This window comes from Sarcophilus harrisii, chromosome 1, assembly GCF_902635505.1.
Source record: "Sarcophilus harrisii chromosome 1, mSarHar1.11, whole genome shotgun sequence".
Lineage (NCBI taxonomy): Eukaryota > Metazoa > Chordata > Mammalia > Dasyuromorphia > Dasyuridae > Sarcophilus > Sarcophilus harrisii.
This window is the reverse complement of record NC_045426.1, coordinates 670,420,847-670,491,091: the sequence shown is the minus strand read 5'-3', so window position 1 is coordinate 670,491,091 and position 70,245 is coordinate 670,420,847. Positions and strand designations below refer to the sequence as shown.

The following is a 70,245-nucleotide window of genomic DNA, read 5'->3' as shown; positions in this document are numbered from 1 at the left end:
TACACCCTTTCCAGCTTCAGCTCCCAAGCGTCTGTCTTCTCCTTTCTTTTCTCTCCCTATTTGTTTCTCTTCCACCTTCTGCTTTCTCCATTCTCCCAATTCTTCTCTTCTCCTCCTTTTCTTCTCCTCTTTTTCTCTCTTCTATTTTTTCTCATCTCTTTATCTCCTTTCTCATCTCTTTTCTTTTTTCTCATTTTTTCTTTCCTCTTTCTTCTCTCTCTCCTCTCTTCACTCTCTTTCTCTCATTCATTCCTTTCTTATTTTTCCTTTCCCTCTTCTCAGTCTCCCTCTCCTGTCCTGTTTCTCAGCCTCATCCATCCTATTCCCATTTCTCCATATTCCCCAGACTGCCACCAGGTGGCAGCACTCGGCTAGATTATCCCACTTCAGAATCTGAGTCCTTGTTATTTATTGTCCCCTTGCCCAGACCCTCCTCTAGGATCCTGGCCCAGAAATGGGCAGGATCACACACTGGAACACCTGTTAACCCATAATTTTCCACATGGGAAACCTGAACCCAAGGACTTGGCCAAGAAGATACTGTCAGTCAGACCCAATGGGAATCCCAGAACCCAGCTTCTTAACCCCCGGCCCCAGGGTTCCATCCAATCTCCACACTCAGAATGAAAACAAGAGAACTTCATTTATACAGATTTTTTACTTTCCAAAGAAAATCACCAACATTCCCATCATCCTTAGGGAGGGGTGGGAGTGGGGGAGTGCTCTTGTCCCCATTTGAAAGAGGGAGAAACTGAGGACCAGAGAAGGGAAGGGATTAATCCAAAACTACACAGTGAATTTTGAGGACCCTGAGCACCTTCCCTCCCCCAAGAAAGGAGAAAGGAGAACAGATAATTGGCACTTGGGTGGGTAAGGGGAATTGTACTCTACTAAATCTCCCCTCCAATCTTTTAAAGGGGCCTTTCTAGAGACAGTCTGACTTTGTGGGAAGAATTCGGTTTGGGTTGAGTCTTCAAAACAGAATGGGGCCAAGGCTGAAGCTGGGGATCCCTCCCCGAAGGGAAATCATGGAAGGCTAGAACAAGAAGGACACTATATTGAACCTGGCTTCCCCTACCCCCAGCTCCTTCCCGCATCCCTCTTTTATCCCAAGTTGAGAGCATCATTATTACACATTCTGGGTAGGAGTCCCCAGGTCACTCAAGCTCAAAGGGGGTAGATCTCTGGTCCTGGAGGAAGGCGAGAGGGAGAATGTGGATTCCACCCCCCTCAGAGCCCTTAGGGCCCAGAATTGCATCAGTAGGGTCATTTAACAGGAGGGATTGTGAAACCCCAACTGGGAGATCTGTCTGTGTCCCTCTCCGCCTGGCTCCCTCGATGGCCCCACGGAATGTTGAAATATAAGCCCCGCCCCTCCCCCTCAGCCAGTCCCACCCCTTCACCCTCACCCCACCCCCCTCCCTGAGCTTAGCTGGCCTGCTTTGGGACCCTCCAAGGCATTCGCCATTTCCATTCCCCCTCCCACCACCTCTAGCGGCTCCTGGCAGCTCCGGTCAGGCTGTAAAAATCCTCCCAATTTCTCCCCTCCTCAACAAGGGTCTCTGGGAGTTGTCTAGATGAGAGAACACAGCTGGAGTCTGGGGGGCTATAAATATGCCTCCCTCTTCATAATAAATAGGGTTTCTTGGCTCCGGGCAGGACCTGCGGCGGCGTCTCACACGGAGTTATCTTCCACCTCCGCCAAAAGCCCAGCAAACGTGGTGCTGACTGCAAGGAGACACAGGAGGGAGGGAGCCTCAGAGACTTGGCCAGTCGCAGGGTCTCCCCTGAAAGCTGAGGACTCCCCAGGGCATAGGGCCGTGTGTCCCCGGTAGGAATGAATCTCCCCTTCAAACCGCGTGGGTTAATGCCCCCTGTTAGGACCGGTGGCTCCCTGACCCCAAGACCGACCTGTACAACTCCCAGAGTGCCGCACGCCGATGGATCTGCCCAAGAAGCAGGTTGCCTGACGAAGGTGGCAGGAAGACGCATAAGTGACGTTGTTGTTCCCACAGAGCTGCTGGTTGGGGCTTGAGGGAACAGGGCAGGGGGCAGAGCGGCAGATAACACAGTGGGCACTGCCAGTTTGGTCCACCACACACGTATGAGTCCCTGGACACACCACGAGGGAGCAGCTCTCTGAGGGGGAAGAAGGAGTCGAGGAATTGGGTTAATGAGGGGGATGAGAGCTAAGTAAGGGGGATGGGGGAGCAATGAGGTGATGGGCTAAGTAAGGGGGACGGGTGCTCCGGGATAAAGCGATAAGCGAGGGGGGATGGGAGGTCAATGAGGGAGTGATGGACTAAGCAAGGGGGACGGGTACTCGGGGGCAATAAGGGACGTGGGAGGTCAATGAGGAAGGGGGGTTCAGTAAAGCCTACGGCAGATATAATAACTAGGATTTATCATTGAGACCGAAGTGATGTGACTTGCCCTGGGACACACAGCTAGTAAGTGTCTGAGGTAGAATCCGAACTCTGGTTTTCCTGACTCCAGATCCAGGGCTTTATCCACCCAGATAACCACGTTGCCTTAATGAGGGGGGAGGGGTTTGGTGAGAGGAACGGAGCTTTCTGGGAATGGGATAAGGTGTGAGACGTGGGGGTTCGGGGAAGAGGCTGGCTCTCACTTTTGCAATGACCCTGGTACATGACGCCCAGGTCTGGGTGCCCCTGGCACTTGATTGTCCGCAGCTCACACTCGTCCCTGTAGGTGACCCCATCCGAGCCGCAGACTTGCAAGTGCTTAGAAAGTCCCGAGCAGTCCGGGGCACAGGCGCAGTGGGGTCGGCCTTTGTGCATCTTACACACCTTGCCTGGACCACAGTCCACTCCATCACAGGTCTCTGGGGAAAGAGGGAGACAGAATGAGCTCGGCAGAGGCTATATTTTAGAGATGACTTCTCCTAGAGAAACAAACTGGAAAATAAAAACGAAACGTTCACATCCTGCCTAAAACACACAATTACAGATGCTGCAAATAATGTTACACCACAGTTTGTACCTGAAGTCTTGTTGAATTTGGGAGCGTCTTCTCTACAACTACATCTTAGTTGCCTAGAGCCCTGATTGGGACAGCTTTCTAAACGCTTTCCCACACAATCTCTCCAATCTCCAAAGGTGCAAAAATCTTAGCTAATCTAGAAACAGATACTTTTATAAAAAGAGATACAATAGAGAAACAGTGTATCCAATGACTAATAATAAATGATTTTTTTCAAAGCTGGATCTCCCCCCAAAAAGTTCCCTCTTCTCAAAATGAAAGAATATTAAAAGCTGACATTTCTATGGTGCTTTGAGATGTGCAAAGTCATTTATGTATATTTATCTGCTATCTTTCCTGGAAGGTTGGTACTAAAAGTGTAATCATAATTATACTGATAAGGGAACTAAAGCTTGGAGAGGTTAAGGCAAGGGTCCTCAAACTTTAAATAGGGGGCCAGTTCACTGTCCCTCAGACTGTCGGAGGGCCCGACTATAATAAAAACAAAAACTTTGTTTTGTGGGCCTTTAAATAAAGAAACTTCATAGCCCTGGGTGAGGGGGATAAATGTCCTCAACTGCCGCATCTGGCCCAAGGGCCGTAGAAGGCTAATAAATGGGGGGGGGGGGTGCAGTTAGGTGGTAGAATAGAATGCCAGGTCAGGAGTCAGGAAAATCTGAGTTCAAATCTGCCCTTAGACCTTTACTAGTAGTGTGATCCTGGTTAAGTCACTTAATCCTGTTTGTCTCAGTTTTCTCATCTGTAAAATAAGCTGGAGAAGGAAATGGCAAACCACTCCAGTGTCTCAGTCAAGAAAACACTAAATGGGATCTTTTAGGTTTGGACATGACTGAAATGATTGAATAGGAAGAAGCATTGGAGGTGGGTATTCAAACCCAGGTCTCATGGCTTGTCTCGGTAGATAAGCACTAAGTATTTATTTTCCTGAGTGCTAGGAATATAAAGAAAGACAAAAACAGTGTCCATGTTGAAGGAGCTTCTATTCTTTCAATATATATGCATATATATGTATGCACATACATCCATGTGTGTATGTTTCTTTTTAAATTTTTCCAAATACATGCAAAGATAGTTTTCAACATTCACTTTTGCAAAACCTGTGTTCCAAGCAAGCAATCCAATATATTATTATTGAATTATTATAAAATTTTCCCAATTGCTTGTAGAAACATTCTTTAACAATCATTCAGAAGACAAGCAATTTGAAAGCAATCATATATGTGAAGTCATGCAAAACATTTCCATATTAGCCATATTAGGCGCTTACATTCAAAGTAATTCGAGAGACAATTTGCAAATCGGTAGGTGTAAGATATGTAGAATAGGTAGAAAGTATCATTAAGGGAGAAGGAAGAGGCTAAAATATGAAAGATGGGAAAGGTAAGATTTTAGCTCTGTCTTGTAGGAAGCAAGGGAAGGAAGCAGATTGAAATGAGGGGACTGAGCATTACAGGCGTGAAAGATATAAAAGGATCAGTTTGAAGAATTGCAAGTAAGCTAATGTACATGGATCATGAAGCATGTTGGGGACTGTCACTAGAAAGATAGAAAGGAACCAGATTATGCTGAACTTGAAATACCAGATCCCGGAGGTAATAGGGAGCCATGAAAACTCATGGGGAAGGTGAGGCTGACATCAGCAGACCCAAACATTGGCATCTCAGTGGTGGACAGATTGGACGGAGGGCAGAGTTGAGGCAGGAAGACCAGTTAGAAGGCTATCATAAAAGTTCTGGAAAAGAAGAGGGTCTGAACTGGGGTTGTGGCTATGAGAGAAAAGCCAGGTAGTGCAAGAGATAGAGCCCTAGGTCTGAAGTCAGAAATACCTGAGTTCAAATCCAGCCTCAGACACTGTCTGACCCTGAGCAAGTTATTTCACTCTCCTAGTCTCAATTTCCTTATCTATAAAGCAGGGATAGTAATACAACTACCTCACAGTGCTGTGAGGATCAAATGAATAATGAGTGTGATGGGTTTGATACATAATAAATGTTAGTTATATTAGGAATTATGCCCAGAGATCTATAAAATTGTGCAAACCCTTTGAATCCAGCAAAGCCATTGCTAGGTCTGTGTCCAAAAAGAGATTTTTAAAAAGAGTGTGGGGGAAGGATATAGCTATATATAAGAATAAAACTATAGCAGCTCTTTTTGTGGTGGCAAAGAATTGGAAACCATGGGGATGTCCATCAATTGAGAAACGGCTAAACAAACTGTGGTATATGATAATGGAGTATTTTTGTGCTATGAGAAATGACAAGTAGAATAATTTCAGAAAAAAACCTGGAAAGATTTACATAAAATGAAGTAAAGTGAAATGAGCAGAACCAGGAGAACATTGTACATAGTAACAGCATACTTTAAGATGAATAATTGTGAATTATTTAGCCATTCTCAGCAATATAATGATCTAAGATAATTCCAAAGGATTGTGGAAGAAGTATGCTATGTGCTTCCAGAGAAAGAACTGATATTGTCTGAAAACAGACCAAAGCATACTATTTTTTTTTAACTTTTTTTTTTGTTTAAGTCCTTTTAAAAAAATCTTATTTATTAAAGTAAAACACCCATTTTTCTTAGTGCTTCAAAATGTGGGGAAAAAAGACATAGGAAAGCCAGTACACAACTGATTTCCATATCCAAAACTACCAATGCAAAACAATGATCTCTCCAAAAGAGAGTTTGAAGTTAGTATGGCTTTATTAGGACAAACTAATTTTTAAATAGTCCAAATCTACTTTACATAATTAAATTTCTGTTTATTTTCCTAAAATCATTGAATTTTAGAATGTTTAATCTTTCAATAATTTATCTTCTGATGTTTGTAATAGCTAATTATCATTACCGGAATGTTTTGAGGAAATCTCGATATGGAATTACAGGAACTGCAAACTTTTCTAATTCAAAAAATTAGTAGTAACTGACTTACAATAATTTTAAGTTCACTTCCTTGACCATTTAAATTGCTACCATCTTGAATGTTAATAGATAAAGTGGAGATAGAGGAAAGGAATTATAAAGGGAAAGTACAATTCTTTACTTTCTTTACTACAAAGATGTGTGTGTGTGAGAAGAGAGACACACAGAGACAGAGAGACAGAGAGAGAGGAGAGAGAAAAGAGAGAGAGAGAGAGAGAAGAGAGAGGAGAGAGAGAGAGAAAGAGAGACGAGACAGAGAGAGAGAGACAGAGAGAGACAGAGAGAGGAGAGGAGAGAGAAAGAGAGAGAGAAGAGAGAGGAGAAAGAGACAGACAGACATACAGAGAGACAGACAGACAGACAGACAGACAGAGAGGAGAGACAGAGGACCCAGTGTTTAGTAACTTATTTTGTACCATGTCTGGAGAAAGTTATCTTTTTACTAGACAACTTATTTCTTTATATTTGTCTGTCTATTTAGAATTTAACTAACTTTCTTCAGATAAGAGATTTTAACTATTAAATGGTTCAGCTAAATGATAATAGAATTATACATTATGCTTCAGACTGCCTGGAATCAAATTAGTTTTTTTCCCCAAAAAACTATTAGCAGCCCTTTAAAAAAAAAAAAAAAAAAACAGCAAAATTTTGCGTTGCCAAAAATGTCTGAAGACTCTCTAGAAAGCTGCAGAGGCTTAAAAGCACATCACCTAGACACATCCATGCTCAGATACATCCAGAACTGATCAGGTCTATAGATAAAAGAGTAAACCGCAAAAACAAAGAGCACATTTGTAAAACAAAAACAAAAAGCTGGCAGTCTTAGGAATGGAACATTTGACCTCTGTACAAGATGATTCTGCTGTTACTGATTGAATAACTAACTCTTCCTACATAGTGCCCTTTCATTATAAACTAAGCCACTCCCATCCTCAAGATTCTTGAGTCCTTTCCTGTTCTCCCTATACTGTCAGTCATTTATGAGCAGGGCCTGCTCTGCTGTCCTGGAAAACTTGTGCAGAAATTTAGCAAACATATTAAATACTTAGAAGCATTTCATAAAAATCTGCTTTTCCAAAGAACATTAAATGGAAAAATGTCCCAATGTAAATGGTATATATAGCATACTACCTATATTCCTTCTTTATAGAGAAAGCAGTCGCCAAGAAGTTGGGGTCAGAATAATTGTTTCACATTTTCAGTTTAGTACTTATTAATAACAAAGATCATTAGCACAGGAGAACAGTTGTGTTTAAGGTGGTGTGTAAGTTCATACTTGGTATAGAAACTTGGCAGAAAATATAGAATTTAGGAGAAATTGTGAAGAACTTCCATGAAAAAATAAATTGTACTACACAGGTTCATTGTTACCAGTAAGTTAGCAGTCTGGCTTTACCCTAGTCATGAGTTTCAAAAGATCTTCCTTTTTATATAAAATAAATAAATGTATATATAAATGTAATATAAAAAATATATAAAAATACATAAACTCCCAGATTATGTATAATATTTTTTAAGGTCCAAGCTATAGGAACTCTGAAGCCGGAAATGCTGAGCAAAACAATATGAAGCAAACCAACTCCTAGTACATATGTCAGCCACATACCACGACTGTTCATTACCCTGGTATTTGGATTTACCTCACTGTGAATAACTCCAACATTCATTTTTGCTCTCAAAACGGGATCCAAGAAGGGGAAGAAGGCAGTGAGTGGCACCCGCCATTCCGGACCCGCCAGAGCACTCCAGCCCTGGCCTGTCGCCAGTAGGCTCTAAGTCTTCGTGTACAAAATGAATAATATGGAAATATTCTGCATGATTGCACATGTATAACTTATATCAAGTTGCTGACTGTCTCAGGGAGAAGAGGGAAGAAGAGAGGGGTAGAATTTGAAACTCAAAACTTAAAAAAAAAATCTAAATTTAAAAAATTGTTTTAACATGTAATTGGAGGAAAATAAAATATACTTTTTAAAATTAAATATATTATTAAGGTAGAAGACAAAATTTAGCAATGGTTTCAGTATGTTGAGTGAGAGTGAGGAATTATGGATAACAACAAAATTATAAGTCTGGGTGATTGGGAGGATGGAGATGCTTTAATAATAATAAAAGACATTTGGAAGGGCAGAAAGATGAATGTGTTAAATTAAGATACAAGTTAATGGTATGGTATATGGGCTTGGAGTTAGGAAGTCCCCACTTTTTAAGTTCAAATCCAGGTGACTCGGCAAGTCACTTAACTCAGATTGCCTCAGTTTCCTCATTTGTAAAATGAACTGGAAGAAAAATAAAAAGCAAACTATTCCAGTATTTTTGCTAAGAAAACCCTAAATAAGGTCTTGAAGAGTCGGACAGGACTGATACATCTGTTTCAAGATGTCATAAAAATAGTTACTTATGTGTGACTAGCTCAGAAAAGAGCTTGTATATACACATCTGGCAACCATCTTCTTAGAAGTGATCATTAAGCCTAGGGGAACTGATGAAATCATGAAGTGAGACATTATGGGTTAAAAAGAAAAAATGCCAGGGCAGAGCCTTGAAGGATCCCCAAATTTAATGGGAATGATGTGGAGTAAAGTCCAGTCAAGGAGTCTCAAGAGTGACCAAACAGACAGTTGGAGAGCCAGGAGGTCACCGAGTCATAAATTGGTGAGAGGGGAGGAGAGGGTGGTAGAACCTATCAAACCCTGCAGAGAAGTCAAGAAGGATGATGATTAAGAAAAGGTCATTTGATTTGGCAATCAAGAGATCATTGGTAACCCTGGAGAGGGCAATTTCAGCTGAATGGTGTAGAGGGAAGTCAACTTTCTGAAGGTTTAAGAATGGAGTGAGAATAAGTGTAGACAGCTCTCTTAAAGGATTTAGCCATGAAGGGCAGAAGGGGTTTAGGACAATTTAGGACAAACAAGTATTTTTTTTTTTTTTTTTTTTTTTTTTTACAAAAAGTTATGAATGTTTATTTATTTATTTTTATTTTTTTATTTAATAGCCTTTTATTTACAGGTTATATGTATGGGTAACTTTACAGCATTAACAATTACCAAACCTCTTGTTCCAATTTTTCACCTCTTACCCCCTACCCTCTCCCCCAGATGGCAGGATGACCAATAGATGTTAAATATATTAAAATATAAATTAGATACACAATAAGTATACATGACCAAACCGTTATTTTGCTGTACAAAAAGAATCAGACTCTGAAATATTGTACAATTAGCTTCAAACAAGTATTTTTTAAGGGTCATGGAGACTTGGGTGTATTTATAGGAAGTAGGAGATAGAAAAAGACTAAAGATGACTTTTGGGGCAATTTCTTGGAAATGCTGGGAGAAGATGGGATCAATCATGGGATCATGCTTATATAGAGAAGTTGGTCTTGACAAGAAGGGTCGCCCTTTGATCCAAGACTATAATGATGGAGGAGAGAGTGGAGGAAGATGTTTGAATGATGTGAGATGAAGAACAGAGGCAAAGAGCAAAGAGCCCTCCCCAGTTGGTATCAGTTATTTTAGGGTTGGAATATGAGGAGAGGTACTCAAGAGAGAGGGTGGGTGAAGAAGGTGCTATGGGAAGCTTGAGGAAAGACAATAATTAGGATGTAGTACTACTTGTTCCATCCTGTCTGCCTCTTCATGACCCTATTTAGGGTTTTCTTGGCAAAGATACTGGAATGGTTTGCCATTTTTTTTTCTTCCAGTTCATTTTACAGATGAGGAAACTAAGGCAATCAGAGTTAAGTGACTTGCCCAGAGTCACACAGTAATAAGGATCAATTAGAAATCAAATGTTTGCTTTTCTGTAGGGGAGGGATTGGCTGAGATTAGATAACATAAATTTATAATTAACCAACTCCATTGGAAGGAATGTATATTCCTTGAGGATAGGTTCAATTTCACTTTTGTTTTTGAATCTAAATACCTGGCAAATGGTAGATGCTTGACTTTGACTGATTGGTTACCTGTCATTTTCTAATAGATGATCAGTGTGTTACAATGCACCTGAATGGTATAAGGGAGAGAGAGGAAGTTCTGGGTTCAAACCCAGCTTCAGACACTTACTAGCTGTGTGACCCTGGGCAGATTACCTATCTCTGATTGCCTCAGTTTCCTCATCTATAAAATAGAGACAATAATAGCACTCACCTCAAAAGGTTGTTATGAGAATCAAATGAAATTATATTTATAAGGTACTTAGCATAGTGCCCAGGCGCGTAGTAGGTGCTTAATAAAAAGCTAGATGGCACAATGGATAGAGCATTAGCCCTGGAGTAAGGAAGATCTGTGTTTGAATTCGACTTCAGGCACTTAATACTTCCTACTTGTGTGACCCTGAGTTTTAACCCCTTAATCCCAATTGCCTTGCCAAAAATAAATATAAATAAATAAAACCACCAGAAATATTAACATTCTTCTCTAATGGAGGATAAATAGCATAGATGATCCACTCACAAAGTATTAATTAATAAGGAGGTGATAGAAAAGTAGATGTCTAGTAACATTAGTGAATCAAGAGTTTGGGATAACTTTTAATTTAGGGTCAGCACCTTGTAATGGATAAAAGGGCTAACCTCACAAGTCAGAATAACCTGCTTTTGGCTTGCACACTCCTGCTGTATGACCTTGGCAAGACAATTTAGCCTCTCTGAGTCATTTGTCAAAGGCAGCACCAGAATCCAGGCCTTCCTGACTCCCAGCATGAGCCCCTTATCTCCTAACTCCATTTTCCATAGCTTTGAATTATCTCAGTCAGCCAACAGTCCTGGAAGTTCTCAGTCTAGAAATCCTGAGCAGCTGCAGTGAAAAGAAGTTTTCTCATAAGGGAGCTTCCTATACTAGTAAAATACCAATCTGGACTAAAGAGTTTTTAAGGTCTTTTAAAATAATAATAATATTATTAATATAATAATAAGAATAGCTCTTATATCTAAGCATTTATATGATGCTTCAAGGTTTTCAGAGTCCTTTATAATAATCCAAGAGATATAGATATTATTATTTGATTTTTGCAAATGGAGAAACTGAGGCAGGTATCAGTTAAATGACTTGCCCAAAGTAACACATTTATGAAGTATCTCAGGCTGGATTTGAATTTAGTTTTATCTGTGCCACCAGCTTCCTCTGAGAAATTCAAAGGTGAGGCATTTGGAGGTAGGAGGTAAAAAGGCCAGCTTTGGGAATCATGAAGTCCTGAGTTGAAGTCCTGCCTTCAAAGCATGATTGTATTGAAATATGTTAGAAGAATTGCACATGATTTTATCTGTATCTTGGGGAGTGGGGTGGAGGGAAGAGAGGGAGAAAAATTTGGAAGACAAGGTTTTTGCAAAGGTGAAGGTTGAAAACTATCTTTGTATGTATTTGGAAAAACAAAATATTATTAAAATTAAAAAAAAAAAACATGATTGTATAACTGTGAACAAATCACTTAACTTCCCTTAAACTAGTAATTCTCTGAAACTATAAATTACAGATGAATTTATGTTCATCTGTCAACAAGTGGATATCAGTGGACAGAGTCCAGGTGGATAGTTTCTACACTGGAAATGTCTCCTGACTTAGGAAATTATATAGGTCTGGACTTAAAAACAAAAGGGTGGAGACCATTTTTTTCCCCTTTGTTTGTACCCCCAGCTCATGGCATAGGGCCCAACAACATGTTGTTGTTCATTGGTGTCTGGCTCTTCATGATCCCATTTGGGGTTTTCTTGGCAAAGAGACTGGAGTGGTTTGCCATTTCCTTCTCTAGCTCATTTTTCAGATGAGGAAACTGAGGCAACCAGAGTTCAGTGATTTGTCCAGAGTCACACAATTAGTAAATGTCTCAGAATAAATTTCTTAAGTCTTCCTTCCAGGTCCCACCTTCCATCTATCTATTCACCCACATGTGGACACATAGTAGGTGCTTAAGTGTTTATTGAGTAACAGTCCATATCAGATAGTATCAGTCAAATAGGCAGTCAGCAGGCTATATATGGAGAGAACTAGATTAAAATATTATAATTGGAAAATATTTAACAAAAACAAACAAATAAATGAAAATAAAGCAGAGATAATATTATTATTTACCCGCAGAGATCTTTATGTACTTTAGTGTCTTGTCTCTCTTTGAGGTTGACACCTCTGGTCTACATGATACAAAAGGTCGATATTCCCAAACCTTAAATACTGGGAAACAATTCTTGATAATAATGTAGCAAAACAACAAATAAATTCCCCACCAGAAAACAAAACAAAAAACCAAACCTTCTAAGTAATCAAAAAATAATTCTGGGGCAGATTGTTTTGTTTTGTTTTGTTTTTTTGCTCCGAGCACTGGATTATGCAGTTCTGTGGTTAAAGGAGGGGGTAGTGGGGATGAGGGGTCAGCCTCTGACTAGGGACGGAATGTTTCTCTGTTCCAGTTTCACTGGACTGAATGGAGGCTGACCCTTGATTCTGGCCCTGAAAGCCTGGCAGACTGATAACTGAGTCAGACAAGAGAGGGCCAGTGCCCTTCTTTTTTATTTTGATTACCCTGACTGCCTGCCCATTTCTGAGATGTGAAAAATTTCCAAAAGTTAATGAAAAAAATAAAATTTAAAAATAATTTTAAAAAAGAAAGGAAGGAATGAAGGAAGGAAGGAACAAAGGAATGAAGGAAGAGAGAAGAAAAAGAAAGAAAGAAAGAAAGAAAGAAAGAAAGAAAGAAAGAAAGAAAGAAAGAAAGAAAGAAAGAAAGAAAGAAAGAAAGAAAGAAAGAAAGGAAGGAAGGAAGGAAGGAAAAGAAAGAAAGGAAGGAAAAAAGAGGAAGAGAGGGAAGGAGGGAGGAAGGAAGGAGGGAAGGAAGCAAAGAAGGGAGGGAAAGAAAGAAAGAAAGAAAGAAAGAAAGAAAGAAAGAAAGAAAGAAAGAAAGAAAGAAAGGGAAAAAAAAGAAAGAAGAGATCCCCATGGCTCTAAGTTTCTAGTCCTTAGAACTAAGGATGGTGCATACAGAAATTCAATTTGTTTTAATTCAATCTGTATTAAGTACCTATTAGGTACAAGACATTGGGAGGGGGAGGGAAGGTGGAACTCAATAATTATCTCAGCCAGTTGTTAGCACTATTTTCCATATGGGGAAACAGGTCACCCACTAGTAAGCACATGTTGGAGCTGAGATCAACCCCCGATCTCCTGGCTCCCCTTTGGGGGCTCTTGCCATGGGAAGTTATCCCAGACAGTCTGGCTTAATAGGCAGAGGGCTGGCATCAGAGCTAGCAGAAACGGACTGAAACAGTGGAACTACTACTTGGATAAATCCACGTTTACTTTTCTGAGTTCTTTGAACCTGTAGAATGAAGGGATTAGACTAGGTAGCCTTGAGCCTTTATTTTAGAGGTGGGAAATTAGGGGCCTTGCAGAACTCTGGCCTCCCTGCCAGGGTCCCTTCCCTTGCACTGCCTGCTATTTCCAGGTCCTCCAGGCGTGGGGGCTTCATTGACGCTCCTCCCTCCTTCCCCCCCCCCCGCTTCTGAGCTCCCTAAGGGTTCCTGAGGCTGCCTGGGAGGAGGGGCCTCGGGTCCCGCATGTGGGTTGCACCTGGCCACCGGCTCCCACACATCTGGCAGAGGCTGGCCACACACAGCTGGAGCCTCTCCCAGTCTCGATTTGGACTCGAGAAAAGAGAGCAACAAGAGGCGGAGTCCCCGCCCACAGCCCCCTCCCTGCCCCACCTCCATCCTCAGCCCCAGAGGACCCTGAATGGAAGGATCCATCTTCAAACCTCCAGCTGGAGACTGGCCCTGCCTTATCCAAAAGCCACCTGCGTTCTCCCCCTTCCCCTTCCCTCCACTCCCGCCTCTATCCCCATTCCCACCCCCAGATAGGAAGTGAGCAGGAACAGAAAAAGGAGGGAGGGAGGGAAGAGCGGGGGCCCAGAGAGGGAGAGTGTTTTCCCAGAGACCACCCAGCCAGGCAGAGCTGGGATTAATCACCATCCCCAACCACTGAGCCTCTGTGGCCGCCACTTCCAACATCTGGGAGGCGAAATCCCGCCTCCCCCCACATTCTGCATCCCCTGGGGGTAGGGGGATGAGCATCACACATCTGGGCAGTGGCAAACTGGATGCCCCCATCCCCCTCTTTGGAGAGGAGGCCCAGGACTCCTACCTTTGCAGGGGTGACAGGTCACCAGGCCCAGGAAGCCCAGCAGGCTGATCTTGTTGCCTTGGTGTGTGTAATTGGACCAGGCGGTATCGACATTGCCAGCAGAGCAGCACTCCTCCCAGCTCACACCTGCCCTCAGGATCAGGCTGCACTGAGCCTCCCGGCCCTGGCGAAGCCAGCAGATGCCACCTGGAGCCAGGGAGATACAGGAGCACAGGACTTAGAACTCTCACCTTGTCCAGTCTCTAATACAGACAGACGGATAGATGACAGATGATAGATAGATAGATAGATAGATGGATAATGGATGAATGGATGGATGGGTAGACAGATGATAGATGATGAATGGATGGATGGAGAAATAGACAGAGAGATGGATAATAGATGTTTGGATGGGTAGACAGATATACAGACAGAAATAATAGACAGATGATGGATGGATAGATAGACAGATAATGGTTGTTTTAGAGGGGTAGAGAGATAGATATACAGACAGACCGATAGATAGATGATGCATGGAGGGACAGACAGATAGACAGAGAAATAGATAATGGATGGATGGATAGGTAGACAGACAGATTGATTGACTGATTGATAGATAGAAAAGAGTTAGGGAAAGAACTTGGCAGTAGAAGGATGGAAGAACAGAAATTTGAACTGTGGACTTCTGGGTCCAAATTCAGCACTTGGGCATCAGAACTCAGCCGAGCCAGGATTTTGGCAGCAACCAGAGTCTTTGAAAAGGAAGGACAATAAGTCACCAGCTCCCTTATCAGTTAGTCAATTAACATTCATTAAGCACCTACTATGTGCCAGGCATTATACTTAGTGCTGAAGATTCAAAAAAGTGGGGCCAGGGTTAGGGGATCATGAAGTCAAGTCACTTAACCTCCCCATTGCTTAAAACCAAAAAAGGACCAAATTCAGGCCCTGCCCCCAAGGAGCTCACAATCTAAGGAGAGTGTGTGCTCTGAATATGCCCCACATTACTTCCTTTGAACCTTTTTTTCCTGAAGATCTCAAGATACCTCCCCTCCCTAAGACCTCATTTTGGACAGGGAGAAGAAGGAGCAGTCACTTCTGCCTCTGGACCAGAGGGATAAATCTTTTGCTTCATGTCCCCAGGACTCAGAAATCATTGAACCACTCCTGAATTGGGAGGAATCTGCCTGAGCCTGGAGCCAGGTCTGGGACCTTGAATGGGAGGAGGACTTTTATCTTAGCATAAGAATGAGGGGTTGAAGGGAGGAAAAGAGGAGAGGAGGAGGGGGAGAGAAAGGGAATCTGAGGGCCACAACTTGGAGTCAGGACAGGGACTTTGGGGTCTGAGGGATAGAATGCATCCCCAGCTCAGGATCCCAGCTCCTCACCCAGTCTCTGATCCTGCCCCCCCCCCTCCCCAGTCTTAGTCACCCAAGCCTTCCGGGAACATTCCCCTAGCATGAGCTCACCAGTCTCCCCAGTACAGTCACCACACTGGGAGCCCTGGAGGGGGGGGTAGGCTTTCAGTCACTGGGGGATAGGGTGCGGGTAGGGGTGGGAAAGATGGTTCTTGGCTGAAGACTCCAGCAAAACACACCCCACCCATCCCACTATCCAGCCTGGGAATAAGAAGCTCCCTCTTGGTCTTTGGGGGTACCTGGAGTGTCCCTTATAATCCTGAGGAAAGAATAGGGAGTCGAGAAGATCCTGACTGGGACTTCAGAGACTTGTCCTTCTTCCCAGAGTTACTATGTTACCATAAGCGAGTCTCAGTTTGCTTATCTGTTAGGAGGGAGTGGGGGGATGGATACACGCCATACTCTGGAGGAGCCTTCATCACCCATCCTGGTCATGGCAAATTCAAGGCAACGAGGTCCTTGTTTTTTGGGATTTGCACAGGGGCAGGTGGGACAGAGCCTGAGTTATATTCAGAGGCAGAACAGGACCTGATGTCCAGTCCCTGAAGATAGGGCTGGGAAGCTAGACAGCTTCCAGCTGAGAAAAGGGACAGCGGGAAAAGAGATCTCAGAGAATGAGGGGCTGAGTTGATTAAGGAAGCTGCTAAGGGGATGGGGGAGGCACTAAAAGGATTATAAAATTGGGCCTTCCAGGCTCAAATCATCCTGATCTGAGGTGCCCCAACTTTCAAAATGCTCCCAAGGTTTAGTTATCTGGAAAGAAATTTGCCAAGCTTTTGGTCTCTCCCTTTCCTCCATCCCTAGTCACCATATTCTACACAACTGCCTCCTTTCTGGGCTTCTACAAGGAGTCAAACCAATCCTTATTAGTCCTGAGGGAGAAGCCCTGGAGTCCCACAGAGGTAGACAGGCAGGCAGGCATGCAGGCTGGGCTGCCCGAGCGGCTCACCTCCCAGCCATCTAAGATAGATCTACCTCAGATACAGACACACTGCTTCCCCCCACCCCCAATCTGAGGAATGATCTCTGGGGTTAGACGAAACAATTTGGAAGCCCCTGGCAAAGGAGGTAGGGAGTAGGGGTCCTAGGTCGGAATGGGGATAGGAATCCATCAGGAGCCTGGGTATGAGAGTATCAAGGGTCTGGGGAGTTGGGGATTTAAAGTTTGGGGGTCAAGGATTAGAGTTTTGGGATCCTTAAGGATGATGAGATGACGAGATCAGAAATCTGGCTATGAGGGGCACAGGAATCCAGGGGTCAGGGTATTGGGGACTCAAGATTTGAAAATTCTTGAGGCTAGGCTCTCAGACTCTGGGGGCCAGGGCATTAAATTACAAGAATTAGGTATTTAGTTTTGGGGGAAATATGGTGATCAAGAACCTGGATTCAAGGGGGTTTGGGAATCTACAATGTTGGGAAATTAAGGTTCTGCATCAAAGGCTCAGGGTTTGGAGGTTTAGAGACTAAGGGACTGAGGACTCAAGAAATCTATAGTCTGAATTCAGGTGTGCAAAAACCAGGTGACGGAATGGTCTAGGGTTCAGATCCAACTGAGTCAAGGAACTGGCAGGGCTAGGGTATTAGGGGTTCTAGGGTCAAGATGTTAGGCTTCCAAGACCCGAAAATACTGGAGGCTATGGTATTGGACATCCCATGCTGCTGAGAGCCCTGTTATTGAGGGACTGGGGATTAAGGGGATGGAATTATCAGAATCTGGGCAAAGGGGGCCAGGAGTTAAGGTCCTAGAGTACTGGAAGTCGGGGTCTAGAAAGTCAGAAGCCAGAGATTTGGGAATGTGGAGGCTAAGGAATTAAGGGGTTCAAGGGCTCTGGTGTCCAGACACTCAGGGGATGGCCGCAGAGACGGGGATGGTGTGCTCGTGGTCCTGGATAGACCAAGGGCCAGGGGGATTACAGAGCAGGGCCTGAGAGAGTGGGAGGGAAGGGCACGGGCCAGCTGGGATACGGGGGAGGTCACTTACCCTGGCCAGATTCGGCTTTGGCTGTCGGCCAGGAGAGCACCCCCAGAAGCAGGAACCACAACGGCATGGCTGAAGGCGTGGGGGAGAACGCGGGACCCTGAGAGCCAGGGAAGCAGGTGGAGGGCAGGGTGGCACCCGCAGGTGGCGGGGCCTGCTGGGGGGCTAAGGGCTCAGCTGCCTCCCCAGGACCGAGGAGCTGAATTAAAGCCCCAGTTTCAGCCTCTCTCTCTATATAAAGACTTTTCCCTCTTGCTCAGTGGAGGAGCAAGGGGTGGGCGGGGCCTGAGCCTGGGCCAGGGGGAGGGTGAGTATGTGTGAGAGAGAGATTGGAACTGTGTGTGTGAGGATGTTCTGGGATGGATCTGTGAGGCTGCGTGTGTGTGTGTGTGTGTGTGTGTGTGTGTGTGTATGTGCAAGTGTGACTGAGAGACTTGTGTGTGTAAGAGTGTGATTGTGCGAGAGACTTGTGTGTGTGCAAAAGAGAGACTGTGTCAGAGGGAGCAGGGGGATTTAACTATGTATGAGTGTGTTCTTCTAGGCCTTGTGTGTGTGCTCTCAAGGGTGTCATTGTGTGTGTGTTATTATGCATGAATGAGAGTGGGTGAATGTCAGCGTGTAACTGTGTGCCCAAGGATGCTCTGGGATGGGTCTGTGAGGGATGTGTGTGTATGTGTGTAAGAGGAAACTGAACATTTCCACAAGAGCCCGATCTGTCCCCTCTGTCCGTACCCTGCTGATCCCGCTCTCTACCTCCATCACCTCTGCTGGGTCATACGTATTGCCCTGACACCTCAAGTTTCCCAACAGGCAGCGCCTCTGTGTAAGGCTGTAACTGTGCACGTGTGTCGTGTGTGTGATTATGGGTGAGGAGCCAGGGGAAGGGTCTGCTCATGGTGCTGGATAGACCAAGAATCAAGGGGGTTACAGGGTAGGGTCTGGGAGGGTGAGAGAGAAGGGCATTAGCCACCTGGGATATGGGGGGGGTAAAGAGATGTGTGTAAAGAGATAGATATCTACAAGATAATTTGAGGAAGGAGAAAACTCCAACAATGGGGAAGGGGAAGTGTTGGAGAAGATCTAGAAAGGCTTCCTGTAGGAGGTGGTACCTGAGCTGATCCTGGAATGAATATAGATTCCATGAAACGGAGATGAGAAGAGAGGACATTCCAGACTGTCCAGACTGGGACAGCCCAGGCAAAGTCCCAGAGGAAGGAGGGAGCACTGGTCGTGGGATGTCTGTGATTTTTTCTGTGATTCCTTGGTGTTTTGTGTGGGTACTTTCTGAGGGTGTTTGGGTTTATCTGTGACTTCTTGAGGGTCTCCCATCCCCATCCAGACCCCATCATCTCATCCCAGTGGATGGAGGAAGAGGAGGGAATGAGTAGAGATGAGGTTTGTGCCCCCTGTCTTCTTCTGGCCCTTATTGGCTAGTCTCCAGCCTGAGCAAGGCAGATTTATTCCGTCCCCCAGATAATGTGGTCTCCTCCTGTCCTGGGCAGAATATAGTCCCTTGCCACTGTCCTTGGAAGGAGGGATGGAGAGGGAGGGACCTGGGCCGGGGCAGGGGCTGGGGCTGGAGCAAGGCCCAGAGTGGGCCTGGCGAGACACACCCCTGTCTGAGCCTGCTGGGGAGGGGCCTGTGGGCCTGGAGCTGTTTGGAAACTTGAGATTGTTGAGTCAATATGTGTGACCCAGTGTGGAGACAACAGGGACACAGATTGAAAAGAGAGAAACAGAGAGACAGAGACACACCTGAAAGAGCAGAGACACAAGGATTGGAAATATGAAGAAGATTCAGAGAGAGAGGGAGAGAGAGACAGACAGACACAGATACATATATATAGAGAGAATTACACACAGACCGGAAACACAGAAAGAGGAAGAGACAGAGATAGAGATAGAGACAGACATACCTGAAAAAGCAGAGACAGAAGGATTGGAAATACGAAGGAGAGAGACAGAAACAGACAGAGAAATGGACAGAGATAGAGACAGAAATAGAGACACAAAGAGAGGAAGAGACAGAGAGAGAAAGGGAGAGAACAGAGAGAGACAGAGACACACCTGAAAGAGCAGAGACAGAAGGATTGGAAATATGAAGGGGAGAGAGAAAGACAGATAGAGAGACAAAGAGGGAGAGGAGGGAGAGACAGCCAGAGACACAAACACATAGAGAAGAGATAGAGAGAGGGAGACAGAAATAGAATGAATAGAGAACAGAGAAAGACACAGAAAAGAAGCGGGAAAAAAACACACAAGAGATGAAAGCCAGAGACATAGGGGAGAAGCAAGATATGGAAGAGAAAGATAGAGAAAGGAGAGATAGGAGACACAGGACAGAGGCAGAAACCTGGGGGAAACAAAAGTCTCAAAGAAGAGACAGAGGAGGGAAAGAGAGGATGAAGAGAGACCCAGAGAGAAAGATAGACGACTTTCTCTGGGTCTCAATTTCTCTTTCTTAAAACGAAATGGCTGGACTCCATATTCTCTGGCTCTGATAGTCTCGAACTTGGAGACTTTATTTATGTAGAAGAGAAACACAGTTTCTCCCTGTCGTGGCCTAGATAGGGAGAGAGAGATTCTCTCATTTGTGGGCCAGCTCCCATCCCCCGTCACTATCTTGCTCCCATCTGGACTGCCTGGCCTTTCTCAGGGCTGGAGCCGTGCCTTGGACCGAGGTCACTGAGCTGGCGCCGTCGTCTGGGCCAGGGCAGAGACCTTGGTTCTCTGCATCTCACTCCCTCCTGCCCCAGCCCTGCCTCCAGACTTGATCTGGGGGGATAGGGGTGGGGAGAGACAGAACCTACTTGTTGGCCCTTTTCCGCTGAGGCAGGAACAGCAGGGGTTTGAGTCCTAATGAAGACAGTCAGGAGAAGGAGTCTGGGTTGGGGGGCTCAGTCATAAAGTTATCCTGAGCTTTTCTGATGCTTGGGCCTTGTCCTTGGATAACTGAGCTTGAGGCCTTGGATACTAAGCCTGAGCATTTGTCACTGAGACGGAAGTCCAGCACTGGACCTAAGCCCCCGACTCAATTTGAGGCCCTGTGATCCTAGGTGTGAACCCTGGGCACTGGGCCTAAGCCCCCTGACTCAATCTGAGACCCTGATCCTAGGTGTGAACCCTGGGCACTGCGCCTAAGCCCCCTGACTCAATCTAAAGTCCTGATCCTAGGTGTGAACCCTGGGCATTGGGCCTAAGCCCCCTGACTCAATCTGAGGCCCTGTGATCCTAGTTGTGAACCCTGGGCACTGGGCCTAAGCCCCTTGACTCAGTCTTGAATCCCTGATCCCAGGCTTGAACTCTGGCCAGTGAGCTGAGCACTAGACCTTAGTCCCTGAATCTGACTGAATCTTAGATATTGGACCAGAGCCCTTGACACAGGGCTGACTGGCTAACTAGTGCTGGGAAAGGATATTTCCTTTTCCCCTGATCTCTCTCTCCCACTTGGGGTGCCTGTGAATGCTCCAGTAGAAAAACGCCCCAGAGTAGTGGGGAGAAAAGACCTAGGTCTCAACGACCTTCTTTTCTCACTAGAATGGGAAGGGAAGGAGACTGGTTGTCCCTTTCCTTTATCTTTGAGGAGAGAAGATGATCCCCATCTTCTATTATCTGGGAAATGCAAAAGAACAGCTTAGTCCCAGAAGCCCCTTTCCTGTCAACAAAGAATTTCTAGAAGGAGGCGAGAACTTTCAATTATTATTTATTTTTTATTATAATAATTTTTATTGACAGAGCCCATGCCTGGGTAATTTTTTACAACATTATCCCTTGCACTCCCTTCTGTTCCGATTTTTCCCCTCCCTCCCTCCCTCCCTCCCCTCCCCCAGATGGCAAGCAGTCCTATACATGTTAAATATGTCACAGTATATCCTAGATACAATATATGTGTGCAGAACCAGGCAAAAACTTCCAATTATTTTAAGCTTTTTTTCCTCTGATGGGGAAATTGAAGACAACGACTAAAGAAATGATACTAAGAACTCCCAATTATTTTAAGTTTACACTTTCCTTTCAAAACCCCTGATAGCCACAAAGGCTAGGTTATTAGTATCATGGGATTTACAGCTAGAAGGGACCTCAGAGGACCCCCAAATCTTCTTTTTGCAAGTGAAAAAACTGAGATCCCAAAACAGTACAGTGATTTTGTCCAAGTAGGTCTAACCAACCCCATTAAACAGATGTGGAAACTGAGGACAGGTAAAGGATTTACACCGATTCAGGGGGCAGAGCCAGGATTAGAATCCAAGTTTCTTGGGCAGGTAGGTAGTGCAGTGGGTTCAGCACTGACTCTGGAGTCAGGAGGATCTGAGTTCAAATGTGGCCTTACACACAAATGTGATCCTGGGCAAGCCAGCCCAAGCTTAAATAAAGCCATATTTAACTCTAATTACCTTTAAAAAAGAAAAAAAGAATTCAAGTTTCTTGTCATGAGGCCCCAAGGATCTCTAAGGAGAGAGAGGGAAATGAGGGGTTGTGTAGTCTCATGACAAAACATAGTGCCCCTTCCCGCTGGGGTTCCTCGAGAAGCTACCCAGATTCAGGGGCCAAGGCTACACTGGCTCTGGAATCAAGAAGATCTGGGGTCAAATCTCATCTCATATTATTTGGGCGAATCACTTAAGCACTCAATTTCTTCATTTGTAATTTGGGGATTTGGGTTAGATCATCTTGGCAGCCTCTTCCAGCTTTCAGCCTATAAACCTACAAGCTCCTTATTCTCTCTGGGCAGACCTTCTACAAAATGAATACATCATCTCTCAAGTTCTGTTATTGTTCAATTGTATCTGATTCTTCAGGACCCATTTCCTGGAGTTTTTCATCATTTTCTTGGCTGAGTTAACTGGAGTGGCTTGCCATTTCATTTTCCAAATCATTTTACAGATGAGGAAACCGAGGCAAATAGGGTGAAATGACTTGCCTAGGATCACCTAACTAATATGTATTTGAGGTCGAATTTGAACAGGTGCTCCGCCCTTTGTCAGATCTCTATGAAAATGAAGGATTGACAAGACACTTTGCATCCTACTACAAACCCCTCCAAATAACCCAGAAGGAGGAACTTCAAGGAATAGACTTGTCCCCTAGTCACTTAGGACTCATTGTGATGAATACACAAAGTCGCATTTTTAAAGCCTTTTAAACTTACAAAGTCACAACAAAAGGATGGTGGACAAAGTGACCTCTGATGCCCCAAAGATACTAGACTGCCAGGCCTTTTATCGCCTTCTCTCAGGACCCTCAAAGGCACAATTTCTTTAAGTATTTCAAGGACAGGAAGTGAGTCTGTCTCAGAGTTATCTTCCTCAGAGGGAAACATTCTGAACCTGTGGGAACTCCCTTTATTCCTGTCCTCCCTTCTAGCCTTCAAGGCCATTTGGACATGTCTGGAGGGAGGCAGACTGGGAGCTTTCCCTTGGTAGGTCTGACATCAACAAACTTATCTAGGCTCAGTTCACTGCTCTTCACCCCTGGAAACCATCCAAGAGTGAAAAGAGCCTGTGGGTAGAATGATAGGGGCTTGTAACTTGGCTATAGTAACTACTGATGGAAAAACTTACATCAAGGAGCCCCTGCTGGCTGCCTTGTAGTACCTGGAGGTCGAGGGATTCAGCAGGAGGGGACCAGTGAGGTCATTTATCCCTACCTTCTCATGTCATAGATGCTCCTTTAAAGGAACTGGGAAAGTGCCTCCGTCAAGCTCACACAGGTGATCAATGAGCAAGGTTGCATTTAGACCTAGGCCTTCAGATTCCAAATACAATGATTATTTTTTTCTTTTAAAGTTTGAGGTAAGGGAAAATTTCTCAACAAGCATGAGCTGTCCCAGGAGCAAACTTCCCAGGACTGAGATGCTCTTCTAACAGCAAGGGCTGTAGTGGGGGAATCTTGTGTGGGCCGAGAGGTTCAATCTACAAACATGAATCAAATCCAGTGTTCTAGACTCCACGATTGGCCAAGGTCAGGTAGAAAGTGAACTAAGAGATCCAAGCAGGTTTCCCAAACTCATTGGGCTCTATTCATCGACTCTCTGGGTTCTCCTGGAGCTTCTTTGTCTAAGAATCCCAGATGTCCCTGCTTTCTTTTTTCTCTTTCTCCTTTTAGTCTTTCACTCACCTCAAATAGGCAAGGTGAACAAATCAGTAACACCCAGGTCTGGATTAAAAAAATAATAATAACAACAACAACAAAACAGACGCTGACTCTTATGCCACAATTCTTTTATTGTCCTGACTCAGTTTCCCTAATTATCCTGACTCAGTTCTGCCTCAGTTTCCCTGCTTCTCAGTTCTGCAAAACCTCCCCTCCCTCTTTATCAGAATACTTGATAAGGATAAAAGATCTTAGGTTGTAGAATATCAGAATGCCTCTCCCCATCCCAAGCTATTAGAATATCAGATACTGTCTTATCAAGATGCCTCTCCCCAGGTCCGGAGTGCCTCCCCCAGATTATGTCATCTCATCTCCAGAGGTTCGCTCCACCCTGTCAGAGTCCCCTTCTGGCTCTCAGCACTCTGACTCCGCCCCTGCCTCAGTCTACCCTCTGTGTCTGAGCCACGTGTGTGTATATATGTCATTGAGAACTCACATTGTTTGCTGGATTCTTGGAGACGATAGTCTCATTCAGCCCTGGGACCAAACATGGATCCATTGATCCCACTATATCTCTCCATTTAATAAATTATTAAATACTCTCTAATCTCTATCTTGCTCAGTTTCTCCAGCATTACATGACCTCAGGGAGCTTAATGGGGAAAAAAGAACATATGATGAAGCCTGGAGAGTAATTATTAGTTCAAAAGGCAATCAGGCACAAGGTGAAAGGCACTTGCAAAAAACTCACAAAGGCTTTCTTTTTGTCAAAATATACTTTTTTATTTAAGAGAAAAGGGCGCGGGCAAAAATCTAAAAATGATTTTTGCAATGTGCTTTTTTAAAAGGAAGATTAGATAGACCGTGGCGGCAGGGGGGGAGCGGGGGGTAGGAGAGGTAGGGGAAGAAATACCAAGGAAGAATTGGGAAGATAAAAGTTGTATGTTCTTTCTTTTTTTTTTTTTTTAATAGCTTTTTATTTTTCCAAATACATGCAAAGGCAGTTTTCTACACACAAGGAAACACAAGGAAAACCTTGTGTTCCAAAATTTTGTCCCTGCCTCTCTCTACTCCTCTTTCCTCTCCTAGACAGCAAGTAATCCAATATATGTTAAACATGAATAATAAGGATGAGTATTTCTTTTTTCTTGGGGGGGGGGAGGGCTTTATTTTTTTTAATAGCTTTTTATTTTTCCAAAGATAATTTTCAAATTTTCTCCCTCACTCCCCTCCTCACCCCAGATAGCAATATAGGTTAAATATATGCAATTCTTTTAACAAATTTCCATATTTGTCTTGCTTCACAGGAAAAATCAGATCAAAAGGTGAAAGAAAAAAATAAGAGAAGAAAACAAGCAAACACCACAACCATCAACAACAAAAGGGAAAATTCTATGCTTTGAAAGGATGTGTATTCTTAACTAAGTAGTCTGGAGAAGTTCCCAGGTTTGTTTGAAGATGCTAAATAATCAATTTTCTAGGGGACTGGGACAAAGGAAGTGGTTAAAGAGTTTCACCTACAGTCATTGACACAATAGAGGTTGATTAAAATCTAAGGGTTGTTTGAAGATGCTAAATTGTCTCCTAGTGTATTGGGACCAAGAAAGGGAGAGTTTCACCTATTGTCATTCAGACTATTGAGGTTGATTAAGGTCTTACATCCCTGAGGCTACAAAGGCCCAGGATAGGAATTTTGGTTTCTATTATCCCCACAGACTGGATAATCTGGGAGAACTAATGTCTTTTTAGCTTGTTAACAATAAACTAGCTTAAAATGTCCACATCATTCTGCACTTTTTAAATTTTTAGGGCACATACCTGGACTGGGAACTAGGAGGAAGATTATTCTTCTATAACTACTTCAAACTAATATGGAACATAGAATTGTCCCTAAAGGTGATACCAGTGAAAGGTTCTAGTTGCCTTGTCAGTTATAGATGAGGGAGTGGAGAATCAGGAGTATGTGATGGGAGTATCTTACCTGGGAGAGTCAGGAGGAAACATGAGAAATAAACCAGTTAAATAAAGGGGGCCTGATGGCCAGCAGAAGGAGCAAAATACACAAGGGGATAATTAGGGGGATTAAGAGGAATATTAGCTAGATAGACCAAGAGGATAAAGCACTAGAATTATTAAGTAATTGTTTGGTTTAAATCATCAATGGACTGGATAATGCCAGAATTTTTGATATAAAAATAACTCTCTTCTCTCAGAAATGCATAGGTACCACTATGGGCTGCAGTTTGGATTGTAAAGTCAGAACAGCCAAGGATTGCTAATGCTGGTCCAGAGCTAGCAGTTAGGCTGTTTTCAACTTCAGGCAGACTTTTGAAAAGATTGTTATAAATCTTCTAAGATCTGATAATTCTCCATGATTCTGGTGCCTAAGCCCCCAACTGTTCCTATAAAAGTAAAAATAGATAGGAGAGGCAAGATCCTTGTGGCCCTTCTAGGAGAGACAAAGGGGCCAAGAGGACGTCGAGTCTACATTGGAAGGGAAACAAGAACAGTAGAAGAGATGGTAGTCATGGGGGAACGCAAAGATTAAAGTACAGATTACAGTCCAGAAGAGTGGAAGGGTCTCTAAGGAGATTATTGCCACAGAGAAAAAATAGATCAAAATTCAGAGGAGGTGAAATTTTAAAAAGCATGCAATTAGGCTCTGACATATGCTTTGACCAACTGAAGTTAAATTTTAACTGTGAATGTGATATGAGAAAGACCTTGGGGGAATAGGGAATTAAATTTTTATTTTAAAAATGTCAAAAAACCAGTTAAGCATATCTCACATGGTCACCATTCTCCTGTTATGCTTATAATCAAAATATTCTAGTTTTTCTTTTATAATTTCCTTTATCCTACATCTGAATATAAATTTTTCTCTTATTCACAGTTGTGGACAAAGTAACCTACAGGCTGGAAATTTTTAAATGATTTCATCTTTTAAAAAATTGTATATTTTATTCATTTGTAATTTATTATGGTATATGGTATAACATATTGTCCTACACCTATCTTCCCCAAAAATGTTATGAAATTTTTCCTATAGTATTTGTTAAATAAAGAATTTCAAACCCTAAAAAAATAAATAAATAATAAAAAATAAAAATGTTAAAAATTGTCTTTACACGTATTTAGGAAAAAATACTATTTAAAAGGGGAAAATGGAGCTTCTTGAGAATTCACCAATGGGAGGAAGGGGCCCCCAGAGCGTCAGTTATCTTCTCCAATGAGAAAGCTTCAGGGAAGAGGGAGTAGAAAAGTCCAATTCTACACCCTGAGAAATTACTCCAATAAATCTGTGGATTTCAGATTTCATCATGGGAACATTTCCTTAGACCAGAAATTCATGCCCATGGAACTTTACCAGAATCATGTTTTTAAATGTATAAAATAAATTAGGATTACAAAAGAAATCAATTCTGTTGAAATAAATTTATCAAATTTAAAAACAAACAAACAATAAGGATAAACAATGCAAGTCCCAGGCCATTTATACCTGCCCATCCTGGAAGACTCTTTTCCCATGAATTCACCACTGGGGTTTCATCCAATTTGACTGGGTCCTTTCTCAAATTGTCTTCCTAATAAATTGATACCAGTGGAGAGCCAAAACTCTTAATAAGTGACTGACTCACTCTTCTCCTTTCCCCATATTTCTCTGATAACATCCTTCATAACATTTCTGTCCAATTCCTCACTCATAGGGTGTTACACTTTGCTTGTTCCCACAACGCATTTCTCCATTGCCCTTTGCACCATCCTTCAATTCTTTACCATTCTTTGATTCATAAGATGCTAGAATTAGAGCTAGAAGGAACCTCAGAGAGCATTTAGTTCACCTTTTAATTTTACAGATAAAGAAATTGAGTTTCAGAGAGGATAAAGGGCACACAGCTAGTAAGTATCAGAGGCAGGATTTAATCCAACTTTTCCCACTCCAAGTTCAGCCCTTCTGTGAATCAGGGAATGGACAGCTGAGTGACACAGTAGATAGAGTGCCAGACCTGGAGTCAGGAAAACTCATTTTTATTAGTTCAAATCCAGCTTCAGATACTTATTAGCTGTGTTGATGGATCAGAGCCCAGGGTCTGCTCAAAACTGCATAGCCAGCTAAGGAATGTGAAGCAATAAAATCTCTTTTTTGTGACTCCTTATTTGTATCCTGTAAAAGTCCCATCCAGACTTCTTATCTGTCTCCTTCCCTAAATAACAATTCCTTGCTAAAGACAAGACACCATGTCTCCTTACCTAAATGAAAAGACAGCCTGATTCCTCCCTTATCTTTACTTTGTTCTCAGTATGGAGGCTGTTAGCTTACTAACAGAAGACCCCAAATCCCACTATATAAGCTCTTTCAATTTTTCTAAACTCCACTAGACTCTCTTAGAGACTAGTCCGTCATCGATGGAGTAATGAAGTCCTTTGTGATTATAAGAGAATTTCTTTGAATTCTTTCAAACTAATTCTTCAAACAATTCATGAACACTTCAAGTCACTCTCATTTATCTCAGTTTCCACATTTGTAAAATGACCTGGAGAAGCAATGGCAAACCACTTTAGTATCTTTACCAAGAAAGGCTAAATGGAGTCATGAAGAAACAGACATACTTTTTAAAAAAAATGGCCAAACAACAAAAGCGTGGAAGGATCCCTGGAGGAGAATCTAGCAAAGGAGACAGACAAGAAGTAGATAGATAGGAGAACTGGGAGAAAACAGTGTCTTGAAACCAAGAGAGAAGAGATGGTCAAGGAGAGAGGGATCCATAGTAATAAAAGCTACATAGAGACTGAGTCTGCTTCTCTGTCTCCATCACTTTAGCACCGTGCTTAGCATTCTATAAATGCTTTTCATTCATTCATTTGTCACACATTAGTTGTTTGTCCTTCGTTTTGGAAGGGGACCATGGAACCAGGAAAGTACCAAGCAAGTACCATAGGTCCAAGTATGATTTAAGTATGAGGGAGGGCTATGCAGAGTCACTAGTCTCACTTTGTTCTCCAGAGCCAAATGGATCCTGTGGCCAGACACAGATCGGGATGACAGTTATTAATATGTTGGACAAAGACGCAAAAGAATGAGGGGTCCAAAATGAGAAGCTGCTTTGTAATGGCCTCAAGCTCCTTAACAGCAACATCCTGCAGTGATGGTTTGCCTGGAGCCATCCTTCTCAGAGTCTGGGTGGTGGTGATTTGATTACCATTCCCAGAGAAAGAGGTGGGAAAGGAATGACTGTTTACAAGCTGTGGTTCGGGTTGCAGATCATGGCAAGGAAGTGGACAGGGCGGGTAGTGGGGTGGGACGGGAAGTATGGTCTGGGCACTGAGGCAGGATAGATAGAGTTGCTTATGTGTTAGGATGACACAACCCCAGGATGGTGGTACCAAAGTGAGGGGTGTACTGGTAAATGTTTAAAAACCAACTCTCCAGAAAGAAAAAAAAAAGCCATGTGCAACATATTTTTAAAGTTTTATATGCATTATCAATATTTTCTCCATCACTTTTTAAAATAACTTTTTATTTTTCAGAATATATGCAAAGATAGTTGTCAACATCTATCTTTGCAAAACCTTGTGTTCCATATTTTTCTCCTTTCCTTCCCCTCACAGAGAGCAAGTAATCCAATATACGTTAAACGCACAATTTTTCTAAACTTATTTCCACATATATGCTATGCAAGAAAAATCAGATCAAAAAAAGAAAAAAATGAGAAAGGAAAAAAGCAAACAAACAACAACAATAACAAAGGTGAAAATCCAATACTTTGATCCACCTTCAGTCCCCACAGTCTTCTCTCTGGATGCAGATGGCTCTCTCCATCACAAAGCTATTGGAATTAACTTGAATCACCTCATTGTTGAAAATAGCCATGTCCATCAGAGTTGATCATCATATAATCTTGTTCCTGTGTCCAATGTTCTTGGTTCTAATTACTCCACCAAGCATTAGTTCATGCAAATCTCTCCAGGCCTCTCTGAAATCATCCTGCTAATTGTTTCTTATAGAATAACAATATTCCATAACATTCATTTACCATAATTTATTCAGCCATTCTCCAACTGAGGCATCCACTCAGTTTCCAGTTTCTTGACACTACAAAAAGGGTTACAAACATTTTTGCACATGTGGGTCCCTTTCCCTCCTTTATGATCTCTTTGGTAGTGAGACTGCTGGATCAAAGGGTATGCACAGTTTGGGCACAGTTCTAAAGTGCTCTCTCCAGAATGGTTGGAACAGTTCACAACTCCACCTACAATGTATTAGTGTTCCAGTTTCCCCATACCCTCTCCATATTTATCTTTATCTTTTTCTGTCATCTTAGCCAATCTGAGAGATGTGAAGTGGTGCATCAGAGTTGCCTTAATTTGCATTTTTCTAATCAACGGTGATTTAGAGCATTTTTTCACAAGACTAAAAATGGCTTTAATTTCTTCATCTGAAAACTGTTTATTCTTTTGTCAGTTGGGAAATGGCTTGTATTCTTATAAATTTGAATAAATTCTGTATATATTTTAGAAATGAGGACTTTATCAGAAACATGAATATAAATTCTGCTCTCCCCCCTCAATTTTCTGCTTCCCTTCTAATCTTGGTTGCATAGGTCTTGTTTGTACAAACCATTTTTAATTTAATATGATCAAAATTACCCATTTTTGATTTCATGATGTTCTCTGATTCTTCTCTGGCCAAAAATTCCTTTCTTCTCTACAGATCTGAGAGGTAGACTATCCCTTGCTCTTCTCCATCATTAGATAATCAACAAAACAATGAATTAAACCCTGGTTTGTAGCAATTGCTGATTTCTAAGTTATACAAGCTCAAACTGAATATTTAACACTGGGCTCTCAGGAGCACCAACATATCCCTGACCAAAGTGGAATGGATTAACTCTCCCAGGAGACCCGAGGATATTTGCCCCTTTACAGGCAAAGAAACTGAGACACAGGGATTCAGTGACTTCTCCAGAGTCAGCTAGCAAGCATTTGAGGCAGAATCTGAACTCAGCTCTTTATGACTCTAAACCCAGCACTGTTAAGTGTGCCATCTAGTGGACAACTATTGCTATGCAGCATTATCTAGACTGACTAATACTACTGGTTTGTCTTGGGAACTGTTTTTCTTTCTCTTTATTTTTTAATTCTTGGTCCTGAGAGATAGCTCTTTAAAGGGAGAAATGTAATTAGAAATAAAAATGGCAAAAAATAAAAAAGAATAAAATGATATAATATTTGTAAAAAAGTACTTAAATAGTGCCTGATACATAGTAGGGGCTATATGCATGCTTATTCCCTTCCTTTCCTCAGAGAAGCCTCAGCCTAATTTTTATATGAATAATCAAAGGATCACTGTGAACACGTTATCTCTAAATTCTGCTTGGGACTAGTTTTGTGAAAGATTAGTTTCTGGCTTTTTAATTCTTTGCATCTAGAATAGCCAGGAGTGCATGGTATGTTGGATTTTATTTCCCCCCAATTACATGTAAAAGCAATATTATTTTTTAAAGTAGGTTCTTAATACTTTTTAAATCGAATTAAATTGCATTTCTATGACTTGAGAGAAAATTCTCTAGGAGTTACAAGCTAGCACTTATTTTTTAAGTCTGATAATGGTTAGCATTTATATAGTATTTTAAGTTTGGCTGAGTACATACGGTAAAGTCTCAAAAAGTGGGAATTCCCACTGCATCTTTCCACAGAGTTGGAACCAATGACATATTGCACATAATTATAACTTTGAATAGTGTGGATTCAAATATATGCAATCACCAATGAAGAACTAGGACATGATATCTCACTTGATCTGCAAAACAACTATGGAAGGCAGAAGGCTAGTATTATCATCCCCATTTTATAGATGAAGGAAACTGAGGTTGAACCAGATTATATGACTTGCCCAAGTCACATAGCTTCTAAATGTTTGAGGGAGGAGTTGAATTCACATCTCCCTGACTCCAAGTGCAACATCTGTATCCACCTCATTACCTAATTGCCCTTATAGAGTCACAGAGAGTGGCAATCCAGTTTAATCCCTTAATTTTACAAATGAGGAAACGGATACAGTATAAAAATGTTATGGAATATTATTGTTCTGTAAGAAACAATCAGCAGACTGATTTCAGAAAGGCCTGGAGAGACTTAAATGAACTAATGCTGAGTGAAATGAGCAGAACCAAGAGAATATGGTACACAGCAAGAAGATTATACGATGATCAATTCTGATGGACCTGACTCTTTTCAATAATGAGATGATTTGGGCCAGTTCTAATGATCTTGTGATGATGAGAGCCTTCTTTATCCTGGATTGTGAGAACTGATTGTGGATCACAATATAGCATTTTCACTCTTTTTGTTGTTTTTTCGCTTGTTTTTTTTTTCTAATTTTTTTTTTCCCTTTTTGATCTGATTTTTCTTGTGCAGAATGTTAATTGTGGAAATATGTATAGAAGAGCTTGCAGATGTTTAACCTATATCGGATTACTTGCTGTCTAGGGGAGGGAACAGGGGAAAGAGAATGAGAAAATTTTGAAACGCAAGATTTGGTGAGGGTGAATGTTGAAAACTATCTTTGTATGTATTTTGAAAATAAAAACCTATTTTTTTAAAAATGAGGAAACAGGCTCAGAAAGTGAAAGATTTTTGAGGGAAGGTTTGAATGGGAGTGCTCAGCCTCCAGATTTACCGTTCTTTCCACTGTGGCCCCTACTTCTCTTGTAACCCTATCACAGAAATGCTCTCAAGGGAGGTAAGAGAATTAGCAATTATGTTGCTAAGTGGAAAATTTAGAGTAGAGCTCCAAGAAGCAGTGTGATCTGGGATATATGGCCCTGAGCTGGAAGCCTAGGGTCTCAAGTGCCAGCTCAGTCACTAATCTGGGCTTGAGTCTTTACCCGGGCCACTTGCCTTACCTATCACTTACCTGGGATCAGTATTCCATCTCTGTAAAATGAGGTGGCTGGACTAGAGGACTAGATAATGTCTCAGAGTCCTCCTCCCTGTGCTAACCAGCCTCGCTACCACTCTGGGCGGTATTACCCCCATTTTACAGATGAGGAAACTGAGGCAAAAAGACATTGAATAGTGACTCACCTAGGGTCACACAGCTAACAGGTGTCAGAAGCAGGATTCAAAATCAGGCCTGCCCTTCTACGATCTAAAGTTCCTTCTAGTAATGTGTCTTCCAGCTCTGACAGTCTATGCTAGTGGAATCTCAGAATTTCAGGCTTGGAAGGGACTAAGTAATCATCCAGCCTAATCCATCCCTGAAACACAATCCAGCAAGATTTTATTTGAGCCTACACTGAAAGAGCCTCCAGGCAGCCCAAGCCCCTTCAGGACAGCTCAAATTGATAGAAAACTTTTCCTTATGTCAAGACTGGATCTCTTTCTTCACATATGTTCTAAGATCCTTCCAGCTTTGATGTTCTATGTTCTGTGTTCTATGATTCTAGAGGTGAAAACGTAGGAACTAATGGAGGAGTAGGGGATGTTGGGACTTGGGGGGAGGGTCTGGCCCCCTGTAAGGCAGGGACAAGACCCTGCACCTTCTGGAGAAATCTCCCTGAGTTCTTGTAGTGGAATCCCTGAAATCCCCAGATCTTGGCTCTGGTCAGGGACCAGCACTCTTTCCCTTGGCTGCCGGGACTGAAGGGGTTTGGCCCCAGCCTGGTGCCTTCGGGAGCTGGGGCTGAGGGGCCAGAGAGGGAACCTCCCATTGGAAAGACCCGAAGCTGAGCCTGGCTGTGCCGACGTGGACACACATCTGGGATTCTGGTAAACACGGGGTGATGTCAGCACGAGACTGGGACTTCCGAGAGCCAGCAGGGCTCCAGGAGGAGGAGGGAAGGCAGGAAGGAGGCCTAGGAGATAGAGGGATGGCAGCCTGAATCTTGGGGGGTGACCCAGCCTGGCCCCCAGTAGGGGAATAAGAATTATTCTGAAAGGGAAACCTAAGTCTTGTCCTAGGAAAGCCTCCAGTCTGGGGGTGCAAGGTATGCACTGTGAGACCTCTAAAAAAAACTCCCAGTCTGGGATGGAAAAAGGGCTTGAGCCTTGGGGAGCTCAGACTGAAGAAGGAAATAGTAATCACAAAACCTAAACCCTGGAAAGTATCTCAGGAGCCATCTGAGCTCCTCCAAACCCATTGCTTCTACAGTGTGTCCCCCAAATATTGTCTAACCTTTGTCCAGAGATCGCCGAGGAGGAACCTACTGCTCCCGAGGCTGCCCATTCCCCTTCTGAATTTAGTCTAATTTTGGACTCCAAAAAGGTCTAGGCACTAGAAAGTTTTTTTTAAATAGAGATCTGCTCCTATGCCCCTTATTCCCCAATATTCTCTCTCTTCCCTGAGGCAGTTGGGGTTAAGTGACTTGCCGAAAGTCACACAGCCAGGAAGTGTTAAGTGTCTGAAGTCAAATTTGAACTCAGGTCCTCCTGACTCTAGGGCCAGTGCTCTAGTGCTCTATCTACTGTGCCAACTAGCTACCCCCCCTCCCAATTTTCTCTTTTAGGGTTAAATTGAATGCCAAAGCCCTTTTCTAAGGGAAGGTCTTTCCCATAGTACTATCAGTCATTTCTTTTCCAGGCTCAACATCCCCATTTCCTTCACATGATCTCAAGGTCCTTCTCTCTCTCCATTCCTAATTAATCTGGACACAATGCAGCTATGGAATAAATAAAATGAACTGAAGAGGAGGTTCAGATTTAGGAGGAGTGGAGACAGGAGAAAAGGAGGGAGGGATAGGAGTTTATAATCAGAGAGGGTAACTTCAGCAAGCACATGGGAGTGAGTAAAAAAAAGGTAACTTCCCCTCTGTGGGTAGCTAAGATAACAATATAGGAGAGGACATGGGAATGAAGTTTTTAAAAAATAAACAAAATAAAAGGTTGATTAATTAGCAGACTCAAGAATCTGTGGTGGGACTCAAAAGGACCTATTATAAGCTGTGTGATGGTCTATGAGATTTGTTTATAACAGATTGTCTTGTAACTTGCTTTATAGTTCTGAACATTTTTTTCCTTTTTCCTGATCTTCAATGCTAATCAGATAATAGTAGCTCATTTGATCAAGCCAATTCATCTTGGTGCTGCCCCAGTTCCTGAGACCCAATTAGGGGTTGCCTTCAGGTACCAATGAGAATGACCATCCTCTCCATGGGGAGGTGCCCATCCAATATTCCAAACAAAGCCTCACTCTGTGGCAAACTTATCAAGTTGAATTTATGTGAGGGAGCTCCCTAGATCAATTCCCCATCCATTCACACTACTCCAGCTTCCTATAGGAATCAATATTGGAATCCCCTGGATTGAGGGCAAGCATCAGAGTAGAAAGGCAGATGCTGAGCCAGGTAATTAATTGAGAGGGCAAAGGCAAAATACAATGGAGTCTAGTCAATGATATCATCAAAGGTGCTTTAGATTGTATGAATCTTTTTTCTGTACTACAGTTTTCTCATTTGTAAAGTTATAATAACAACAGCCCCTGTCTTGCAGGGTTATGATGAGGACTGAATGAAATATTTTAAAGTGCTTTGCAAACTTTAGAGCAATATGTGAACATTAGCTATTTATGTAATGGGAGCTATTATAACCATTGAGTAGTTATTAGTACAATGCCTAGCACATAGTAAGTGCTTAATAAATGCTTGTTGATAGGTAGTGTAATGAAGAGAGTGCTGGACTTGAAGATGGGAAGATCTGAATTTATATCCTGCCTCAAAATTAGCTGTTTGGTTTTGAATAAGCCAATTATCATCCTTCAGCCTCAGCTCCTCTGTAAAATGGGGATAATATTAGCATCTATTTCACAGTGTTATTGTAAGAATTAAATGAAATAATACAAAACTCCAAACCTTAAAGCACTTATGTAAATGCTACTGATTATTATTGTTGCTGTTAATTGATTGACTGATTATTGACTATGTGCCAAGAACTGATTAGACATTAAGAATTCAAAGACAAAAACAAAAATGGTCCTTTCCTCAAGGAACTTACTTTCTGTTGGGAAGAAATAACATGTTCCCAGATAAAAAATTTTTTTTCAAAATATACGGAATTTTAAAGGCAAATGGGAACTGCCAACAACTCAAAATGTTCAATGAAGAAAGGGCTCTTGTAAATGGTGGTGGCTTGAACTCAATCTTCAATGGAGGAAGAAATCCCAAAAAAACAGAATTAAGAAGGGAGAACATTGTGGGGATGGAAGAAAGCATATGCAGAGATACCAAGGGGGAGATGGGATGTTATGAATGGAGGTGGGGGAAATAGATGGATCCTCAGATTTATAGATCCAGATATGTGCCAAACTGGATGTGCTATAGCCATCTCACACTCAATAAGCTCCAAACCAAACTCATAGTCTTTCCAATCCATCCCCATCTCTTCTCTTCCCAGCTTTTCTATTACTATTGAATTTACCACCATTTTCTCAATTTGGCAGCCTCCTTGACTTCTCCTTACCTGCTCAAGTCTTACTGTTTCAGCAAAGTAGCATATAATAAACCCTTAAAATATTTCATTACTTTTTTTTTTCTTTTTTCCCTTATCTCTGCTGACTCAGCCACCATCTTGGTCCTGGGCCTCCATCACTTCAAATTTGGACTTCTAAAATTACCTTCTGGTAAGTCTCACCACTCCAATCCATTCTAAAACACAGATCTGACCATGCTAATCCCCCTCCCTTCCCATTCTCTTCTTCATAATCAATAATTATATTATGACATCATATATATTATACATAATATTAAATAATAATTTCCCCATTTCCATTCTTCTCACCCTTCTTTTCCTTTCACATACTAGGCAGTACAGCGACACTGACCTCCTTACATACAACACTCCATATCTGACTCAACGGCTTCTGTACCTGCGAGCATCTCTCAACTTCCACCTCCTGCTTTCTCCAAGACTAAATCCTACCTTGTGTAAGAGATCTGTCCTGGTTCTCTGCATCAGCTATTGTCTTCTGAGAAGGCCTTCCATTTACACTCCACTATGTCTCTACATAATTGTTTGCATGTTGTCTCTCCCATTAAGGAGAGCTTGTCAGCACCATGTTTGCCTTTCTTTATGTGCAAGGGCTTGGCGTATTGGAAGCACTTAATAAAGACTGGATGGCCAACTGACTGACTGCCAGGAAGCTACTTTGGCTCGAATTAAGCTTGGCTTCTTTTACAACTCAGTTAAGTTCCAACTTCTTCAAAAAGCCTTTCCTGGTGCTCCTTAATATTAGTACTTTTCCTCTGTTGATTAACCCCAACTCCTATTATCTTTGGGTGACAAAATGAGATAGAGCACTAGGCTTGTAACCAAGATTAATCTTCCTGAGTTTAAATCCAGCCTCAAACACTTACGAGCTGTAGGATCCTAGACAAGACATTTAACCTCATTTGCCTCAGTTTCTTCATCTGAAAAATGAGCTGCAGAAGGAAATGGCAAATCACTTCAGAATCTTTGCCAAGGAGAAGTCAGACACTGACAAGACTGAAAAATGACTGAATAACAATAAATCCTATCTCCAACATGTTCATATGTAGTTAAGCTCTGTTAAACTAAAGATACCTTTTTTCTTTATTTGTATTTCCAGTAATTAGAACTTTGCCTGGCCTATAATAGGTCCTCAATAAACACCTGCTGACTTGACTTGAATGCTGAAAGGTTGGAGGTGAGAAATAGGGAATCTGGTTGGAAAAACATAGCAGACCCAGATATGTCTTGAAATCTCCCTTGAAACTACTGTCCTATATTTCTATCCATGTTTTCCAATGAATTTCTACAGACCTAGCTGTCTCTACACACTTCTTCCTAACCCTACTCAACCCCCTTTTTTTTTTTTTGCTTTCATTTAATTTTATTTCTTTTTGTTTCTATTACAATAACTTTTTATTGACAGAACCCATGCCAAGGTAGTTTTTCACAACATTATCCCTTGCACTCACTTCTGTTCCCATTTTTTCCCCTCCCTCCCTCCACCCACTCCTCTAGATGACAAGCAGTCCTATACATGTTGAATATATCCTAGACACAATATATGCCTACTCAACCCTTTGTAATCTGGCTTCAAACTGCACAGTATAGTGATACCACACTCTCAAAAGTTGCCTTTGATCTTTTTGCTGATAAATCCAAAGCCCTTTTTCCCATCTTTGTGCTTTTAAATAGTACTGCTACTTGTGACACTGAAGATCACTTTATTCTCCAAGATTTGTTCTTTTTCCTTGGTTTTCCTAGAACACTTAAAACACAAATTTTCTCTAGGTTTTTCTCTCACAGTGCTGGGCACACAGCAAGCACTTAATAAATGTTTGATTGATTGATTGGTCCCCCAGACTCTGTCTTAGTACTTCTCTTGGCAAACTAACAAAAACCTTCATGAACTAAAGTGTCATCTCTCCACAGTTTATACTCAGATTTATATCTAGCTCTAATCCCGCTTGTGAACTTAGTTCCACATAGTCAAGTTCCTGTTGGACAACCTGCCCTCTCTATCCTACCGGCATCTCAAATTCAAAATGTCCCAAACATAATCCATGACCTTCTCCCTTACATTCTATCCTCCATAAATCCCATTTCTCCCGAGTGCCCCCGCCCCTTCTGGGCACTCATATCCTGACCTTCCTTTCCCGTCACCTCCACTTCCACCACCACCTTTTAGTCGCAGAGTCCTACATCTCTTCCATCTTCCTGCTTTGCCTTCCCCATCACTCCCTTGGATGTTGGGGGAGAATTTTCTGACTGGTTTTCCTGCCTCCAGGCTTTCCCTGCCTCATGCATCCAAGCAGCTGTTTAAGACACTCTGTATGAGCTACAGATCTGACCTTATCAATCCCACCCAGACCCAGCCATCTTCAATGGCTCCCTCGGCCCTAGGCTACGGCACTGAGACTCCGCCTCCAGCCGCATTTGGCCCCCTCCTCCCCGTTCCAGTTTAACCTTGCTCCTTCTCAGACAGGGTCTTCTAGGCAAACTGGACTTGACCTTGTCCCGCGGGAGGCACCTCTTCCTGCGTTCGCTTCCAGGCCCTAGCTTGGGTCCAGCTTCAGCTCAGCCGCTACCCCCTTTCTGCTGATACTTATTAGGTAGTCTGCTTTTTTCCTTTGTGTTCTGCTCTTTTCCTTTTTGTGTTCTGCTCTTTTCCTTTGTGTTCTGCTCTTTTCCTTTGTGTTCTGCTCTTTTCCTTTTTGTGTTCTGCTCTTTTCCTTTGTGTTCTGCTCTTTTCCTTTTTGTGTTCGCCTTTCCTTGGTTCTGCCTTTTCCTTGTGTTCTGCCCCTTTTCCCTTTATGTTCCGCTCTTTCCTTTTTCCGCTCTTTCCTTTGTGTCTCTGCCTTTCCTTGTGTTCCTCCCTTTTCCCTTTGTCTTGCCTTCCTTTTGTTCGCCTTTCCCGGTTCGCCTTTTCCCCGGTTCTGCCCTTTCCCTTTTATGTTCCGCCCTTTCCTTGTGTTCCCTGCCTCCTTTGTGTTCCTCTTTCCTTGTGTCTGCCTTTCCTGTGTCTCCCCCTTTCCTTGGTTCGCCCTTTTCCTGCTGCCTTTTCCCTTGTGTTCTGCCTTTTCCTTGTGTTCTGCCTTTTTCCTTTGTTCTGCCTTTCCTTGTGTTCTGCCTTTCCTTCCTTTGTGTTCTGCCTTTCCTTGTGTTCTTTCCTTTTCCTTGTGTTCTTTTTCCCTTTTTGTGTTCTGCCTTTCCTTTGTGTTCTGCCTTTCCTTTTGTTCCTGCCTTTTCCTTGTGTTCTGCTCTTTCCTTGTGTCTGCCTTTCCTTTGTGTTCTGCCTTTCCTTTTGTGTTCTGCCTTTCCTTTTGTTCTGCCTTTCCTTGGCTGCCTTTCCTTTGTGTTCTGCCTTTCCTTGGTTCTTGTTTCCTTGTGTTCTTCCTTCCTTTTGTGTTCGCTTTCCCTTTGTGTTCTGCCTCTTTCCTTTTTGTTTCCGCCTTTCCTTGTGTTCCTCCTTTTTCCGGTTCGCCCTTTCCTGGTTCCGCCTTCCTTTTGTGTTCTGCCTTTCCTTTGTGTTCTGCCTTTCCTTTTTTGTGTTCCGTCTTTCCTTGTGTTCTGCCTTTCCTTTTGTGTTCTGCCCTTTCCTTTGTGTCTGCCCCTTTCCTTTGTGTTTGCCTTTTCCTTGTTCGCCTTTTTCCTTGTGTTCTGCTTTTTCCTTTGTGTTCTGCCTTTCCTTTTTGCCCCCTTTTTGTGTTCGCCTTTCCTTTGTGTTCTGCCTTTTTCCTTTGTGTTCCTTTTTCCCTTTGGTTCTGCCTTTCCTTGTGTTCGCCTTTCCTTTGTGTTCGCTCCTTTCCCTTTTGTGTTCTGCCCTTTCCCTTTTGTGTTTGCCTTTTCCTTTTTGCTCTTTCCTTGTGTTCTGCCTTTCCTTGTGTCTGCCCTTTCCCTTTTCCTTTTTTTGTGTTCGCCCTTCCTTGGTCCTGCCCCTTTTTCCCTTTGTTCTCCTTTTTCCGGCCCCTTCCGGTTCGCCTCTTTCCCTGGTTCTGCCCCTTTCCCTTGTGTTCGCCTTTCCTGTGCTCCTTTCCTCTGTTTCTGCCTTTCCTGTGTTCTGCCTTTCCTTGTGTTCTGCCTCTTTCCTCGGTTTCTGCTCTTTCCCGTTTCTGCTTTTTCCTGTGTTCGCCTTTTCCTTTGTGTTCTGCCTTTCCTTGTGTTCGCCTTTTCCTTGTGTTCGCCTTTCCTTGTGTTCTGCCTTTTCCTTGTGTTCCGCCTTTTCCTTGTGTTCTGCCTTTCCTTGTGTTCTGCCTTTTCCGGTCCGCCTTCCTTTTTGTGTTTGTTTCTTTCCTTGTGTTCGTTTTTTCCTTGTGTTCTTCTTTTTCCTGGTTCTGCCCTTTCCTTTGTGTTCGCCTTTCCTTGTGTTCCCTTTTTCCTTGTGTCCTGCCTTTCCTTTGTGTTCTGCTCTTTTCCTTTTGTTTCTGTTCTTTTTTCCTTTGTGTTCTGCTCTTTTCCTTTGTGTTCGCCTTTCCCGGTTCTGCTCTTTCCCTTTGGCTGCCTTTCCTTGTGTTCTGCCTTTCCTTGTGTTCTGCCTTTCCTTGTGTTCGCCTTTTCCTTTGTTCCCGTTTTTCCTTTTTGTGTTCTGCTCTTTTCCTTTTTGTGTTCTGCTCTTTTCCTTTGTGTTCTGCTCTTTTCCTTTGTGTTCTGCTCTTTTCCTTTTTGTGTTCTGCTCTTTTCCTTTGTGTTCTGCTCTTTTCCTTTGTGTTCTGCTCTTTTCCTTTTTGTGTTCTGCTCTTTTCCTTTGTGTTCTGCTCTTTTCCTTTGTGTTCTGCTCTTTTCCTTTTTGTGTTCTGCTCTTTTCCTTTGTGTTCTGCTCTTTTCCTTTGTGTTCTGCTCTTTTCCTTTTTGTGTTCTGCTCTTTTCCTTTGTGTTCTGCTCTTTTCCTTTGTGTTCTGCTCTTTTCCTTTTTGTGTTCTGCTCTTTTCCTTTGTGTTCTGCTCTTTTCCTTTGTGTTCTGCTCTTTTCCTTTTTGTGTTCTGCTCTTTTCCTTTGTGTTCTGCTCTTTTCCTTTGTGTTCTGCTCTTTTCCTTTTTGTGTTCTGCTCTTTTCCTTTGTGTTCTGCTCTTTTCCTTTGTGTTCTGCTCTTTTCCTTTTTGTCCTTCCCGGTGCCTGGCTTAACAAACGCCCCATCGATCTTCTCTCACGGAACCCTTTGACCAAGAAGGGACACTGTAGGAAATCCTCCTTGCGCCAGCGGAAAAGGCGCTTTCAAGCCCAAATTATCATTATTTTTTAAAATTGTGAATGCAGATTTAGTTTACATTCCTGCAAGAACGGGCGCCTCGGTGAGCGCGCCCCTCTGAAACGCAAAGTGAAGGCCAAGTTCTTCATGATTCCACGCAGTCCCCGTAATAAGAACCAAGCAGTCGTTTTTGGGAGAGGCGCTTAAGCCTGCGGGGGGAGGGGACAGGAACGTTGCTTTTTGAGGAGAAGGGCGCTCCCTTGTCAGCACAGGCAGGAGGCGACGGTTCCGGTTGTGACCGTGTCTCTGCCCGGCCCCCGGGATGACTTTATCTGCGAGATGAAGGCTCCGGTGAGCTACTTTCTCTGACTTCTGGCCCCGCCCCCCCATCCTTTCTGGCCCGTCTCCCTGGGCCGGGCCTTGGACCCTAAAAGCCTCATAATTACTTAATTATAATTACTTCCGTCCACAACCGCCGGGATTAAGGTTTTTTCCGAGGGGATGCGGAGAGCAATGACTCCCCGGGTCCCTCCCGCCAGACCCGCGCCCTTCCCAAGCCACGTGCTTTCTCTTGAGCTTTTTCCAAGACCCTCCGCCAGGGGACGCACACGTTTGTCTACCCGCCCGTATAAGAGAATCCAGCGCGCAGGCGCGTGGAACCGCCTTCCCATGTTTCTTGGTCCTTCCCGACTGCCGTAAGCGCGTCAGCAGCCTCGTTCCCCCCCTACTTGCTCAACGCTTCGGCAGCACCGCCTCTTGGAGCTCCTGCTACGCGTGTGCGCGCGTGCGCATGCGTGCATTCGTAAAAGGGGCAAGCAAGGTGAGAGCGTGCGTGCGTGCGTGCGAGGAATCGCGAGTAAGGCGTGAGCGTGCGTGCGTGCGTACGTGAGGCCGGGCGGGCGCGAGGGCGCTGCGCGTGCGCGCTGGGGTTCCGGGGGGGGAGGGGTGGGGGGGGAAGGGAAATGGCGGAGGCTTCGCCGCAGCCCGGACGGTACTTCTGCCACTGCTGTTCGGCCGAGATCTCCCCGCGGCTGCCGGTGAGCTCAGGGGTCGGGGACTAAGACCAGCACCGGGGACTGGGCCACCGCCCCTCAGCCGTCAGGCCGGGGCCTGATAGGCCTGGGTCCTCTGCCTTCTCGCAGGCCTTCCCTCCACCCCATTCACCCTCTCTTCCCGGCCTGCTCTCTCCCCCACCCAGGCCTGTCCCATCCCATGCCACCCTCGGGGCTGCCCTCTCCCACATCCTCCCACCACCTCGGTCCGCCACCTCCCGGTCTGCCCCCCCCCTCCCTCCCCCGTTCGGCTTGACCCTTCCCACGTCTTCCCCTCCCCCCGCCTGACTTCTTCCCCTCCCCCCCTCCGGTCCTTCTCCCAACCCCCCGCCCCCGCCGGGCCCGCTCCCTCCCACGTGCCCCCCTAGGCTGCCGCCCTCCCACGCTCCCAGGCCTGCCCCAGGCTTCCCCGCTGGTGCCCTGTGCCTCCTCCCAGCTTCAGTGCCTCGTTCCCCGGGTAGTCTCCCCCTGCCACCTCGGGCTCCCAGACCCGCCCTTCCTCCTCCCTCCCCCCTCGGGCCCCCGGGGAAGATCCGCAGCGAAAGGGGAGTGGGCATATCCGGGACCCGGGCAGCGGCCGGGGCTGCGGGGGGAGGGGATGCGGATCTTCGCTGCCCGGGGGGGAGCCGGGGACCCCCGAGGCCTTGCCCCTTCCCCGATGGGGTGCCAGTAAGTGCCCGCCTTGGGAACGAGTGCGGGGCCGGGCCCTGGCGCGAGCGCTGGGACCCCCCTGTGCCCTAATGGTTTCCTAGGGCGCCTGATTGGTGAGAAGCCCCGACCCCGGAAAAGGGCTCTGAGGTTCCCGAGCTTTTGTCTGGGGGAGGGGGCCGAGGTGTGCGAGAGCGAAGACCCCCGGGCGGAGGAAAATGGGATGGGGGCGGCAGCCCGCCCTTCCCGGCCCGGGGGGTCGCAGCCGCGTTTTTAGGTGTCGTGACTGAACGAAACCCTTACGTAACCCGGCCCTCTGATCCATCCTGCCTGTGCACCTCCCTCCCTCGGGTCGGAGATCCGGGACCCTGGCCTCGGGGTTCCTGATTCATTCTGCACCCTGGATGGTCCCGCTCCCTCTGCTGGCTCATTTCCGCCCCCAAAGCAGCCCTTTCTAAAGCCTTTCCAGTCCTGCTCTCCTTTCTTAGCTTTTTCTTCCTGAGATGGTGTTCTGCTGGTTCATAGCTGTTTGCATCTTGTTTCCCCGGTAAAATGAAGCACTGTTGCAAAGGTGCCAGTAGAACTCCTGGGCATCGAAAAGAAAAAAGCGAAATAACAGCTCAAAAGTGGGAAATCACTAGTCACTAAAACATCCTTCAGTAGTTAGGACCATCCTACCTTTGAAGGAACAAGTTCTTGGCTTGTGCCCCCATTCTAAGCTTCGGCTTTTTATTTGCAATACGCTTTTCTTAGTATCTCCTGCACACGTGCCCAGCGAATAGTAGGCACTTAATAAATGCTTGCTGATTAACTTCTTCCCTTCGCCTCCACCTGATTGAAAAAAGGGAGGGGAAACTCTTGGTAACAAGTATGCATCATCAAGTAATAAATCCCAGAATTGGCTGCGGGCAAAAATGATTGTCTGCTCTGCATCTTAAGTCCCTCACCTCTCTTAGGGAGGCAGGTTAGAGCCAGGTTTTGAAAGACTTAGGTGGCAGGCAGGATAGTCTGTGTTTTACTTTTAAAGCAGTTGCAAAGCTCCTTTTGCCAGGGAATGGCAGGGTTAGGTAGTGATAAGGGGAAGGACAAATGGAAAGGAAAGTGATGTCCTTGACATAAAATGAGGAAGTTAAGAGAGATGGATTGGGGTGGAGGTAAAAATGATTTGTTTTGTGTAGAGGATTCTTGGACTGCTGGTAGTCACCTCTTTCTAGGAATGTCCCAGGTCCCAAAAATCTTGCCCTGGAGAAAAACCCACCTCTGAAATAGTGATATTTCAACCCATGTTTCTTTTTGGAATGAAGTTAAAGGAATAGTTGTTCTGTAGAATGATTTCATATTGGCTATGTGAAATCTGGTTTCTAGGGAGGAAAGTTTGTAACTTTAAAAAATTAAGTTGGTGAAATTTGAAATTTAAATCTTTAGATATTCTCTCTCTTCTAGTCTGCAGTTTGTTTTTTTAAACTGATTCTTCTGTTGGTGCCAGTTGTGTATGTTTTTTAGTAGTTGGATAGATTGAGAAGTTGCCACTGTGACAGTTGAAATGATGTTTTACATTCTAATAGAAGAAATTGGGCTTTTAAAACTCTATCTACCCATTATCCCCACCAACATGTCATATAGGCCTGGATTGCCTGAATTGTTCATGCAAGTTCTGTTGAACTAATATGTTTATCAAGTACAGTTATTGACATAGAATTCACTTGTAGGTTGGGAGCTTAGAAAAGGCTTCTAAGAGGTGACAGTATCAGAGCTAGGCCTTGAAGGTCAGATTTTAAAGGGAAGAGTGGATAGGGAAAGGAAAATGTCAACGTAAGTGTAGATCTGAAGTTCCAGGCATGTTTGGGGAATTCGAAGGCACCAATTGGGTTGAATCATGAAGTTAAGCAGTAATAGAAGATTGAGAACAGATCATGGAAAGTAAGTGTAGCAAGGAACCGTAAAGAGAAGAGGAATGTGATCAAGATTCAACCTTAGGGAGATTTAACTTGTGAGGAGGGATGGAAGGGAACCTTTCTTTGTAAGGTTAGGGATGAAATGGAGACCACTCAAACACAGAGTCATTCCAGGGCCTTGGTACCACAGTGCTCAGTACTGTGGAGTGTCAGGGCTCCTAGCAAAGGAAGCAGCTGAGTTGACTTGACAGGAACTAGAGGTCCAAGCCTTCGAGGGGTGAGAGCCTTCAGATCATGCCAGTCTGGCTGAAATGTTCCAAGTGTAAGGGGGGGAATATCAGCCTGCCAAGGGGAGCCAGATGGCCAGACTTGGGCTTCAGCACCCAGGCAGGAGGGACCTGACTAGGGATCTAGATGGGCCTGTGCTTTTAGGACTGATGATTTGCTGGATGGGTTGGGAAGGAAAGGCTGCATAGAAAAAGGAGATTGGCGGTGGAGCCTGGAGCCCTAGGTTTGTGTCCCACTGTGTGATGCTGGGGAAATCATTTAAGCTCTCTCATCCTCAGTGTCCTCATCTGTAAAATAGGGCTTCTAGCACCTCCCTCACAGAATCCTTGTGAAGATCCAAGTAAGATATAAAACACTTGGCAGACCTTGAATCTCTGTATAAATACTAGCTTTTATTATTCAGGAGACCATTTGTTAAGACTGGCTAGGAAATGGCAGGATTTGAACCCAGTCTCCTGATTCTATCCCTGTCCTCTTTCCATTAAACATTCCACTAAACAAAACCGGATGTCTGTTATCAGACTATAAAGGCATTCTTTTTCTAAAGCAAATAGCAGTCCATTGCAGGGGCGGCTAGGTGGCGCCATAGGTCACGGAGGGCCTGCAGTCCCGAAGACTCCTCGAGTTCAAATGTGGCCTCACATTTCCTAGTTGTGCAGTCCTGTTTGCCTCAGTTTCCTCATCTGTAAAATGAGCTGGAGAAGGAAGGGGCAAATGATTCCAGTATCTGCCAAGAAAAATCCAATTGGGATCATGGAGAGTCAGCTAGGACAGAACAATTTCATTAAAACCTAATAATCCCTGTCTTTCTCCTAGGCTTGGAATTGTCTCTCTTTTCATCTGTCTCCTGGTTTCCTTCAGTTCAAGCTAAAATCCCACCTGGTTTTTATAATGCCAATCCCTCTATGGTTATCTCCGGCTTATTTGTTTACATCTTGTTTGTACATAGCTTTTTGCCTGTTGCCTGCTCTTTTAGACTAGTGCTTGGCACATGTTAGGCACTTAATAAATATTGAATTGACTGAGTATGACAAAAAATGTCAAGACCTGGGGAGTTTGGAGCTCTTTGTGATAGAATTTGGCTTAGAGTAGTCTTTTTTTCCCTCTCTTCCTTGATGTTTTCATACCCGGAGCTGTGAAAGTTTGTAAAGGTACATTAAATGGAAATCCTGTGAGGAAGTAACTTTCTCAGATGGAAGGTGGAGAATATCCTCATTCCATGACTTAAGGAATACCCAAAAGAGAGCCTCTTTGAATGCAAGTATTTAATCTTAAACACTTCTTTCATGGTCAGTAGAGAAAGGGATTTAACTCAGCTGACATTTTTATGGCTTATGCATTTAGAGATTTCTTGTTCATCAGATGTTACTTGTCCTTCATTTTTCTGACCAAACAATCTCTTGTATTTATATAGCACTTTAAGGTGTTTTTTGGAGGGCCTTCTTTCTCATCCTTTATTCTTCTTCCCTTTATCAACAGAAAAACTCCACCTGTTGTAGAAAGAGCCCTATACATTATCTTCTCAGGGAAGAAGGAGACAGAGACTAACCATGCTCTTCCAGGCTGGGAGTGCCTCACTTACTCTGACTAGATTTTTTTTTTAACTGAGGTAGTTGGGGTTAAGTGACTTGGCCAGGGTCACACAGCCAGGACATGTTAAGTGTCTGAGGCCAGATTTATACCCAAGTCCTTCTGACTTCAGAGCTTGTGCTGTATCCACTGCACCACCTACCTGCCCCTCAATCCCATTCTTTATCAGTACAGGGACGCTTCCATTGACTCTATTTCCTATGAGGACCATTTTGTTTCTTTGTAGGCAGTCTGGGTTTGTCATGAGTCATCAGAGGAGGAATTAGTGAAGTTCTCCTTCAGGAGATCAGGAATGGGTGAACATTGTAATCCTGGGTAAGGGGATAGGAAGAAAAGAGCAACCCTGTGATTGAATACTCCGAGCTGCTAGTTATTAACTGCCTGACCTGGAACAGTGTCTTCTGATCTCTCTGGGGCTTAGGTCCTCATCTGTAAAAATGAGGGGTGGAGACTGTGGTCTATAGGATTCTTCCCAACTCTGAACTTAGAATGAATACAAGGCATATGTTATAATCTCAGTAAATTACTGAAACTCTTTGGATCTCCAGACTGGACTGGCGGCTTGAGACTCGGGTGAGAGAATGGATTGTTAAGTGCTTTGAGCAAGATTAAAGCTCTGTGTGTAATTTCAGAAAGGTCAGTTTTGATTCTGTATAAAGAAAAACTCATTTAACTGTGAGAACTGTCCAAGTGGGTTGAAGGGTTGCCTTAGGAGAAAATGTTACCCATTACTAGACATTTTTCATATTGGATCCTGTAATGTCACTTGCTGAGGGAGACATCATGGTAAACAAGAGTACTGAATTTGTGATCAGAGCACTTAATCACTGTTAACAAATAGTGAGACAAGTCACTTCTCTCTCTTGAGTTTTGGTGTCTTCAACAAAAAGGGCTTTGAACTAGATAATTCTGAAGGCCCCTTTCTGCTGTAAATTTCTGATTGTTATCCACAGGAGCCACTTTGCTTGATGATGTATGACACACAGTGGCTGTCGCTGAATTTAATGGCTGCTGGATCTGGGGATTTAGTAGTGAGGTTCTGGGCAAACTTCCCTACAGAGGGAACTTTTCCCACTTTTCCCTCCTTCCAAAAGCCACTGATAGTAGATTTTCTATGGGATTTGTCAATAGACCAAAGAGAATGCAGTTTGGAGAATAGGCCACAAAACCTACAGTTCTCAGGATTATTTGCACTTCTTTCTTCCTCATCTAGAGAATTGGGCCTTCTGATGTAATAAAAATGAGCCTGAGCCTGGGCCTTGGGTTCCTGGGTCTTAATTCTAGTCTTGGATTTGTCATTTCTTTCTACTTTTGTGGCTTTAGGCAAATTAGCACCTACTCTGTGCTAAGCACTAGGAATACTAAGTGAGGCAAATCAGTCTCTATTCTCTGGGACCTCCCTTTGAAATGATTTTGCAAGTGGACTATGCATAAACAAGAGATATACAAGATAAATTGGATATAATCAACGAAGGGAAAGTTGTATCTTTAAGGAGTTTCTGCAGAGGCTTCTTCTAGAACAGGACTTCTCAAACTTTGGCCACTTGCAACCTTTTTTTGCCCAAGAAATTTTTACGTGATCCTGAGTATGTAGATATATAAAATAGGCATACAAATCAAAAATTTACTAATGATAAATCATAAATTTATTTTAAAACAATTATTTTATGTGTGTATGTGTATAATTTCACCATTAAAAATGAAAGCAAATTTGCAAAACAGTGAAATGGATGTGCTTGTTTATTTTTGCATAAGAATTAAATTTTGGTGGAATATTCGCTTCTCTTTACTGCTGCCAAATTTTTGTGACCTCCATATTCAGTTATATGGCCCCATATGAGCCCCAAACCACAATTTAAGAAGCTTTCTTATTAAAGATGAGATTTGAACTGGGAATTGAAAGTAGAGAAACCAGGAGACAGATGAGAAAGGAGAAATTTACAAGCATGGAGGACAGCTGAAAATGCCTAAAATCAGGAGATGGAGGTTCTTGTATGAGGAGCAGTGATAAGGCCAGTGTCCCTGGATCACAGAATACAGGGCAGTGAGTCTAGTCTAAGAAAACTGGACCAGTAGGAGCAGACCAGGTTAGGAAGGGCTTTAAGGGCTGATCAGGGGTTTGGTATTGGATCCTGTAGGAGACAGAACTCACCCAAGTTTATTGAATAGGGGGTCATATAGTCATACTTACACTCTAGGAAGATATGTTTGGCAGCTGAGTAGAAGGTGGATCAGGGTGGGGAGAGGATTGAGGCAGGGAGGCCCACCAGCAGGAATCCGGATATGAGGTGATGAAACCCCAGAGAGGCTGCTGGCAGCCTCAAAGGCTGGAAGAAGGGGCAAGTGGGCAGCCTGAGTAGGTATGGGGAATGAAAGGAAGGGAGGAGTTGAGGGGCCGTGGTGCCCTTTGAAGATTGGAGAGTTTGTTGTTGGCTTTCCTATCTCTGTAACATGTGGGCTCAGGGTGGATTTGAGGATTAAGTTTCAGAGAATAGTTCCTTTGGATTGTGTTTTATCTCCTTTGATCTTTTCATCAGCAATGCAAGTAGTTTCACTTTATAGATGATACACCATGTATTTAAAATTGGATAGAACTTATAGGTTATTTAGACCCTTGGAGGAAAAGTTCCATGGAGGTGGTGACTTGACCAAGGTTACATAGGTAAATTACTAGCAGGACTGGTTAGGATCCAGATCTGATTCTGATCACATCTTTCCCACCACATCCTATACTATATTATTGTCTTTGCAATTTCTATCTAGTCCTTTTCCCTTGGAGAAAAACTTGAGTAATTTTTACTTAGTTAACTAATGCCAAAATCTTGACTGAAGCCCAGCTGTAGAGATGTATAGATAAATTTTTGAGGAGAAAAAGGCCTTAGAGCTAAGTTTCAGAGTATAATAAGGGACTTTTTCAAGGTCATCCATAAAGTAATTCACATTTAATAAGTTTTGAGGTATTGGAATTTGGACCCAGGCTTTTTGATTAGGTTGGGTAAGCAGGTGAGAGGTAGTTGGCAGAGCATGTGAGAATTACCATCTTTTTGTCAAAAGACTATGGAGAAAAGCCTCCGGCAGGCTGGATAAACTCCTTATGGACAAGTGTTTCACAGGATGGGCTATCTCATCACTATCACCTGCATCATGTGTCGGAAGGTCCAAATTGATAAGCTCACAGATGCTTTTTTTATCATCATAACATAAATTTTGGATTTGGTAGAATTGAAAATCTTAACCTGTTCAGATGGTCATAAGTTCTATGACTTGTTCCTTTTTTTTCCTGTTTAGTATTTATTAAACACATACTTCTTGCAGTAGGACACTGTTAGGATCTGAGAATTTAGAGATAGAAGCAATTCAGTCCCCACTCTCAAGGGACTCATTTATCCCTCCATAAAGAATGTCTGATTTACTACACAAATCACTTACAACAAGTTTGAGGCTGCCATAAGATTTGGGATGCCCTCCATGTTGTAGGGTAAGGAGTAATGGCAGCAAAGGAGAGGTACAGAACAGCCATAGGAAAATTTGTTAAATGAGAGAGGAAATTGTTCATCCAGGAGGGTCAGAGAAAGCTTCTGATAAAGGGAGTGAATTCTGAGAATGAACATCAGCTTAGGGCCACGAGATGCAGTGTTCAGTGTGGGGAGCCCCAAGTAATTCAGTTTATTTTAGGAGTAACCTGAAATAAAGTAGAAAAAGTGAGTTAGAGCTTTGAAGCCAAACTTAGCTTTTTGTGTTTTATTCTAAAGAAATTAGGGAGTCAGCAAGGTTAAAAAGCACAAGCTCTTTGAGGTAGTAGATTAGCACAGTCCTTAGCACAGTACCTGGCACAGAATAGGTACTTATTGAATGTTTATTGATCGATTGAGCAGGGGAGTGACCTGGTCATTCCTACCTGCCTTAAAAATGTTAGGTGGACAGTTGTGTGAAGAATGGGTTGGAGAAAGGAGATCATCTAGTTCTCATGAATTATGTGGTCGGCAAGGACCAGCACCTTTTAAGAACTCTGGTGAAAATTGGGTTACCTTGTGTACTGTGCTCCCTTGTCATTGGCACAGGCTCAGGTGTGTTTCCCCGTGGAGACAGACTGCAAATCTTGTTCTCCCACACTTTCCATAAAGGATCTTGTCTGAAGTCAAAGGAAAGCACTTCCATACAATGATAGGATTCATACTTTTATGGAATAATAGAAATTAGAACTGAATGCAGGTATTTAGAACTCATTTAGTCTAATCTCTTCATTTTAGGGGGAAAAAATACCGAGAGAAAGAGGTTTGCCCAAGGTCTTGCATACATATAGAACCCAGGTCATCCAACACCAAGTGGTCTATCTGTCATTGCACTGTGACACAGGTTGGAATAGGCACCAGACCCATGGGCTCACTGATGTAGGAAACTTGTGGAGGCTATTATTGCAGGTCAGCACCATTGCTGCAATCAGTCTGAAAGGTCATGTGCCTTGTCCAGAGTCACACAGACTGTTTGTGTTAGAGGTGAAACGTTCTCAAAGTGGACTTTTGGGATTCAGGAAGATCTGCTTTCAGCTAGAACAGATCTGAGCATTGCTGTCAAGTCCATAAGCATGAAGTGCCTCCTCTGTTCCAGGCACTGTGTTAAGTGCTGGGGATATAAAGAAAGAAACAGAACAGTCCTGCTCTCAAAGGAGCGTGTGGTCTTAACGGGAAAGACCTTAATGCCAGCTACATATAAGCAAGCTACGTACTAGATAAATCATAATCAACAGAAAAAGCACTGACATTAAGGCCCATTGGAAAGGCTTCTTATAGAAGGTGGATTTTTAGCTGGAAGCAAGCCAGGAAAGAGATGAGGAGGGAGGAAAGCCAGTGCAAATGTCCAGAGTCCCAAGGTGAAGATCTCATGCAAGAAATAAAAAGAAGGCCCCTGTCACTCGATTGTGTAGGATGGAAGGAGCCTGCAAAGGGGGAAGGGACCAGGTTGTGAAGGATGCCAGACATCTTACAGTGGAGTTTGATTTGAGTATGTTGAATAGAGGAAAAGGTGACGTGATCTGATCTACTCTAGGAAGGTGACTTTATTAATTGAGTGGAGGGTGGATTGTAGAGGGGAGAGACTGGAGGTCATAATAGTCCAGACATGAAGTGCTGAGGCCCTGTACCAGAGTCATTGCAGTGTCAGATGAGAGAAGGGGCCATCCACAAGAGATATCGATGGAAGGGTTTCTTCCATAGGACTTTGTTGGATATGGGTGGGAGTGGGAGGGGAGTGAGGAATGAACAATAGTCCCAAGATCTGGGAGAGTCTCCACCTGACCTCACCCCACCCTGCTTTTTTTTCTCCCCTTCTTAGGCTGAATGAACCCAAACCTGGTTTCTTATATCTTGACTATGTTAGGAGTTTATCATCCAAGGAAATGACATTTGTTATCCACTCTTCCAGAGATTCAGCAGGATCTTGTCTCTAAAAAGAAACTATTGGACAATTATGGGACCTGTATTGGAAAATTGGGACTCTTTAATAATAATTTAATTTATTCTGAATTTAAACACCAAAAAGTGTTTCCATAATGTACCGTAGAATACCAAGATTCCATATAAAATGGGAATCTACATTTTTTCTGCTTGCTTTTTTAAAGTCATAATAAATATCACACATTACTTTCAAAACTGTCCTATTTCTGCTTTCTTTTCAGCTTCTTTCTTTTCTCTTTGCATTAAAAAAACATTTCAATGGCCCTTTCTTTAGGGAGAGGAGGGAAAGCCCACATCATTTTTTCTTTCTCTCTTTATCAAAACCCACCCCATTCCCAATTAAATTGAGAGGAGAGGAAAAAATCCTTGTTACAGAAAAGTATACTCCAGCAACAAAACAGACATTAGCCTAGTCAAGAATTGTATGTCTCTGTGCCTTAAGGCCATCACCCTTTTGTCAGAAAGGTGGATAATGTGCTTCATCTTATGTTTCCTGAAACATTGGTTCATCATTGCATTCCTCAGTTATTTTCAGTCGTTCACTTTTTCTTTATGGCATTTTTGTCCTTGTACAAATTGTTCTTTTGATTCATCTCACTTCACTCTGTTCAGTTTGATGCATTTCTATACAAAATTTACGGTTCTATGTATTTAACCTTTCGTAGTTTGTTTCAGCTTAAGAATGAAGTTCCTCTGAAGCCTACTCCTCCCACTTCTTCCTCCATGTTTGTCTCCTCTTGGGAACTTGGGCAAGTCCCACCAGGTTCCTTCTTTTCACACAACAGAGAGCTCTTTCTTAGTGTGAATAATGAATTCCAGGGAGTGGTCACATGTGTGTCATATATTCCTTTTACCTTCCTTCTCTTTAGCCTATTAAAATGGTCAGAACAGAACCAACCCACCCTCTATTTCTCTTATTTAAACTCTCTCAATTCCCCTTAAAGACATTAAGATACAAAAAGTTCTCTTATTGATTCTCTCCTTACTAGGATATTAACAATGTACCATACAGTTCACATCGCATATTCCTCTCCAGTTGCTCACATAAATTACCTTTCTGGGTTTCTCTTGATTTGTGTTTTGTATTACAAAGTTCCCACATAGCTCTGCTTTTTTCACCAGAAATACTTAGTCCTATTAAAGGTCATTAGAACTATTTAGCTTTATGTGGTAAGTTATTCTTGTTTGTAAACCTATCTCTTGCCTTTTGGATATTATATTACAAGATTTCCTCTTCTTTGACGGTAGAGACTGCTAAGTCTTATGTGATCATGGCTGGTTCCTTTGGTATAGTTCTTGAACTGGCTTCTTTCTGGGTGTTTGCAGTATATTTATTTTGGGGTGTGGGGATTCTGAATTTTGGCTTTAAACATTCCTTAGGACTTGATCTTCATTTTGTTCTCTTAAGTCTCATAATTCTGGGCATTTTTTTCATTTATTTTATTTTTTTTTCCCCTGAGACAATTGGGTTTAAGCGACTTGACCAGAGAGAGTCACACAGCTAGTAAGTCTTAAATAAGTCTGAGAATGGATTTGAATTCAGGTCTTCAGGATTTTTTTAATCATTTTTTTAGGGCATACAATACAATACAAGGTTTGACTTCTAGATTTTCATGTTGCTCTTGTAGAAAATGCATTTTTTCCTTATAGTTTTTATAGTTACTTGCTCCTTTTTTGGGGGGGATGTCCCCATGACAGTAATTTTTTTATGCTTCTTTAATTTACTGTCTCTAACTTTAGTTGCTGAATTAGACTTTGGGCCAGTATTAGGTTTCATCCCATCCCCTGTTGTACTTTTGGTGTGACCCTGCTTGGTCCTGATTTCAGTTTCCCAGGGTTCAGGCCTTCTAGGGCTCTCTCTTCAGGATCCAGTTAAGAATGGGTGTTAAAGACCTCAGAGCCCTTGAGTCTGGGCTGTCTTAGTCTGATCCCTGCTGTTCCCTGTGGCTTCCCAGGATCCCACGCTGGGACTTTTTTGACCTTCCTGGGCATTTCTGGGGAGTCTTCAACTTTTACTATAGCCAACAGAACCCAGTGGACTACATGTACTGCTTTGGTCTTAGTGGAAGTCTGGGCTTATTTGCCTTTGCTGATAACCTCCTTTCCTGTTCTTGTTCCTTTTTTTTTGTTGTTGTTGTTCATTTCTGGGATGCAAGACATCATTTCTTGAAGTTTTTAGTTTTTAAGTTTTCAATAATACTTTGTTTTTCCAAATACACATAAAGACAGTTTTCAACATTCATTTTTGTAAGACTGTGTTCTAAATTTTTTTCCTCCCTTATTTCATTTTCCCAAGACAGCAAATAATCTGATATAGGTTAAATATGTGCAATTCTTTTAAACATAATTTGTCATGCTGTGAAAGAAAGGTCTAAAAGAGGGAAAAAACCATGAGAAAGGAAAAAAACAAACAAAAAGGTGAAAATACTATGCTTTGATCTACATTTAGTCTCCATGGTTCTCTCTCTGGATGTGGATGCATTTTCCATCACAAGTCTATTGGAATTGCCTTGAATCACCATATTGTTGAGAAGAGCCAAGTCCATCACAGTTCATCATCACATTTTTTTTTTTTTTTTTTTTTTTTTTACCATATACAATGTTCTGGTTCTCTGCTCACTTCATGTAGGTCTTTCCAGGCTTTTTTGAAATCAGCCTGCTCATTATTATAGAACAATATTCCATTGCCTTCATAAGCGATAACTTATCTAACCATTCCCCAGTTGATGGACATCCACTCAATTTCCAGTTCCTCACCACTGCTACAAACATTATTGCATAAGTGGGTCCTTTTCCCCCTTTGCTCTCTTTGGGATACAGACCCAGTAGTGAGGGTACTGAATCAGATTATTCAGTTTGATAGCTTTTTGGACATAGTTCCAAATTGCTTTCCAGACAACTTCATCAACAATGCATTAGTGTTTCAGTTTTCCTACATTCCCTACAACATCTGTCATTATCTTGCTTTGTCATCTTAGTTTAATAGGTGTGAAGTGGTACATCAGAGTTGTCTTAATTTGTATTCCTCTAAACAATAGTGATGTAGAACATTATTTCATATGACTAGAAATGGCTTTAATTTCTTAATCTGAAAATTGTTTATATCCTTTGACCACTTATCAATTGGGGAATGATTTGTATTCTAAAAAATGTGAGCCAGTTCTCTATATTTTAGAAATGATGCTTTTGTCAGAAACATTGGGTGTAAAAAAATTTTCCTAGATTTTTGCTTCCCTTCTAATTTTGGCTTTTGTTTTTGTTTTTGTTTATATAATCTCGCAGTTTCTGTTGGTTTTCTCAATCAGTATTCAGTCTGGTTCATGTTTCTGGTTTTTGCTGGTGTGTACACACACACACACACACACACACACACACCAGCAAGAATCAGAAATAAATATATATATATGTCTTAAAAGTAATTCCAAGGAAGGTATAGGGTAGACGATTGACTGACTCAAAATTGAAAGCCTCATCTGGTCTATCTACCATCAGATTTCTATTGTGCAAACCCCTTGACTTTGAAGACTGAGCATTAGAATTGCCAAAATAGCATCTTAAGGGAACCAGCTTGTACATATGTATTTTGGAAGCATTTCAAGCCTATGTAATTGGTCCTGTATATGTCAATCAAGTCTATTCCCAAGCTGAATTTGAAGGTCTAGGTCTTTTACTTAAGAATATTTCTGTTGTTACAATGAATCTATGTGGACTATAAGGGCCATTGCATAGGAGTACCATAGGAACTGTCATTGAATGCTTGAGATCATGAAAAACTCCAAGCCTAAAACTTGTTTGAAATTGTATGATTAAATTGTATGATTCTTTGTATCAATTTTTTCTCAGGCTCCTAAGAATAATAGCTTATGTTAATAGAGTTCTTTGTGGTCACAAAATGCTCTGCATCCATTTTTTTCACTTGCTCTTTTGGGCAGTCTTCTGAGCAGGCCCCATTTTTATAGTTGAGGAAGGTAAATGATTTACCCAAGGTCACACAGCTAGTAAACAGGAGAGCTTGTTTTTCTGGTTTCAGGTCCATTGTTCTTTCCATTGAGAAGCTCCCCTTGGTACTTGATACATTGGAAGGAAGAAGTAGCATTAAGGTCTGTCTAGTAGCATTTTTCCTGGGCTACCCCGGACCCCTGAGTTTTTTATAAGACTCCTTATAGAGACAGTTCCTATGTCTAGTTATTTTGTTTGACTTGCTTTTCTTGTCAAAAAACTGAGCTTCCTTAAGGGATGGCAGTTGGCGAAAATGTCAAAACCCGATGTCATTGGTGTGGAAAACTATTGCTGTAGATTAGCATTTTATCTGTAGTGTTATAGTCTTCTTGGAGACACTGGTTTTAAGGTCATACTGCTCTAGTGTCTCAGATACAATCCCTAAACCTTGGGGGGAAGGGGGGAGTGAATTTGATTAGGTTCTTAATGGTTATATTTTACAGTTTTTAAGAAAGTGTTTACTTAGTACTTTATTTAGTAACCATTTGATGACTTTTATACACCTTTAGAGTTTACAACACACTTCATATAATTTGACAAACAGGAACCCCGATTTGGCCTGCAACTTTTAACTGCTGGGATTTTTAAGGGGTTGCTTTATCCTCCCTAAGTCTGAGTTTGCTTTTTTTAATGTTATCTTTTTTGTTTCTACATGATCTTTGCTCCTGTATCTCTCTCTCCCCTTCTCCCTCCCAGAGGGCCATCCCATAAAACAAAAACACAGATTTTTTTTTTTTAATAAAAAGAATAGGGGCAGGTAGGTGACGCAGTGGATAAGCCCTGAAGTCAGGAGGACCTGAGTTCAAATTTGACCTCAGATACTTAATACTTCCTAGCTGTATGACCCTGGGCAAATCATTTAACCCCAATTGCCTCAGCCCTCTGCTCTCCTCCCGCGCCCCCCCCCAAAAAAAAAAAAAAGATAGGGGCGGGGAGAGCAAGACATTGTACTCAGTGTTCTCTATCTGGCTTCTCACTTATTGAACTCATGAGGGTTTGAATTGAGTGAGATCTTAAAGGCTCTGGAAGAAAAGAAAAAAGGAAAATACCTTACATTTCTATAATGCTTTCACAACCATCATTGTATTTAATCCTTTCAACACACACATGGAACCAGGAAGATAGCAGTTTGTTTCACTGCTTTGGGGATAGGGAAACTGAGACACAGAGAAGTTTAAATTATTTGTCCAAGGTCACACAGTGACCAGAAGTTGAACCCAAATGTTTTGATTCACAGTTCAAGAAGGGGAAAGTTAGTGATTTCACATACCTTCCTGGAAGAAGTCACTATAGTAAATTGTCAGCCAAAGGTCCAAAAGGACTTTAATAAGGTGCAGGGAGCGTGTTCGGAGGAGGCCAGTCGTATGAGTATCAAGTGAAGAGGGTGGGCACAATAGCCTGGACAGGATGCTCATTGAGAGTGTTTGAAGGACTGTTGTGTGTGGGAAAGCTGAGACTGGTTCTTTTTGGCCCCTGAGAAAGAACTGGTAATAAGATGAGGCAGTTGGGGAAAACTTGTCCAGGAATGACATGGGCTGCTGTGGTATCTCCCACCTTGGGAATCTTCAGGCAGAGGAAAGGTGACAATTTTCTGGACACATTCTATGGGAATTCCCTTCACACATGGGTGGTTCTGAATGGATGCTGAGGTGGATGACTTTGATCTCTACCTTTGCTGAATGCCACTCATACTGGGCATCTCCATCTGTTTGCCATAACTGATTGCCATGTCCTCCATCAGCATTGAGCAGAGGAAGAAAATGAGCAGCGGCAGCTCGGGTTAACTTGAAGCAATTGATTCTGTTGAAAGTCCTTTAATTATCTTTGCCATTTTTTGTGTCTCTCTTCTCCAGGATTATATCTGCCCAAGGTGTGAGTCTGGTTTTATTGAAGAGCTTCCGGAAGAGACCAGGTCATTATCTCCCCTTTGCCAAAATTACCAACTTTGTGGTTCTCTTTCGCAGAGAAAAAAAAAATATCCCTGATGGAGGCTAAAGATGTTTAATAGACTCTTTTCTTTGTCACTAGAAGCCAAAGTTGACCATTTAATCTAATCACAATCTGAAGAGGGCCCCAAACCCACAACTTCTTTGGTTCTAGAGGACCTTTTTGTAGTCTGAGCCCTGTAAACTTTGTTAAACCTCATGGTGTACAGGAAACAGAATTTCCTTTCCCTGACTGAGAAAAGAAGTGGATTAAGATACAGGAAGACAGATTTTTACAATAAGTTATAGCTATCCAACAAGGAAAAGGGATCCTGGGGACCAAGATGAATCTGGCTATTTTCAGACAAAGACTAAAAGGCTCTTTAGGTGCTGTTGGATTAGATGATTGCTCAGCTCTTTTTTGGCCTTTGAGACTATGTGATGTGTAGGATTCCAGGATAATAAAGGCTTATTATCAGTGTCCATGACGGGAACACTGAGAGGACTGTGGTTTAAAACTGATTGCTTCTCTTCCCTACCACCCCCACTTCCCCAGAAAATCTTGTTCAGGATGAATAGATTGAGATAAACTTGGTCAGCTTTCCCTTTTGAGTTTTCTCTTAATGAAGCAACTTCAGCTAATGCACCAAAAACTAACACGAGTTATCCCTAAAGTGTCCATTTGAGACCAGGTGTAGCTGTCACCAAAAGAGATGGTTGTCCTCGGTGCTGTGTGTGGGAAAGTGTATAAAAGCTGACTTTGGGTCTCAGCTCCTTTTCCCTTGGAAATGGCACTATGGTCTGGCCTCAGGGCCCTCTGCCCCTGTTGGGTGCCCAGGGGAGTGTTGTTGATGGGGCACAGGGTCCTGTGGCCAGGCTGCACTCCCTGCTGATGGACGGGCGATGGGGAGAGTCGGGCCTGGACCAAGGTCAGCTCTGCTGTCACCTTGGATTTCCTCACTTGGCCCACAGGAGGGGAGAGTTAAGGGTGACAAGGCACCCTGCAGAAGTCAGCCAGGAAGAGTTAGCAGACAGAAGGGAGATAGGCACAGACATTGCTGCAGATCTCCATCACTGGAAAGATTCAGGCAATCTGGACCTCTTTTTTTTTTTTTTAGGGACATTAGATGGAGATTTGTGCAGAAGGGTGAAACTGAGATCCATTTCTATTCTAATTTTCTAAAATTTAGTTAAGTAAATACAGGTAACAAAGAATTGAACAAAAATGAGAGAAAAGAGCACAGAAAAATAAGAAAACAAACAAAAAAGACCAGAATAGTTGTGCAGGCCAAAGAAGGGAAAATAGCTGTAGTGTTCAAAGTGGTAGGAGCTTGTGTGGAGCACTTTTATTGGATAAGATTCCCATCGTCCCATAACTCCTGCTACAAACGCAGGAAGGGCAGGAAAGGAAGGAGGAGACTTTGTCTGCCCTGACTTGTATTTTCATAATCCCCTCTAACATGTGATATCATTCTCCTCAGAAATACTGAAAATAGTTCCAACTCTGCTACAGCTCCCACGGATCAGAACAGACAACCATTTGAGGTAAGGAGGCACCTGGCACCACTCCTCCTCTCCTCTACCCCCCCAGCTTCCTTCTGGCAAGTTGGCCGGCAAGTTCACGCATGGACAAATGCATGTACCTGTACATGTCTCATACTCAGCCCTTCCTCCTCTGAGGGAAGGGAAGCGTCCAGTCATCCAGAATCACCTACTCAGAGCCAGGACCTATATTTGCTCTAGGTGTCATCCTCTGAGAATAGCTCTATATGTCATATATTGTAGTTTGGCTAAGTGACATTTAAAGTTAGGCATGTTTCAAAATATATTTACTGGGTGGGAAGGACCAAGCTTCTCCCACAAGAAGAATCTCTTGCTGTATTTAACCTTTTAAACCATTATCAAGGCGTTCCAGACCGGGTATGATACCTCGGGCAATTCTTGAAGTTCATTAGTCTGAATAACTTGGCCTTCAAACCTCAGGCTGATTTTCCTGTGCCCTTGTATCTACTCCTCTCTACCTTGGGGAGAGATAGAGCAGTGTAGTGGAAAGAACCAGGAGACCTGGGCTTAGTCCTAGCCAAGTGCGAGACCTTGAGCAAGATACTTCCTTTCTCTGACCATCAGTGGATTATAAAGTACTTTATAACCATGAAGTGTTATAGAAATATGAGCTGCTATTGTCATCTCATTGATATGATGAGTCAAGGCCATCGAACCTTTTCAGTGTGCCATCTCCGTATCACCACCAACAACAGATGAGCTGCGTAGGTGCTGGGGGAAAAAAAGGATAATTCAGTCTCTTTTCTCTTTATGCTTTACTTAAGGGACTAGAACTCAGACACACAGGCAAATACTATATATAATATAGGCATAAGGCCCAGGGAGCCACAGGGATGAAGGAGGAGATGATGGTCAAACTGGGCCCTAGAGAAAGAGATGGGCTTTGATAAACAGAGTGAAGTAGAAGACCATAGGGGAGAGAGCTGGCTAAGGAAAGCATTTGTGGGAGCAGAGAGGCCCTGTTGGCCTAGAGTGAGGGGCTCAGCCCAAGATCAGGGAGAGAGGGTGGCAGACAGAGATGGGAATGGAATAGACGCCTCAGAGCTTCCATCAGGCCTTGGTATTCCTGCCACAGAGTTGCCTTAGGGTAGCCTGGTGGTCTGTTCCTACCTATGGATGGGTCATCCTCTCTATTAGGCATTCAGAGCTCTTTGGACTGCCCTTAGGTTAGGTTTAATTGAAGATTTAGGAGGGTCTGATTATTGCCTGCAAATGTCTAAAAGGAGGACCCTGAAGAGGAAGAGGAATTAGGGTTGTTCTGCACGGTTCCAGGTGAGTCCCAGAAGTAGACCTTGGCAGAATCAGCAGGAGTTCCAAAGCTGAGCGCTCTCTGTCAGGGGGTGGCCTCGGTGGGGCCTTTCCAGGGACCAATAGTGATCCCCATCCCAGCACAGGGAGGATTATGCACCTCCAGGATCGTTCTAGGGAAGCTTCCAAGTCTTTTCTATCTGTGAAAATTCTCTTATCTTCCCTTGTCAAACAAAGTGCTGTATATGTTACAGGCATCTAAAACGTGTTTGTTGGGTCTAATTGATTGTTACAATGATGCCCCACCAGGCTCCTCTCACCTTACCTTTTCTCCCCCTCTGTAGAATGTGGACCAGCATTTATTCACCTTGCCACAGGGCTATGGCCAGTTTGCCTTTGGGATTTTTGATGACAGCTTTGAATTTCCCACATTCGGCTCTGGGGTGCAGTCCGAGGACGCCAGGGACTCGGAGAACAGGCGGGAGCGAGAACACCAGTCCCGCCACCGCTATGGCGCACGGCAGCCACGGGCCCGCCTCACTGCACGGCGCGCTGCAGGCAGGCACGAAGGCGTCCCAACGTTAGAAGGGTGAGAATCGGGGTCAGGCAGAGGTCTGCAGCCAGGGTCCCGCCTCTGGGTACACGGGAATAATAGTTGATACTTCTATAGCACTTTGCAGTTTGTGATCACCTTGGAGGTTATTAGGGCAAGTGTGAATGTTCCCATTTTGCCAGGGAAGGAGCTGAGGCCCAGAGAGAGGAAGTGATCTGGCCAGGATCATATGGCTGGGAGATTTCAGACTCAAAACGTGACTCCAGGTGGTGATTCCTAAACCAGTGTTCTTTCCATCAGGCCTTTCCTTCTGGTTTTGCATTTTTAGCCTTTCAGAAAGGCTCTTTTAGCTGCCTTCTCTTTTTAATTTGACTTTCCTTGTTTTTGTTTTTGTTTTTTTTTTTTTTTTTTTTTAGGATTATTCAACAATTGGTCAATGGAATTATTGCACCTGCAACAATACCAAACTTGGGATTGGGCCCTTGGTGAGTCAGAAAGCATCGAGTGATAGTGACACTTCTCTTTTGTCCCTCAATTCCATCTTAACCTTCAGGCTTTTCTTCTCTCTTTTCTCAAGGGGTGTTTTGCATTCAAATCCAATGGACTATGCATGGGGTGCTAATGGCCTGGATGCGATCATTACACAGGTAAAAAAGCAGAGTCAGACCCTGGGGGCTTGCCTGCTCTCCCTCCCAGAGGTGATGGGGGGTACACTGGATTGGCTAGGCTTCTCAATGGGGGTACTACACACTGCTGGCTTAAGGCTCTAGGCCTTCCGTGGGGCATGGAGTCTGAATGCCCAGGATCCTTCTGCAGCTGTGCGATCATAGGACAGAAAGGGATCCCTGCACTGGACTTTCTCCCCTTCCCCCAAAATGAAATCCTTGTTCTTTCTATGGAGAGAAAGGGACTGCTCAGATACATGCTATGTTTGCTCGTGGTTCTTGAATAACTTTTCCTTTAGGAAAAGTTCTATTGTTTGAAAGCAAATGGCCTGAACTCTTTGTAATTCTCCCTGAAAAATTATTCTGATTCCTGAGAAATAGCCCCGGGATCTCTTACAACTTTATTTCATTAGGAAAGGCAGATGGTGGCCCTCCTCTTCTTTATGACACCTTGGGTAACTAGAGGCTGAGCAGGGCCAATTTCAGTGGGTGAGATTATCAGCAGATGCATCCAAATTGGAAAAGTCAGCCCAGCCCAGGCCAGCTGATCCCAGACGCTCATTCCCCTGATCACGAACAGAATAGTGTTTTGTTTTGCTAGGCAGGCTTTCCTAAAGACTTGGGCAAAGAATATGTAGCAGATTGTAGGGCTTTGGCAGGCAATCTGTCCTTGCTTTTCAGAGCCTAAACTGACTCCAGAAGGGCCCAGGAAGAGGCCTTCCCTGGGCTTCAGGTGGCAGGATTGCCTCAGTTACTATCCATGGCCAAAAGCAAGACCCCAGACACATTGAGCTCAGTGAACTGATTTCTTCTGGCAAAAGAAGCTATGCCCCAGACCAGGGATCTCGGCACTCTCGCCTCTTGTCTTTCAGCTCCTTAATCAGTTTGAAAACACCGGTCCCCCACCAGCAGACAAAGAGAAAATACAAGCCCTTCCCACCATACAAGTCACAGAGGAACACGTAGGTAGGTACCCCAGCCCCAGCCTGGAGGGGCACTTTGAAGACAGAAAGCTGGGCCTGAGACTATTGCCAAATGAGCCCTGGCCTGGGAGTAGGGAGAGCCAGGCTCCAGCCCTAACTCGAGCTCACAGGTGTGTGGCCCTGTGCAAGGTCTGCTCCCCTTTGTGCACCTGTGCTTTCTGACCTGTAAAATTCAGTTGGACAGATGGTCTCTGGAGTCTCCAGTAGTGTGTGGTTCTTTGGCCTGGAGCCCAGTTTTCCATAAGTGACTGGTGGGGTAGTTTAGTGGGACCAGAAGCCTGAGGTTATTCTTAATCAGTTGTATTGATTTTCTGTCTTCCTTGACTTGGAGTGTGTTGCCTTCTTCCCTTTACTCTCTGGTAAAGCAAAATTAACACCTCATTTATTGAAATGCCCTATCCAGTTGTATTTTGAGATCCTCCAGTTTAATAGCAGACCTTTCTACCACGACATTCCCATAAAATCCCTTTTATTTGCTCCCAAGACTTTCTGAGGTAGATCAGGACAGATGTCTGTGGGAGAAGCAGCCTACTGTATTGGAAGAACATTGGGCTAAAATTGGGAAACTTGTCTTAGTCCTCCACTGCATTTCTCCTTCTGAGCCTGCTTCTCCTGAAAGGGTTGGACCTTTTTCAAAAAGGTTGGATCTCTCAGGTTACTTCTGTCATTGGCAAGCTCCTGGGGCTCCTCACATGTTGAGGGAGCTTTTATTTCAAAATCAACACTTCTGAATCACACAGGAGTACAGAAGAGAACTGGGAGGCCAGGGAGGAGTGAGCCTTTAGTTTTGTTTGGTTTTTCACCATAGGAACCTGAGGTGGAGGTCTGGGTTTGGGAGGTCTCCGTGCTATGTCTTCTCCTTCCCGCTTTCAGGTTCAGGGTTAGAATGTCCTGTATGCAAAGATGACTATACGCTGGGTGAGAATGTCCGGCAGTTACCTTGCAATCACTTATTCCACGACGGCTGCATAGTCCCCTGGCTGGAACAGGTGAGTTGGCTTCTGGGGCCACCCGCACCCGAGCCCCCTAAGGTGAAGAACCATCAGCTTCTTTCTGATAGGAGCTCTAATCTTTTTCTTTCTCTTTTTCTCACTCTCTGTTTCTTAAAGCATGATACCTGCCCAGTGTGTCGGAAAAGCTTAAGTGGACAGAACACTGCCACAAATCCCCCGGGACTGACAGGAATGAATTTTTCTTCTTCCTCCTCCTCCTCCTCCTCCTCCAGTTCGCCATGTAACGAAAACTCAACAAACAACTCGTGAATCTTACCACCAGCCAGTCCAACCAACCACCCCCGACCTTCTTCCCTCTTTCCCCTTTGCCCCCAGCCCTACCCTGCCCATTGCCCATCTGCTTCCTGGCCAGAGGGAGCAGCTAATCTTCCCCCACCCCACACTGAACCCAGGAGACAGAGTGGGAGGAATGGGGGAGGTTGCGGGAGAGACCCCCAAGACCCCAGCACCTTTTTTTTTTTCTTTCCTTTTTTTTTTTTTTTTTTTTTTTTTAACCAACTTTGGAAGCACCAAAGGCCTTTAGACCTCTTCCCCCTCTCTACCCGCCAGTCCCCAACTCATCTGACGGTTCCAGGGAAGTTCTGTCTCTCCTGCCAATTGATGGTGACCAGTGCGCTGGCTTAGCAAGCCCCGGGTCACATTGACTGCGTTTCATCAGGCTGGATCCTAGCAGGTACCAGGCTGTGTGAAATAAAGGATGGATGTGGCCAGGCCATCTCTATGGTTGTGGATTTGAGATACTTTTCATTTTCCCCTTTCTCCCCAACAGCCCCCCCTCCCCCTAACCTTTATAATCCTCTCAGAGGGAACATAGACAATGCTCCCAGGTGGGAAGGCCGGTGGAGTGTGGCTGTTTGATTGCCATCCAACATGCGAACTGTCCACTCCCCTTCAGCTGTCCTCTCCCCCATCATCCTGTCTGTCTTTATAACCTCGCCCTCTAATGCTCAACAACGGAAAGGGTTTTTATAATTTTAAATTATTACTGCTATTAAATAAATGGACGTTTTAGCTCAACAAGAGGTGATGCATGATTTGTGGAAAACAGGGTAAGACTCTCCTAGGGCAGGTGCGGCCCCGTTGTCCGGCTGCCAGCCCGAGAGGCTGTCACTCCCCAGCCTCCACCATGCCCGGCTCCCAGAAACAAACCTCCTCACACCCTCTTCTCCCTGGCATCTCTCCCGTTTCCCAGTCACCCCCTCCCCTTTGCCCCTAATTCTCCTGCCTCACTGCTCGGATGAGCTCAGAATTACGTCGAGCACTGGGACTGGGACCACAACAAGGACCAGCAAAAAGAAACTGCCCTAGTGGTCAGTTGCTCTTACAGATTTTTTTGTTTTGTTTTTTTAAAGAAAGAAAGAAATGTGTATCTTGAAAGCTATTTAAAAATACAGCTACTTCAAAACGAGAAGCAGATGCTTTGGAGTTTTCCTTAGACGCCAGCTCCTTGTCAAGCCAGGTCGTGTTGTGTGTGTTTGTCTGGGCCCCTCAGGCCCCTTCGCTCCGATGGGTCCCTTTGCCTTTCCTGAGCATCACCCGCCCCCACCCCCTCCCCAGGAGCTCAAGGAGCCTGTTTGCATGCAGACAGCCCCTCCCCGGTCCAGTTCCACTTAAACTCTTAAGCTGAACAAGGTGGACTTGGTAGACTAATTGTCCCTGTCTTCAAACTACACCACAGACCTGTCTCTTCTGCAGCACAATGTGTCCGCTCCTCTTGTCAAGTGTATGGATGGCAGAAACCTTGGAGCCGAGTTGCCATCCAAAGCCCCCGATTGGCGGAGGGTGGAGAGCCACAGGCCGTCGAGAAGACAGAAGAGAAGCTGTGGGGTTGGGGTTCCTTAGAAGACCTGCCAGAGTTGCTGTTGGGGAGACAGCTGGTGGGGAAAGGGATAAAGCTTAGACAGGTGGCCCTCCCTGAACCTCTGGAGACCTACCACTCACCTGCCCTTTCCTCTTTTTGGAAACTGAGGAAGGAGTGGCAACTCACATCCAAGGAGATGCTCTACTGTAGTGTAACTCACCCAGGCTAACAATGGGAGGCTTGAGGTTCTACTCTCATCTCTAAAGCCCTAACTTTAGGCAAGTTAATTCTCTCAGTCTCAGTAAAATGAGAGAGTTGAACTTGGACAAATCACTGAGTCGGACCTTCCAGCACCAGTGTTCTTAGATGCTAACCTGTTAAGACTTGTGACCCTCCCTCCCTCCCTCTTTTAGGAAGTAGTCGGGCTACTTGGTTCTGTGCCCTCCTCCTTCAGGGACCAGGCAGGTTTCATGATGTTTTTTTTACAGAACAGCAAGATTTGACTCATGCTTCCCACTGAAGCCTGCACCCCTCTTGTCCTGAAAGAGATGTAGCTGCTTTCAGCATGTCTAGTGTCTAGGAGGAAGGAAGTGATCCTCCTCCTATGCTGTGGATGGTTAGACCTCTTCTGAAATACTGTGTTCAGGTTGGGGCCCTGGTTTTAGAAGGGATGTTGGACAAACTGGAGCATGTCTGGGGGGGCTGACCAGAGCGATGAGACCAAAGATCATGCCTTAGCACAGACAGTACAAGGAATTGGTCATCTTTTCTCTAGAGAAGGAAATGTAAAGGGGGACATCTTCAAATATTTCATGAAAAAAGGAGGTGTTGTGCCTTAATCTAAAGGTAGAACTTTAAAATTCAGTAGCCATATTTCAGGTCATAGATGAAATACTGAACTTTTAAAACATTAGTATGTGCTAAGCTCTCTATAAATATGACCTCTGTTTTTTTTTTTTTTCCAGTCCAAGAAATATTTATTTACTCAAGTATTTTAGCTTAAATAATAAAGAACAAACACTAGGTGATTTACAATAAGAGGATCACAGTAATGAACAGTAATGAATTCATCCCAAGCCCACTATTCTGTCTTGTTATTTCAGGAATATATTAACTCAAACATCTGTACAGGTACCCTTCCCGTTTAGGGAGATCCATGCTAACTCATTTCAAATTCAGAAATTTGACCAGGAGGAAAAAGGAAGACGTAAAATCAGAGTTCATACCACAATATAAGCTTAAATCCCAACTAGGGAGGTCCAAGCAAAAAAGCATGGCTCAGATCAGAATGGCAGCATGGTACTCGGGATCTCTTTTAGTCCATGCTACACTTTTTTAACATTTCCAATTGCCAGTCTGAGAATGATGCTTCCTGGCCTTCTGTCACCCAGTTAAATTGTTGATTCTGCCCCTGCGCTGAATTACTCTGTAATAATTGATAGCCTAAGATGATTCAGCTATCTCACTGCTCAAACTGTACAAACTTAGATGATTCCAACTTTGTTTCTGAAGATATTTTAGTTGAGAGAACATTAAGAAGACTGGTCCTAGGAAAACTTAGGAGAGCATTCTTATAGGTTGACTTTAACTGAAGGAAATGAACCCATACCCCCACCCCACCCCTTGTCAAAATGCTTGTAATTGTTTCATTTGTTAAAGGCTGGCTGTGAGATCATCACTTCAGTGGTGCTTAAGTGCTGCCTGTTTTTCTAGGAAATTAGTTCTTTTCCTCCTTTCATCTTCATCTTCACTTTCAATGCCTATAACTCCTCCATCTGCTTTGTATCTGTCTAGATAAAAAGCTTCAGTTCATCTTTTCAGACTTGCAAGAACAACACATTCTCTGACACACAGTTTCTTGCTAGTTTTCCAGGATCTTTTGGTTCCTGTAACTGGGTCAGAATTGTCCCTCCAAAATTGCCAAATAACTATCCTGTAATTTCTCCAGCAGCTCCACCTTCAGCTCTCCCTGGCTTTCAGTCAGCTTCAAGTTCAGCTGCCTGTTAACTTCCCCTAACAAATGGTTTGTTTTTCTTTGAGCTTTTCTCAGCTTTCTGTCAATTTAATTGTCTGTAGCTCTTTTTAATGTTCTTAACAGCAGGATTCATAGCCTTCATCTGCCTTAGCTTGGTTCTTTGTACAATTTGTTCTCTGGGTCTGTTGAGTTGAGATTATTGTGGAGTGTTCTGCTTCCTTGCGCCTCTGGAGTATCTGACTCTTAGTAGCAGCCCAAGAATGTGCTTTAGGATGCTCAATGACTAAGATGGCACACTTCATCACCACCCAGACTCTGTCACCAAAATCCAGTATGATCTCATTTGATCCTCAAAATTACCCTGAGAAGTAGGGTAATTTACAGTTGAGGAAATAGAGGCAAATAAATAACTTAACCAGGGTCACACAACTGGTGAGTTATCTGAGGCCAGATTTGTACAGTACTTAACATGTTGTAAGCACTGTGCTAATAATAGTGCTTTATAATTATTTTATCCTTACAACAACTCTGAGAAGTAGGCATTATTATTACTCTCCTTCTACAGATGAAGAAACTGAGATTATTGCCTTGACCAGAATCATCCAGTTAGAACATGTCTGAAGCCAAATTTGAACTCGGGGTTTTTTTTAAGATCTTTTAGAATTTTTAATATATTATTTTTTACAATTACAGATAAAGATGGTTTTCAGTATTCATTTTTGTAAGCTTTACTTCAAAAATTTTACTCCAAAATTTTTTTTCTCCCTTGCCTCCTCCCCCTCCCCATCCTAGCAAGCAATCTCATATAGATTATATGTGTACATTCATTTTTAGTATTTCCATATGAGTCCTGTTGGGAAAGAAAAATCAGAACACAGGGGAAAAGCCATGAGGGGAAAAAAAAGATGAAAATAGTATGTTTCAATCTGCATTCGGTCTTCATAGTTCTTTTTCTGGAAGGCACTTTCTATCCAAAGTATGTTGGAATTGCTTTGGAACATTGAAAGGCTGAGAAAAGCTAAGTCTCTCCTAGTTGATTATTACACAATCTTTTCCTGTGTACAATATTTTCCAAACTCAGATCTTGACCTTGGGCCTTGTGCTTTATCTTTTGGGCCATTGAGCTGCTGCATATCACAACTGCCCATGAGATGGTACATCCTCTTTTATTGCAAGCTTTCAAGCAAAAGCCTGTCAGGGATATTAGAGAAAATTAGTAAGTCAAACAAGAAACAAGAGGACTAAACTCAAGTACCTCTGAAATTCTGTGTTGGAGGAAGAATTCTGGCATTGGGAATGATACTAGACTAAATGTCTTCAAGCCCTTTTCTAGCTTAGAGAAGCAGTTTTCTGATTGTTACCCATTGAGTACCTCATAAGGGTGATGGTGTATTCATGGTTGGTTCTGATCCTGGACCAGCTGCAGCACTGACTGACTCCCAGATCTGCCTTGGCTCACCAACATGAGTCCTGAAAGTCTAGAAGAATTCCCTGGCCACTGCTGCTTAGGACTTGGCACTTTGGTAATATCTAGAAATCAGAAGCGGCACAAAGACGTATTCTTTTCTTCCAAGATCTCACTAAAAGCCAGAAATTTGGGGAAGGGGGGCGGTCTCTGATGAGCTGCCTCATGATCCTTGGGGGAATTATCTTCCCAGAGAGAGCTTTAGGAATACAAGAGCTTTGGTCCTTACCCAATCATACTGGAGCCCAGGAGAGCCCAGTTTAAGGACTGTGGCTCTAAAAATGTCACTTCGAGTATAAGGTGTGATGCTTTTCAAAATCTCTTCACAATTCATTTTTTACAACACTAGTCTGGGTAAGTCATTAAAGCCCATTTTTTAGATGAGGAAGCAGACCGATAAAAGAAAAGTAACTTATGGGTACACAGTGAGATAGTGACAGAATCTGGGAATAGACCTGGATTTTCTCAATTCCTAAATAATGACTGTAATGGTCTTGAGCTCCTGAAATTCACCTGTAGTCATACAGCTCAGCATCTCAACCTACATATTACTTTAATAAGTAAGTTTTTACTGCCTCCTTCTAGCTTTTCCAACACTGCCAAGTTGGCAGGAGGGGGACTTCAGATGTTAGCAATTTAAGAAGTTGCAGGTAGAATTTATCCTGGAGGTATGACTTTCACTTAGTAACCAGGCCCTTGGGGGGTCCATGGCCATGTCTCTGAATACTTATAAAGAAATCCCTACCACCCCCCACCCTTCTTGATGTCCAGGGTCTGGTTCTGCTTTCTCCTGCTGCTGCCCAGGCCTGCCACCCTGCTACAGACTGGCAGCTCTGTGGGAGGGGGCGGTACATGTGCATGCAGTGTTAGCAAATTTCTGTGCTCTTTAGCACTTTTTGGTTGTAAAGGGAGTTATGTTTATCTCTTGAGCCTCTCAACAGTGTAAATTATGCAACCCTGTTC

The 70,245-nt window shown here is 43.4% G+C and overlaps 2 protein-coding genes, 1 long non-coding RNA gene and 2 pseudogenes across 3 annotated transcripts; 2 read left to right on the top strand and 3 right to left on the bottom strand.

Moving 5' to 3' along the window:
* Positions 1–639: 639 nt before the first annotated feature.
* Positions 640–17,682, bottom strand: FSTL3 (follistatin like 3). Its single transcript, XM_003760856.4, has 5 exons — positions 17,430–17,682; positions 14,052–14,237; positions 2,630–2,845; positions 1,912–2,139; positions 640–1,728 (listed from the first exon to the last, which is right to left on the bottom strand). The coding sequence occupies exons 1-5, from the start codon at positions 17,494–17,496 to the stop codon at positions 1,676–1,678; spliced, it is 750 nt and encodes a 249-aa protein (XP_003760904.1). The 5' UTR covers positions 17,497–17,682; the 3' UTR covers positions 640–1,675.
* Positions 6,260–7,750, bottom strand: LOC116420805 (annotated as a pseudogene).
* A 15,291-nt stretch (positions 17,683–32,973) lies between the features above and the next one.
* On the top strand, positions 32,974–36,462 carry LOC116420804. The gene is made up of 3 exons (XR_004231255.1): positions 32,974–33,290; positions 36,076–36,135; positions 36,318–36,462. It is a non-coding gene; the product is annotated as an uncharacterized LOC116420804 (long non-coding RNA).
* A 5,608-nt stretch (positions 36,463–42,070) lies between these two features.
* RNF126 (ring finger protein 126) lies at positions 42,071–65,058 on the top strand. Its single transcript, XM_031948273.1, has 9 exons — positions 42,071–42,203; positions 57,945–58,003; positions 59,498–59,561; positions 61,172–61,416; positions 61,797–61,865; positions 61,958–62,027; positions 62,918–63,011; positions 63,902–64,017; positions 64,138–65,058. The coding sequence occupies exons 1-9, from the start codon at positions 42,129–42,131 to the stop codon at positions 64,288–64,290; spliced, it is 945 nt and encodes a 314-aa protein (XP_031804133.1). The 5' UTR covers positions 42,071–42,128; the 3' UTR covers positions 64,291–65,058.
* A 2,410-nt stretch (positions 65,059–67,468) lies between these two features.
* Positions 67,469–68,200, bottom strand: LOC105749420 (annotated as a pseudogene).
* Between the last annotated feature and the right edge of the window lie 2,045 nt (positions 68,201–70,245).

Bases quoted from the DNA above. Each gene is read 5' to 3' on its own strand.
- FSTL3 (XM_003760856.4), bottom strand. From the start codon at position 17,496: ATGCCGTTGTGGTTCCTGCTTCTGGGGGTGCTCTCCTGGCCGACAGCC. The intron at 14,238-17,429 runs GTAAGTGACCTC...CCCTGGCTCCAG, and splicing joins CAAAGCCGAATCTGGCCAGG to GTGGCATCTGCTGGCTTCGC. The intron at 1,729-1,911 runs GTCGGTCTTGGG...GTCTCCTTGCAG, and splicing joins GCACTCTGGGAGTTGTACAG to TCAGCACCACGTTTGCTGGG.
- RNF126 (XM_031948273.1), top strand. From the start codon at position 42,129: ATGGCGGAGGCTTCGCCGCAGCCCGGACGGTACTTCTGCCACTGCTGT. The intron at 58,004-59,497 runs GTCATTATCTCC...CATTCTCCTCAG, and splicing joins GAGCTTCCGGAAGAGACCAG to AAATACTGAAAATAGTTCCA. The intron at 62,028-62,917 runs GTAAAAAAGCAG...CTTGTCTTTCAG, and splicing joins TGGATGCGATCATTACACAG to CTCCTTAATCAGTTTGAAAA.